The sequence below is a fragment of the Melanaphis sacchari genome, unplaced genomic scaffold, assembly GCF_002803265.2.
Source record: "Melanaphis sacchari strain LSU unplaced genomic scaffold, SCAv2.0 Contig1988_pilon_pilon, whole genome shotgun sequence".
Classification (NCBI taxonomy): domain Eukaryota; kingdom Metazoa; phylum Arthropoda; class Insecta; order Hemiptera; family Aphididae; genus Melanaphis; species Melanaphis sacchari.
This window is the reverse complement of record NW_020270968.1, coordinates 152464-204088: the sequence shown is the minus strand read 5'-3', so window position 1 is coordinate 204088 and position 51625 is coordinate 152464. Positions and strand designations below refer to the sequence as shown.

General features: G+C 33.2%; 1 protein-coding gene across 1 annotated transcript; it reads left to right on the top strand.

The window, feature by feature from the left end:
- Window positions 1–4979: 4979 nt before the first annotated feature.
- LOC112592855 (segmentation polarity homeobox protein engrailed-like) lies at window positions 4980–41172 on the top strand. Its single transcript, XM_025337003.1, has 2 exons — window positions 4980–6904; window positions 40429–41172. Exons 1-2 carry the CDS (start codon window positions 5260–5262, stop codon window positions 40764–40766), a joined length of 1983 nt encoding a protein of 660 aa, XP_025192788.1. The 5' UTR covers window positions 4980–5259; the 3' UTR covers window positions 40767–41172.
- The last annotated feature ends 10453 nt before the right edge of the window (window positions 41173–51625 follow it).

Here is a 51625-nt window from a genome sequence, read left to right as displayed (position 1 = left end):
CACGTATTACGTCTAAACCAATATTTATTTTTAGATTGTTATTATCGGAACGGCTGGAGCTTGTGTTTTTCTGAAATATTCCCGTAACATATTGGGAACCATTATAAATTTACTAAGCAACGTTTTTATGAAACCATAAATGTAGGTCTGCGGGAACGTTTCGTTGTAATGTTTACATTGGAACTTAAAATTAATACAACGCATGTTTTTGTGGAACATTACAGATACTTTCATTGAATGTATACCATTCTTATGTTAATAGTGGAACTTAAAATGTATATTCCTAGAATGTTTGGAACAGTTTCTTGCACGGTGGGTACACACCCTGGTGGTCCTCCTCTAATAAAATGATCTTTATAATTCATTCTTGGAAAAACAAACATAGGTGGTACAGTATTGCCCAAAGCACTTACTGCTAAGCACATTGTAATCAATGTTTCACGTTCGGATGATGTAATTGCTCCTACTTGTTTTTTTCCTTTTTGTGCTACTATTTTACCAGAAGTTTGTGTAGTAGTTATCCTAGTTTCATTTAAGTTATATATCTGATGTGCTTCAAATTTATATTTCACAAGAACTGAATTATATTTATCCATAAATTTTTTAACATTTACTGGGTTGAAGTTCATTGCCCTAGATAAACTTGTATAGCCTCTGGTTTTCTTATGGATAGAGTATTATTGCGTTTTAAGAAACTAGAAAACCAATCATCACCTGCAAATTCATATTTGGTCCAACTAGGTGGTATTTTTAAATTTAATTTAATTGCAAATTCATAAGCAAGTTTTTTCACGTCTTTGGTGCTCAATCCAAAGTACATGTCGGCACAATTTTTCAAGTAATTTGTTAACATTGATTCTTGTAAATTTTTAAATATTCGGATGTGAGGGTGATAACCACATTCAGGTAGAGGACCACTAGAATCACGATGAGCTTTCAATTTTTTTATGTAGCGATTTAAACTTTTATGACAAATTTCAAATTGATTTGCAACTGATCGCTCAGATTTATTTTCTTTTATACAGATTTCTGCAGCTCTCTTTATGGCTTCACTATCATTGCCTCTATTTGTTGTTCTTTGTCTTATTTGTGGCATGGTTATTACCTATAATAAAGAATAATGAATAACTGCTTCTTACAAATATAATTTTAATAAACAATAGTATTGATTAAGGGGAATTAGTTGCTATTACAGTGGGACAACTGTCATATTTTTGCCATATTTTAAAATTGAACCTAGAAGAGAAAATCAACGATGTTACAATTTATCCGTGTTACAATTGTACCCGGTCTCCCCCTACATAAAATGCACCAAAATGTTCATTATAATTAATAGTATCAAAGAAATTATAAATAATAAATGGTTCATTTTTTACAATAAAAATACATTTAATCAAGCCAAATAAAGGTAATAAATCATTATTTTCATCACATATATAATTAGTTATATTAAAAGTTAATTTGATTTAATTGTTATAGAATATATTATTTAAGTATAGGACTCGGAAGTTGTTGAATTTACATGTCTTCTGTGGACTATTAGATTTATTGGTAAGTAAGCTAAGAATTCATTTTACTTCACTACCAAAAAAATTTTAAAAGTTTATAGATCATATTTTTGCATATTTAGGAATATTGTTGTTTTAAGAGCATATTACACTTTTTTACCATTTTATTTTTTGCAACATATTTTAATGAATAATGACAGTATAAATTAAAAATGTATGGTAAAAATGAAATTAAAACATTAGTTTTGTGAGTTTTCATTAGCTATATTGTATAATTATTTAAATTCCGTTTTTATTAATAAAATAATATATCATATTTCCCTAAATTACTAATTTGTTACTACATTTATAAATAATTGTACACAATAGAAATGCTGCTATAAATGCTATCACAATATAATTATATTCTACGATTTTATTACTTTTCCGTGAAAATAATAAAAATAACTAACAAGTGCAAAATGTTTAAAACATATTTGTACTTTTTTAAGCGCATTACGTTCCGGGCCCTACAGTCATGTCGTAGGGAGATTATAAAAAAAAAAACAATATTGGTTGTGTAATACTTGTGTTATAATTCCTTAATCAAAGTTATTTACCTTCAAATTTAATTACTAGAATATTGGATGTTTAAATCTCACATCATTTAACCATTTTTTTGTGAATCATCTATATCTAAGTATATGAAATAATACATTGACAAAATAAATAATGTATTTCGTATTATATACTTGATTACCTATATATATACAATACACTTACAATATTTTTAATAAGAATATTAAAATTCGTTTTTTCTTACTTATAATTGTGAAATCAGCAAATATTATTAGTGGTATAAAATTAAATATGATTAGAAGCGAGGGTAAATATATATATATATCTCAGATTGTAAAATAAGTTATACATATCGAATTTTATGATAAGTAACATTAAACCTTACCCAATAATGCTTATTATTTTATTAATACAAACCACTTAAATTAAAATTAATTTGATTTGAGTAACGAAACAAAAACTAATAAAAATATATCTATTTATAAGATTTTTATGTTTTATCTACTACAAAAATTAAAAATCAAAACTTACCGTTTGCCTGCTGTAGAAATATCACCGATGAATGATGATGACAAAATATAAATTATTATAAATTTATAATTATAATCTGCATACAGTTTATTCTGCAAGAAATCGTTTTTAACTTTGTACTCCACTAATTATTATGATAACTGATGAGTGCGTGTCTAGCGAAAAAGTGATAACTGATCTATTGTTTGATGAGTATGATGACCATAATTGGGATTATCGCGACGTTATAGCCGCCTGCCGATTAGTTTTTCTTTAAATGAAATTTCAAAAACTTAACACTTATTGCTTATAATCGCGTGATTACCGAACTTCTGCTGTACTTTATATAGTATATATTATATGCATTCATAGAACTTTTATCTTCGTACCGTGAAAACGTATGGTATAACCTATAGTATTCACCGTATATTAAATAATAAATATTCTTGAGATATCACTCGTCACTCATGTAAAAGCCAGACAAACATTACCTATAACCCAATCGTTTAATATTTTCAAAGAAGATTCCTGCGGGTATAATGTATAATAATTAATAAGTATAACGACCATTACCTGTTAATATAGTTGATAGTTCATTTTAAACTGACACAATTATAAGAACTGTATTGTATGTACCATTGTTTTGGGACTATGAGCATATGTCCAGTAGGTATATAAGAATTCAATACGAAAAATGAAAATAGAAAATAACTTTTTTTCAAACCAATATTTTATAGTGTACTATAAAATATACGCGCATTATACTAATATTTATAGTAATTTTAACTATACCTATTGATATTAGTAAAAACTATTTAAATTATATTTTATAGTTAATTTAAACATTAAAAATTGCAGTTACTATAAAATATAGTAATCATTACTATAACAAACAACTATACGAGTATAGTCATAATAATTATATCATTTTAGTAACTTTATCTATTAAATAGTTATAATTACCTACTATATATATTTTTTAACTATAATATTTTAGTATATTTTTTTCCGTGATATATTATAGGTACTATACACTTTTAGTTGTAGATATAATCTCGAATACAATTAATTTTTGTCGACTGCAGACATTCAAGAATAGCATTTTTCAGTCGAATACCTACGACCATATAAAAATTGAAAGGGTTTATTCGTATATGCGATTTGTTAGTTTTCAAAAAAAGACCCCCAGATATTTTTCATACTATATACTATACATATTATCTCTTTTAATCGTACACGATTTATGGCATACCTGTCTGTACAATATATTATATTAACCTATATCATATATGCCTAAAGTTATAACAGGTATTAAACCCACGATGCTCGCCCGGCCGCTAGTCATGTAATATATTATTGTGACGGGTATACTTACATTATTTTTAAACAATATATTATAATATACGTATATACTCGTGTATAATATACACGGTTTGGTTTAAGCGATCGCTTCGCGCAGTTTTTTATTATTATTATTATTATTGCGCGCCCGTGCATTAACAACCCGCATGATATATATATATATATATATATATATATTATATTAAATCGTTTTATTAAACCTCCGTGTTTCGGTCGTCGTTCGATTGGGTCTCGCGTTCTGTCCGGAAATCTGGTTAATTTATTTACCGAGGCCCAGGTCCCTCTGCATTACACGCACTGTAAATATAATAATAATAATAATATGTTTATTTAGAGTCTGTCGACGGCGGATCGATTTCTCCAAACGCAGTTAATGTATATCTATATGTATGTGCGCGCGCGTGTGTGTGTGTGCTGAAGGTATATGCGTATATACGTATACGTTTACAGCACACTCGCAGTCATTAATTTACATTTCTCGTTTTGTCTTCTACATACATTCGTGACGTTGCGGATCCCTTATATATAATACTACCCACACACGTATCTAGCTGTGTATACCCGTACACAATACATATATGTATATAATAGGTATATATTTGTGAAAAGAAGACGGCTGTGCAGTGGCGGCGGCGGCGGCGGCGGCGGCGTTGAACGAGAGGTGTTGAGGTGAAGGAGCAGCAGCAGAAGAGCATGAAAAGAATAATAATAATAGTAAAAATAACAACAACAACAACAACAACAACAGTATAGCGAGTGTGTGCGCGCGCGTGAGAGAGATGTACGCGCGGAGAAGTGGTGTCGTCGTCGTCGCGCGCTCGCATAGGCGTCGGTGGCGGGTAGAACGGACAGCTCAATCGGCCGGCCAATAGCGCTGGGCGGCGGGTCCGGTGGGCGTGGCCCTGCGGTCGCGCCCGTTGGCCCGCCGGCCCCGCGTAACCATGGCACGGCCGACGGGCGGAGCCTGCGCGGCGGCCACGGCGGCCCGTGACCAGACGTGCCGGTAGACTCGTTCCGACGACGATTACAACAGATCGAGCCGCGGAGACGAGTCGCACGCCGCCTCCGTAGCCGCCGTTTTTCGGGAATACGCGCGGCCGACCGCGAAACCGCCACCGCGCACACGCGCCACGCAAAACGCTATTTATAACGTTTACGTCATTATTATTATCACTACTATTATTACTATTATTTATATTGTCTCGTACACGCATTGCCGACGACGTCAAACCGTCGTCGATTTGGCCTTGTAACCGTGTACGTACGTAAGGCCGCAATTGTCGACTTTTATCGTTTCGCGACGGATCCGGGCCTGCAGGTCATGGCCCTGGAGACGGAACGTTGCAGTCCGAACAACGCTTCGAGCCCCGGCCCGACGGACAACAACCGTAGGCCCGGGCTGGACGACTGCAGCGATCAGACCAAAGAAGTGGTGTCGTCGTCGTCGCCGCCGCAGCAACAGCAGTCGCAGCCGGACGTCACCGTCTCCGCGTTCCGGCCGGTGCGCGACGACGCGGCTGTGGACGGCGCAGACCACGAAAATCGAAGTCCGCCGAAGGCCGTGGCCGAGGAATCGTCGCTGTTGGCCTGCAGCAAGCCGCTGAGCATATGTTCGCCGCTGCAGAACAAGACGGCCGCGGCGGCAGCCGACCCGCTTCATAGCCGTCACGTCTCGCCGCCACTGTTACAGCAGCCCGCGAGGAAGAAACCGTCGTCGAACGTTCAGAAAATCCAGCAAACGACTGCCGACGTGCCGCGATGGGTCCACCAGCAGCAGCAACACGCCGTCCACAACGACGGCGGCGACCACGGCCCGCTTCAGGCGCCGTCCACGGCGGCGGCCGCGGTCGCGGTCGAGTACACGATGGCCATGGCCGCGGCCGCGGCTGCTGCCGCCGGCGGTGGCGCGGGTCACGTGCCGCCCGTGTTTCCGTTCAACTCGTGGATGTACCGGTTCAACTTCCTGCCGATCGTGCCGGCCGCGGCCGAGTATTTCCGGGAAATGCAACACCACAACCTGCACCATCCGACCAGCGACGGATCGCCCGAAATGAGCGGCGACGACCACTCTCCACAGCGAGCACTCCACTTGCAGTCGCAACACGTCGAATTCGCTAGGCAACAGCAGCTGAACCTACACCATAGTCCTCCTGTAGTGCCGGCGCCGCAAGTGGTGCAGTCGGCGGCCCACCAACCCCTGCAGCCGCCGCCACCACCGCCGCCGCCGCAGCCGTTGTCGCAGCAGTCACCGATGATGGTCACCGGTTACGTATCCAGGCCGGCCAGCACTTCCGGTTCGTCGGACGTATCGTCGTCGTACGGACCACCGACGGCCGCCGGCGCCGGAACCACGAAGAACTGCGGCAGCTACCGTTCGCCGTCACCCCGCTCGCCCAGTCCGTTCCGGTTGGCGTTTTCCGTTGACAACATACTCAGGCCGGAATTCGGCAGCAAATTACATCAGCACCTACAGCAGCAACACCACCATCACCACCAGCCTTTGCCCCAACAACACCACCACCGCAACGGCAGGCCGTCGTCAGCGTCGCCGCCACCGCCGCCGCCTTCCGTCGCCAAAATGCACTTTAACACTCTGCTGCAGAACAAGCCACACTTCCAACAGTCCGTTCCGTCGCTGCATCGGCCCGCTCCTACCCGTCCTAAGGTCGTGAGTGTCGGACCCAAACGGCCCGCGCCCGCTGTCGCGTCGGACAAGGCTAACAAACGAAAACCGGCACAGCAGCCGTTGCCGGCGTGCTCGCCCGTCATTATCAACAACAACAACAACTATGACAGCGACAACAGCAAGTCGGCGAATGGCGGCCACCACAAGCCAGACGACTCGGGCAATGAACAGGAATCGGCGGGATCGGATGCGACCGGAAGCGGCGATCAGCAGTCCAACGACAAGGAGATGTGGCCGGCTTGGGTGTACTGCACGCGATACTCGGACAGACCGTCTTCAGGTAAGTGCCATAACGGTTTTCGCATTATTATACGCATATCGTTAAGTTTGTATTCGATTTTCCGTTCTGCAGTGTAGCAGATCGCACGCAAAAATATTAATTTCCCGCGTATGTGGATGGGTTTCGAAAAGTCGTCCTCGGGTTTACGGCTAGATATTACATATTATACCTGAAAAATTAGGCACGTGATAATGAACTCATCATTGGTTGTTACTTTTTTTATATTTATTCGCCGTCTGTGTTTGCCTATTTCTGGCAGCCAGCTTGCCGCCGTCGTTCAATTATGTAAATTATATTATATGATAGATATTTATATGCACGTGCGAAATCGTTTTCAACGCGATTTAATCGACTGAACTGACCACAGATCAGAATATGATTACATATTATTATACTATTATATACGTTTGCGTTTGCTACAGCGCATAGGCTATTATGTACGAACGTCTCTAAACGCAGTACGATAATCATATATTTACACATGATATTTTTGTTCATACACACACACACGCCGCATTTATATATAGTCATTAGCGTTTAAATATATAAATTAACATACGAGAAATTAAGTCATTCGTCGCATACGTCGCGTAAGCAGTGGGAAAAAAAATAATCCGCGCGATTTTCGATTCCGTTCGTTTTTGTATAATATGCGCGTATAACGTGTAATTTATGCGAATAAATACGAAAAAAATAAAAAATATATCGTCTCTATTCGCCGCCATATCGTATATATATACATATATTATACGCATTGATACGATCGTACGATGTTATATTATTGTCGCACACGTTGAATGCGATTAACGTTTATGTAGGTAGGTATATATAATATATATAATGTGCACTGGTATAATAATATTATATACGCTGCAGCATATTATGTTTAGATGTCTACAAAATAATATGATACGCGTAGGTGTGTTATTGTACCTATATATATATTTATACACGCGCATAATGATATAATTATATATATATTAATATAATATATTTCGCATTCGTGTCTTGAGCCGATTTTCGTAATGATATATTCGTTGCACTTGTCGTCGTCGAATGATTGACGACTACTTTACCATGAATACGACCGATACACACGCAGCGTGTACGTGTGTGTGTGTGTGTGTGTTCGATTGTTTTTGTTCCCGTTGTTCGCCTATTATATTATATACAATTATAAATCGACCATTTAACGTTTTATGCGCATGAAACATGCAGCGTTGCGTAACGGTAGGCGAAAAGTAAAAGTCATAATATTATGCTTACTTATAAAGTTATAATAATACACACACAACTATTATTTAATACGCGTGTCAATATTATTGAATGTATATTATTGAAAATGTCACGACCCCGCTCCGTAGTGGTGTTGACATTCCGCGCGACAATTCGCGATATTATTTCGAAACTGTATCTTGTATGCGTTCTCCGTAGAAATCGAAAAGATGTATATAAATTACACTTACGATCGATTGTAATATTTAATACAGTTAATGTCGATAATCGATGCCGTTATTTTTCGAGGTGACTGTTAAGTACCTACCTATTCTATTTTTCCGGCCACGAATTCATCACAAGAATATATTAGAACGCGCGTAATTGCCTATTGTTACCGTCATACACGCGCAATATTATAATATAATATTAAATTGTTAACCAATGTTAATACGGGTTATTTTCGAGAAGAAAAATCTTATTCCGGTGTGAACCCCAACCTATAACACCGTAAAATCTCTGGTGTTTCGTGACCAAACAGTATAATATGTGACGCGCTTTAAACTCTACGTGTTGGTATGGCTTGTTGATTTTCGCACATTTCTAACACCCGAACGTACAGTACAAATATTTTTACAGTAAACCGAGAAATTTATATCTCTGTAAACATTTTTTTTGATAATTATATTATGGAAAAATTGAAAATACCTGCAAATAGCTTATAACTATTACACATAGGTATATACTTATATTATATATAAATATTTATAAATTGTATTCTTAAACACAATTTTAAAATCTCCCTATAAAGCGTTATAATTAGTCACTAATTCAGGCGATATTACTATATCCATCACAGATTTTAGTCAACGTGATTAAAATTTTGCGGTAAATTGACTGATAGACTCCTATTATAGGTTTACCACGGTGATGAGAAGGTACACGGGAAACGTGCTAATCAAATAATTTACTATATCATACACTATATTTACACCATGTATATCAAAAACTACAAGTCGACACTATACATATTATTCTGCAGCGATATTTGTACATTTAGTTTCATTTCAGCTGGCTTCCACTAATCTTCAGCTGTTTAACTTTAATAAAACTTGTTCGTAATATAGTATTTTTGATTTAACGAATTATCATCAGTGCAGAAACATCGACGTCATCACCATGAATTATCACTCGGTTAGTGGTTATTTGTGTGTGTGTGTGTGTATATATATACTTAAAACATGTGGTTCTTACGATATACCTAATGTTTGTGTGGTTCGGGTACATTTCGAATAACGTGCAGATTACAATGATATTCGCGCGTTTGGCCCTGCACAATATTCATGATGTTTATGTACCTACTTGTATCTATTTAATATAATATATAGGTATATTTATATATAAGTAATACACCACGGATGTGATAATTGAAAAATATTATTTAATTGTGGTTTCGCGTGACTTGTCATCGCATGTGTAGAGAGAATTTACAAACGCGTGTGTCTCGAAATTATTTTTTCGTGACAATTTTTTTTTTTTTTTTTTGAAACTCGTTTGTCTATCTATAATGGAAAAATAAATACGATTATACCTACTAACATGGGTATTCTAATCAGATAACAATTAATCATATTATAGTGATCAATAATGATTACAAAAGTATGCGTATTCCAATTAATCATCAATTATGCCGAGGTTATGATGACCGTTGTCGTTTATAGCGCACAATCTTTTTAGTGTTCCAATACAGAACCACGTATGTAGATTGCATCACGTAACCCCTTAATCAATAATCTTTGGTCATAAATTAAATATTGATGTCAGGAGGTATATAGTATACTCAATTCCCCTATTGCTCAATAGCGCGCAAACACAACATTTTTTTTTTTAATGAAAACGACAGCTGTGTGACCAACCGAAATGTTTTTCGATTTGTTTTTAAAGTTTTGTCAATAACATATTACAACATAACTGTATTTTGTATTGTAATGGAAGAAAGAAGAATAAGTAAAATAAACAGAATATCGTCTTCCCAGCGCTATGGGGTAGTTGTAGAATGTTATATAGTATACAATAGATTAGAGATGAAGCACATAAATGTTGCGAATCCCCAGTGGGCAAATCCTTTAGACATCTACAGAAATTGTTGTTCGCGTTGAGATTGTTGTTTGTTATATAATATGAGTGTAGTAGATTTATTTGACTATGCTTAAAATATCGAATCATATTCAATAATATGTTTATATTTTTTTTCGACATCCGTGCTGCAATATTCTTTAAGCGATACCATTATACAATTAATCGGCAAATGTGTACTGTACTCAAAATGTATTTGGTATAATTAACTTTTAAAGTCATTCGAGGTCGAGATTAAAATCATAACCACTGTATAATGAAGATCATAGCGTTTTCGGGCTTTGTACACAAAACAAAGAATTACAATTTTACAGATAACTCTACCTTTAAATATTCTTGATTGCCCCCCCCCCCACACACACATACCTCTGTGCTGTATGGTATATAAAATAGTTGGCTTCAATTTATAGCACTAAAACTATTAAAAAGCATTTAAAATAAAGCAAAACAAACAATTATCTGAGAAATTCGAAAAAAAGTTGTTTAAATTTAGCCGTAGGTATACCTATATATAGGTTTTAATTTTGTTTTATTCTATGAATTTGTTATAAAGATTACAAATCACAAGATCAGATGATGTAAAAACAAACGTTGAGTTTTCAAATATTTCAGATTCCATTGTTTAAGAATGTATTACGTAAAAAAAAATAATTACTAAAAACAATAATATGCCAAAAATCAACTCAGGAGTAAAAAAAATAAAAAAATCTCAAGAAAAAAACAACTAGGCAGAAATGTGTATTTTATATTGTATAGGTACGTATACGTTTTGTAGATACGTGAATTGGATTTATAGCTGACGTTTCTTCTCATTAGACTGATGGAAAATAAAAAATAAATAAAAAGAAAAGAAAATATGTGTACGTCGTTAGGCCAATATAATAATATAATACGTTTGATTTTCACAATATAATAATGCTTAATAATACGCGCGTATGTATTAACGATCGTTTATATTTTATGTGCCGTCGGATTGTGGTTTTGTATTATACGCAATGTTGTCATATGTGTGGATAAAAACTACGGGGGTGGTTTCCGTCTGTTATATACATGCGACAAATCCCTAAACGTTCACGCTCTCGCACAGATACACACACAATATATATATATACACATATATAAATATTACGCGTGCGCGCATGTGTGTGTGTGTATATACAAAACCACCCTAATCGCGTAATAGTCGCTCGTGTATTTTTTTTTGACATTATCTCCGTCGCAGCTTCTCACCACACCCCCTCGTTTCGGTTGGATAGGGGTGGGCGTCGGCGGCATCGTGTTTAACACATGTACGCACATCGCCAACGGTATAATATGATGTATATAATATATAATGACATGATATAATATCGCGATAAATAAATGATTGTAATAATAACACAAACGACATATAATGGTCCCCGGGCGGCGCGCGGGATCACATCGGCGGCGACAAAAGACGATTTTATTATATACTATATGTATTATTATATTATTTCACGACAATGGCTGTTTTTTTTTTCTTTTTATTTATCTTTTTTCCCGTTCCGCATTCGCTCGTGTATGATGTTATATTGTACATTATACGGGCCTTATGTCGCCGAATCCGCAGCGGGGGGGTGCGTATATATATACATATTTCGACGGCTGACGCGCCGCATACACATAGTGGTTTTTCGTACCGTTGTTGAAAAATAATGATATTTTCTATTTAAACCACTAAGCCCCAACCGCCAAGAATTGACTTTAAAATCTTTGTTGATCCCGGAGTCGTCGTATACGCGTGGATCAATAGGCGTATTACGGCATGCGGAATCAATCAGGTTAGGCTGGTCGCGGTTTAACCTCGCGGTCTTATTGTCCTATAGGTGCATTGTGTAGCTGAAGTTATATAATATGAAGACTACTGCATGCAGTTCACCCGACACTTTTGAAATAACGATACACGTCATTTTAACCGAGAACACATTTTTTTTTTCAATTTTTTTTTCGCCGCAATCCTCTATAAATAGATGGGTGGATTCTAAATGTCTACGATAAAAACAATCGTATATATTAATATGTGTATTAGTGTATTTATTTATAAACATTTTTGGTTAAATTAAACATAGGTATAATGCTTGGGGGGGAGGCGCAATTTATCCACATCCTTAAGGTATTTTATACTTGAAAAAAAAAAATCTTATAAGATTCTTAAAATAATCTTTGTAGTTGAAATTATGTCAATAATTCGGTTTGAATTTACGAACTACCATCAGTTCTATACGTACCTAATACGTATATTATATTTATTTATAAGCAACTCGCAGAGTAAATTCACAATAAAAATTTGGCGTGTCTTTTCACACCGGTTTTCACAGGTCTCATACGATTATTATTCGGAGAACGCCCGTATCATAAATACATGAGCCTATTTTTTATACTTATATTGTATAAAAATATATTAGTTATAAGTTATTGCAAAATTGTTGTGAGATTTGCAAAATGTTCACGTATCACTGAGACGGTGTCACGTTTGTTGTAGACAGAAAAAATGTCAAAATTGTTATTTCTACACAATAATAGTCAATATACGCTGCAATCGGACATTCGTCTACTTGTACTTATATATATATAATATATATATTATGCTAAGTCATCTACAGACCTTTTGATTTTCGATCATAACAAAAATTTCTGTCTTCTCGGGCTTCTATTGAATTTATAAAATTATTATGTTGAATTAAACAAATTATATTTTGTTTTATATTCATTTGTATTTTTAATTTATAATATAGGTATGATAAAAATAATATAAAAAGTAGATATAAAATAATATATAAATTGTACAATACATATTTACAAATTATATATTCCCTCATTGAATCATCACTCTAATTTTTAACATCTTTTTTTTTTTTACTGCTCTCGGTTTAAAATAATATCTTTTTACAACTTAATCAAACTCACATGATGTTGATCTATAATTCTTGATTGTATCCTTTGTAAACTTTAAAACACGTAAAATATACAAATCATTTAAATTCTAAGAGTACTTAAATGAATTATTAAATCATTTTAACATTTTTCATTATTTAATTTAATTTTGTGTTTGACCAACGAAAAAGTAAAAATCATACTTTTTTAATAAGGCCCTTATGAGATGTAGATAATAATATAATAATAATGCAGTTATTAATTGTCGTCACCTCTAAAATGCTTAAGACAATTTTTTTTTAATATTACTTCTACAATAAGTCAAATTACTGTAGTTATAATGAACGGAACTTTTACATTCTAAAGTTATTCTTATCTATCTATGTGCAAAACACAAATACATAGTAATAATAACAATAATAAACAATAATATACTTATATATAAATTTGATATTTGAAAACAAATTTAATTATTTCGCTCTTCACTTGGTTGTAAACTGTTTTTGTACACACACGCATTTTAAAAGTTACTGCAACTATTCAAAACGGGACCAGTTTTTCTTGGGTAGGTAACTATATTTTATATATTTTTTTTTTAGATATCCGCTGGTTTCCCGAACCCGTTATTGAATTTGTCCATGTTGTACTCGAGGTATATTAAATAAGCTCACTCGAACACGTTTCAGAGTTCACGGTTTATAATTCCATTAAAAAATAAAAATTATTCTTATTGTGCCTGCAGCCAGCTTACATAAATCCGTAATTTAAAATTTTATGAAATATAAGAACTAAAACCATAAATATGGTTATTTATAAATAGTATTTAATTAATGTTAAACGAAAATGTTTTGTTAAATAATTCATTTAATTAATACATATTTTATCCAAGAATAACAACATGAATATTTACACATTTTTTCTTAATTCAAATTCTATTTATAAACTATAATAATGAATAGGAAGAGAGATAACGAATACAGTTTTTTTGTAATAACCTTTAAAAGATTGGATGTGATTTTAAAGAAAAAAAAATGTTCATTAAATTAATAAATATATGACAATTGAACAAAATTTAAGTCAAATTTCAACTGAAAATAAAAATTTAAAAATTAAAATATTCAACATTGCAGTATTAACATAAAAATACAGTAATCGTTATAATAATGTATAGAAAATATGCTTTATACTTAAATTTAAACTTAATTATAATTAAAAAAAAAATTATTATGTACATAATTATACTAATCTATTAGTTCCATTCAAAAACAAATATTGTTAAAATAAATAGATGATGTAAGTTTAAAAATTTTACTGATGTCGCGGTATGCTGTCACGCTGCAATGATCACGCGTTATTCGATCGTCATCATTTTATATAAGGTATTCTGCAAAATAATTGTATACAATTAAATCTAAAGCGTTTTAACATTAATTACTATATAATCATTGTGATTTATGTTTATTAATTTTGTCAAAAGGTCAGCCCACATTTACTGTGAAATCAATTAATGTTCAACGGCTTAATCCATATTATACCTTTACTTATAGTTTTACGCGTATACATAATATGACCCGTAAGAAATTCATTGAAATCAATAGAAATTAAATCGTCAACGAGAATTCGTGGTCGGAGACGATCGATTTTTTTTTTTTGTTTGTGATTACAGTACAAAATGTAGAAACAATAAAGGTATTAAACCCACACATTACTTGTCGTCGCACTTCGTATCGTTTTTATAATATAATCTCAAGTAGCTCTTGTCTCTCGAAATTCTTGGCATTTTTGTAGTGTATGTGTTATGTGTAACCGTATACATTGTTCCTGAGATACCATTTCGTGATTTGACGTAAAACCGCAACGATATTTTTTATGATCTATTTATGTTGTGCGTAAAGGAAAATGGTTTTCTGACATTTTCAATGTTTATCCATTCACGTGTCGTATTGCGTCGTCGTCGGAAATTTATTAAACGATCGTACACACAGTAACGAATTAATTATATTAATACAATGTTGTGATTCACCATTATGCAACGACTATATGATTGTTAGATTTCATATTATGTACTGTTAAAAACGTTTTGTCGGTACGTTACAGGTATAACTGCATGCCTACAATAATAATATTATTGTTGTACCAGTCGCGATACAATTCGAGAGAGTAGAGTCGAGTCCAATTAGGTAACCGAAACAGACAATTTAAAATTTGACGCAAGGGCGACACGCGGCGCCGTAATTTCGTTTGCGTAATGGTGTTTAGCGAACTGTATATACTATACCTATACAATGTTATTCACGAAGGAGATGCGGTTAGGAAATATTTTAAAGTTAAACGGTAATGTGAGTAATTATAAATTAACATAGATTTTATTTTTCTTCTTAAAAGTGTTCGTGAAACCGAATATCACGTCTCGCATTTGTTCTACGAACGCACAATATACTCTCGTGCTATGCGGCGGGTACGCCCATATTATGCGATTGAATTTTCTCACCGATTTCCGCGTCGGAGCGAATATTATTATCATTCCGACAACCATTTTGCCGGGCTCACCGTCAGACATCTATACACGTCTATACGTACGACCGAACGGCGTCGGCGTGATACGGAATAATAGAATAAATATATATACATTTATTTGCACTCGCGCGTGCGTGGGTGTGTGTGAGACGAGCACGATGATCGATAAAACGCGAACGGTCTCTCCGCCGGCTGCCGCCGTTTCACCGCCCAATTACCGCGCGCGCACAGTGTCTCGGCCGGCCGATTGTTTTATTTAGCCACGCGCGCACAACCGACGACCACGACCGCGGTTTACTCGACGTTATTTACTTACACGGATACTGTGTATATAGGTAGGTACCTACATCACCCGACTGGGGCCGGGTCAAAATTAATCTATCTCTGTACCGTTTTCCGTTTTGCTCCGGTTGAAAGTATATATATTGTCTTACGAGCACTATGCGAATGCAATGAATATTTTTATGGTTTTCCGCTTCTTGTTGGTAATCCAATCTCGCTATCTTAACGACCGCGAATGTGTGAAAATTAGAATATAAAATTACATTATTTAAACATATAATGCATGTTTTTTGGAAAATGATATAACATTTTCCTTAACGTTATATAGAAATAATAAATTACACATAGGTACGGTGCGACCGCTGATTCGTGAAAATTATACGTGCCTTGTGCATTAGAACGGACGATTTTGGATACGGAGTGATGACATTCGATCGACGAATTTCAAATTTGTACCTATATGTTTATAAAATATTCGCTTGTATTTTTCTGTGTAGTCTAGCAATTACAATTTCACTAAGCGTACACTGTAGAAGACTATACAAATATAATTTTATCAACTCCCTTTAACTATATCATATTATTGTTTGCACATTAACATAATATATTTTTTATATACGTTCTAAGCATTACATTTTTAATGTTGTAATAATATACAATCGTCTATAGCCTGCCGTATTATGTTTATCAACGACAATATTCCCTCGCTGGTCAAATCGACTTTAAAGTTCCCGATATCCCTGCAAGTCTCTGCTCCCTTTTCAATTTTACTTCCGTTTCAAACCATTTATGATTTCATAATGAACCCCTGCACGTGCCTCGCAAATCTCTCATTCCCCTCGCTTCATTTTAACATAAACGGTGTGTGTTAACATTTTATATGGTTTTGTTTTACTGCACTTGTTGTTATATTACACTATAACCATTTTAATCGACTACACATAAATCCAAGCAGCAGTCAATTATTCATAACTCTCATTACATTATTAGGTTCATATATGTTCACACTACACATAATAACTCGATAAATATTTAATAATATCACATCAAAAGTGTGGGAAACCGTTAGGGTTTGTTGGGTGATTTTATTTTGTTTACACACTTGCAAGGGCATTGTCACTGCATTATGGATATTCCATTATTTTTATTGTTTGTTTTCTATTTTGTTATTTATTATATTACTGTTTATATACATATTAATAAATCATAAATTTACACATTGCCATTATGGAAATTATGTTTAACGATTTTAATAATTATTAATTAAATAATTAAATCGGCTAAAACATGTTATCAAGTTCCCCGTTCATTTTTTTTATTTTTTTCAATTATAAATGAAGATATGTAATTTAATAATGATATTATGACCGATTTTATGTTATTTATTAAAGCATATAGGTACTTATTCCATTATATTTTGTGATAAATAGGTATTATCGTAATTATTCATACAATACATATATGTAGTTTGTGAATGCGTATTTTAATTCTTGATTTTCGGTAGTGTTGAACAATTCAATAGGTAATTATGACTGCAAATACATGGGCAACTACAATATTTCTACTTATATATTATTATAATAATGTCTTTCGAGCTCGTATTAGAGAGAATGTGCTTAATAATGATAATAATTAAACCTGCCTTAAACTATGTAAGTATGTACTGCAGGCCGATCGGATTATACAACAGACCATTTACAGCATATGCATAAATATATATATATATATATATATATATATAATATAGGTTACGAATAGGCAAATCTTCGAAGAGATCTTATTTTAATGTTAGTTTTGTAAAATAATAATAATACTCTATGGGTATTGGTGTACGTGTGTACACACACGTATACAGCAGATGCCTACATCACCGTAATATACATCGCGGTAGTACTCGCCGTCGTCTATAATAATATATATATATATATATATATATATATATATATATTGTACACATACGTTTATTATAATAATGTATATAATTGTAGATATAGGTATGTAGAATTATATAATATAGTAGTAGGTATACGAGTGCATATATGTACATCTAGGTATCTATCTGTAATAATAATAATAATAATGGCAGCGAACTCTAAAAAACGATCACGAGAAACAAAAGAAAACAATAATAATAATAATAAAGAAAAAAATCCACGCTTTGTAATATATTATGTAGGTACCGATCGCGCGTTTTACAAAGGGAGAATATTACAGCCCATATTATTGTATATAGGTACACCAACCGATATAAAATTATACGGGCATGGATATAAGTAATATTATGCATGTATTATTATATACCTACCTAAACATTTATTATGAGCTCATGTAATTTTTATTTTATTTCTTCTAATGGCCGTTTTTGCATTTGTATAGAATCACAACCACGGCCATTTAATACATAGGTAACCAGTTGTATGCACTACCCCGCGGAATAGGTATACCTACACGTTTTATACGCACATGTATTAATAGACGTGTGTACCAGACTTATTTAATGTATGCGAAATACGAATATATATATTGTATATAATTATATTGTTTGTGTCGGCATATAGGTTAGATATAAAGAGTATTATTATAATTATATAAACAGCGCTACCGTGTAAGTCGTTGAATATGATACATATATATGTAGGCACCTACCTATTTTGCCGGGCATCGTTCGACATATTGAACAATACAAAAGGGTATAAACGTATTGATAAATTTTAGGTATAGGTATCATATATTAAAAAAATAAAAATTAATATAAAATTTTTATTGAACTTAAAAATTCAATATTTTTTTTACTTACTTACACATAATATGTATAAAATCAAAAATAAATTTACTTATTCAATTAAATTTTAAATAATAATCTTAATTATAGTACATATATACATAATAATGTATTATATTATGTAATGTAAATGAGTAAGTAAATTATATATGAACATTAGACGTTAAGTAAACGATGCGTGACTCAAAAATCAATCAATTGTCGATAGATCAAAATAAATAACAATGCAGTGCACAAACGATGTACGGCCAACTATATTGGTATTATAAGTACTAAAAATTACAGTCAGTCTAATGTAATACCTAAACATAATTAATTATATTAACTATACAAATAATATAGTATAGTCATACTTACGTATAATGCGTTTGTAAGAAAATCTATAACTTTATAAAGTAGGTACATCTTGCAAACAAAAAAAAAATTCCTATCGCACTTTTTCGTCTGTGCGTGTGGAAAATAACTTATGCTGATCTGCAAAAAGAGACCATTTCGTAGTTGATGATTTTTAAATCGAAATACATCGGAACACCCTAACACGTGCAGAGTACGATATTGTAATAGAATCGTGATATCGGCTTTACGCAGGTTGATCATAAAAATATGATATTTTCAATCCAGCTATAGTGGAGCACATTAATAGGCCTACCGAGTTAACTGTGCGGAGTACGATAGCGGAAAAGTACCCAAGTACTACATTATATTATGCGCATTAACAAAATTACTTTTCATAGTATTTCGTGTAGTGCGGCGTTTGTTATTCTTCCGAAAAACGAGTGAGCACGCGATTATTTCATTTTGAATCGATCGCGGTGTATACAACAACAGCGGTATAAACCTAACGACCGGGTCTATCCAAAAGCGAATATTATAACGAACGACGCAACCGCGATATATACTTACAATACATAATATTGTATGTGATGGCCGAGGAATTTTCGTGACGCGAAATGCTCCCTCTAAACATGTATAATATAACCATATATAGATACAATACGGGCGTGTGTATTATAATTTACAACACGTATTATACACAGTTCATCGTTGTTATAAATTATCATATTATGTAGTTATATTATATATGAGACGCGTCCTATATAACATTATGATGCCAATTTATAATACGCCCACCCGACGTGTGCGTGTGTAGACTTACACCCCGTTTGTAATGGTTATTGTTATTATAGCGCGAATATCGTATGTAACAAAAGTCATAACCAAAAGCTTAGAATATCGTCGACTAAATTCTTCAAAAACAAATCATAATATTGGTATAAAAAGGTTTCTTTTTTTTTTTTCAAACTGACAGCTCCCAAATGTATAAAACCCAAATCGTGCAAGGAAACATTAAAAGTGTGTAAAAAAACAATAAATTTCGTTTTACCACTTCCCATTAGAACAGAAAAAATTACACTGAAATAATATTATATTTCTACTAATTCAAACTTTTTCACCTAGCATTTATTGACCTTGTAAAATTACTTAAAAGTAATGTTATCATCTGTCGACTATTTCAAATGGTGTGTTATAAAATTAATTTACAACAATGAATTTAATAATTTACAATAGTAATAGTTTTGAAACTATAGTTTCTAAATTTACCCGAAATCGTATTGCGAAAATATTAATTTGTAAAAATAAAACCGTTGACGAGAACCATAAATATAATATTATATTAACGAGTATACATTATGTACACCGGCCGACATCAGACGTTTACTGCACGATGTACTTTGCATAATAATATATAATACGACGTAATATATCGTTGTGTGTGCAGACGACCGCAAAGGCTGCTTTTGGCGAACAAACTTTATGCGTGCGCCGTAGATAAGCCTTTCTCGCGTCCCCTTTTTTCCGCCCACGTCATGACCCTTTCACGCCGCCGTGCACATTATAACGCCTAACGCTTTTGTATCCCGTCCGTTATTATAATATAATACAGTGATATATGTGGGATATTCATTTATATAACGCTCCTCGTTCATTTTCTCAGTAAATTATTTCGATTATCAAAAAATAAATCCACATTATTTTGTTACTCAAAAGCACCAATAATCTGCTGTTTTTTTCTCCGTAAAAACCTGTTACCTCTTATCCTGTTTTTAGTTTCTTATTCGTCCTAACTTTAGCACTATTGCACCCCAGCGCATATTCATCTACATGTATTAGCTTCGCAGCCAGCATTTAAAAAAGCAATTGGTCCAAGCTACAGTTTTAATACGGCGATTGACATGCCAATTATTAATAATTAGTAATTACTATAATTACCACTCAATTAATTCGCTAATTCTTACATTTATCACCTACAGTTGGTGTCATTTTTCCATATAATTTTCTTAGTCTACTTGCTCTTATCTATAAACGAGTGAGCAATTATTATTTTCACGCCAACACTTCCGTTACTAAGTAGGTATTTAAGTACATAAGTACTTTGTTGCTTACTATATTGATTAAGTATACCTATAGTATGAACAGGGATTTGATTGCGATACAACTTTTTTTTAGTGGATGATGTAATCCGAATCTAAATCACTTCTGCCGATCGATGGGAATGAAATCCGATCGCGGGTCTCAAATGCGTGGAATGTTGAAACTACGAGTATTGAACGAGTTGAACGAGGCACGGTTTTAGATTTTTAAAAGTTTAATGTCAAAATAAAACAATGAATTGTGTATGATGAACACTCAAAACTTTTAAAACATAATTATCTATCAAAATTAGCTTAACATGACGACGTTAATTGGTTCACACTGTATATAATAATAATATTACGATGACGTGCACGTCCGCTTTATTGTTAATAACGTACGCACGCACCCCTGGTCTTTGTCGATTTACATTTTAAAACATTTACATAAGCTGTGGTATATGCAAACGTGGGGTGTACTTAGACTTATAAACTTGTATACGCAACGTGCTGAAATTATAATATTTAGGTAGAAACATGTCCATAATAATTTTATTCAGATAAATGTATAATAATACGTAACATGTACAGTTGTTGTAGACAACATCTGATTTAAGTGAAGGATTTGGGTGACTATAACAAACCCGTGTTTTTTATGACTCCATAAAATGTACATCGCAAAAATAATGTATTATAAAATTTCAATATTTTTTCTTATTTTTAACAAGAAATATACAATTATAAAATTATTATTATTATTATTATTATTTTAATAAACGCATGAACTTAGTAGTGAGGATTACAATATGTAATTGGCCAATAAAACATTAAATTAAAATTATATTGTAATTGCTAGCCAACTTCGTGTCCTATTTTGGTGACCTAGGACCGGGACGTATGGTGTTCCATACGAATACGGTTCGTGAAAAAAAATCTATGTAGGTACAGAGAAATCCCATTTCCAAATTGGATCTATAATGAGGGAATCGCCGAATATATTATCAAAATTATGCCTGCGAGGTCAAATTTTTAAACTAATTTTTACGTTTTTTTTTAAACTTGAGATACAATTATACCGCAAACAAATAATCACTTCTATGTGAGCATGCAGAACTATGAAAACAACAATCGACCGCGGTATAGTAAATAATAGAGAAAACTATATGACCTTCAGATTGTGATTATGCTTAGGTACCTAAATATAAGCACGGTACATGGTTATACGGTACACAAACAATACATTTAATGTAAACGCTTTATTCGCGGTGAGACACAATAATAATTACTACACCTAACTGTATAGTTATTACAATCCACGTGGTTTCTCCTCGTTAGGCAGGACTAACCCATCTCGCGAGTTTTCTCAAAATAATCATGCCGACACTGCAAGAGACCCTCCTGGACGTGTACCCGATAAAATACATGTCCGATTTATGCGGTTTTGCCGACTGCAGGTTAACTTCTATGCCGTATATTTACCGCGAAAAATTACGCGCACCGCGACGGTGGCGAATCATTTAACAATATCATTACGATAGCTATTACGCTTTATTACGGCTAACGTACCCATTCGAAAACGATCGCCGTCAAGGTCGTTGTGTGCCGCGGTCTACGTTATGCACTGATGCGTGTCGTTATCCGATGTGCCTGCCTACCTAACAACATGGCAATAATAATAATATCTTAATTATACGAAATATGCACGTGCGTGCGCCGTTCTCCATTGACACCGTAATATTATAATATTATGGCGTACACAACACGCGTAGGCACAGGTACACCGTCGTGCCACGTAACGCGGCATGAATATAGTTATTTAGACGGATATCAGGGGCATTCGGACGAAATAAAAGCGTTAAAATAATATCGGGTTACGCACACGCACGTGCATAATATGTGCATTATGTGCGCGGGATACGCGATTTTTATTCATTTTTCAGCCCAGTCGGCCGCGTGCGTGCGTACGTCTGTAGCGGTGTGTTTTCGAGCCGAGTTTGAAATGGACACTAATTTTCTATGCCAGTCTCTGTCGTGTAGGTACTCTCCCGGTCGTTAACGGTGACGATATTATTTTTGATACGCCGACGAGCACTGCATAAACATTACAGTGTCCGATACCTATACATTTCTAATGTAACCCGTTTCGACTCTGCGCCCAACCGTCGGGTGTGCTACGCACCACGTAAAACGACGCGTTTGGTTTTACTTGGTTTCGAGCTACTTAATATTCAAAAACAGTACAACGATTACTCGGTATGAATTCAATATGTTAAAAAACACATAGGTACAAATTCGTTGTTGCGGTTAACAAATATTTTTTTATTTTTTTTTAGAATGCGATCATGTCTATGTTATATAGTATATACTCACCGGCCATGTTCACAAAATTAAGTCAAACGTGTGCGGAGTAATTATTATGTCAAGGGCCCGAAACAGATAGCTAAAATATTTTCAAGACTTTACTATCAACATGTATTGTAATTCTATATGCCACTAGGTACACTTCAGCGATGGCTATTACAACACATTTCAGTAGGTACCTGTGGGGTAAAAAATTATAAAACATATTTTTTGGTTTTCGACTTGATTGATTCGCCCACATGTTATTTATCTCACGTTCGTAGTACGTGATTTATGATCTGATTATAAATGGTCGAACCTCGGAAACGAACAACGACGTTCTGCTGCAGAGATTTCTTAACTCTCGTATAGGTAGTATTGTTGCGTGTCGCCTGAATGCTTGATCTATTTGAGACTTCACCTTTAAAATATCAAGATAGTCAACAATCGATTACAATTACAGTTTAAACGTCGAAGTGAGTGGTGTATGACCCGATTATAAAATGTTCTTTCAGCTATCTCTTAAATCAACCAAATTGTCTTATACGAGCTCTACGGTAAGGTCTTATTTCATAACTCACAATGCTCATATAGAAATAAAAGCCGCTGGGCTTTCTAATAACATTTTTCTGTTATAAAAACATTGCGAAATTTATAAAATATAATAAAATACTGAGGCCCAATACTCATATATATATTAAATGTAATTAAATTAATAAATTATTAAGCCAATAACTGTTGATTGTGATCTTAGTTCACAAGATGGTTTATTCTGTTAATATTGTTTAAATGTATTTTACTGATTGGGAAGCAAAATAATGGTATTGAAATAAAATCATACTTTTCAATAGAAATACTAATACGTTTTTCATAATATAATGTTTATGAAAATCTATTTTGTTCAATATTTAGTAATAACCAAAGAATCCACGTTACATTTATAATGTCTCCTCATATCGTATTGCGTCAAAATCGTTCAGTAGATTTCCCTGCAGCGTAGAAACGCGTAAATGTTTTCAAAAGTTAAGTAAGGATTTTTTTTTGATTTTTTAAAAAATATTTACAATCGGTTATGTTAAACCGATCAGTAAGTGTGTTATAAGGTTATATATTTTAGGTACATCACACGAATAACTCGTGGAGGAAAATTGTTCACTAACAACACCTCAAAAATATTTCTCTTAATTTTTGTTAAAATTTTCGTCTGCAGGCCGCAGCTAACCAACTTTGCAATAACCATGCTTGCAATCGTTCCAATCGATATTTGATCATCAAAAACCGTGTAAAAATATAAAAGTCGAAGTGATCGCGCGATTAATCGCGGTTAATCTCATTTTCTGCCGGTCGTCGTCCGCGTTCCGGCCACATACACTCTGCAGCATATCATAGTATACACACGCGGTCAGCGAGATTTATCTTATCATATGCGACGGCGTGTCGCCGCGAGGTCTAAACGTGTTAAAATATGTATTCTACATTACGACACGATGTACTATACGGGTAGACGGTAATATAATATTATTGTGCTACCACATCGACCTATATCGTCGGTGTCTCGATCGCAGCGAAAACGAACCGTGTTCGCCGTGTAGATATTTTCTGGCCGCCATGTTATATATTTTTATAAGCGCGCACGTCGCGCGTATTGCGGTTATACATCGCACGGCGGTCCGCCGCTGTTAAAAATATTACACGTTTTTACGACGCGGCAGATGCGATCATTGTGTGCGGCGCGCCGCGGTCCCCCTCGTAATAATATTCGCCGCGACGACAGAAGACGTGTACAATATAATAATAAATATCGCGTACGCAACGGTACGAAACGATGATGTAGTAGCTTAATGGCGGGGTGGGGCTGCGGCAACAAAGTGACTTCTGTCTATTACATAGCGCGCGCACAATATCGTCGTCCGCGCAATTTTTGTTTTTTTTTTTTTTTTTTTTATAGTTCGGCGCCCTCCATCGCGCTCGTGTTTGGCGATTTATGTTTTTCATCTTTCGCCCGGTCGGTCGAAATCCTCCCCGAAAACGCGGCTAAACAAACGGGGCTCCTCGTATATTATATGCGTGCCCATACCTTCATCCCGTCTTCGCGCGCGGACGACCGTGTCGTCGGTTGGCATAGTATTATTCTAGCCGTCGCGCCATACCGCGCGGCTGGTACCTACTCGTCTGTCTGTCTACCGAGCGCGGTATACTCCGTCGATACGTGCGGCGGCGGCGGTTGTGTGTGCGACCACCGACACGTTTCCCCGTGCCCGGCGCGTTTCGGTTCCCTCGGGGCTATCTGCAGCGTCGACGCGGGCCACGCCCCGTCGGGCCGGAGCGACGTCCGCGTCGGTTCTATTTTTTCTATCCGCGCCGCGTACGACTCGCCGCACGGCGCACACCACCGCGAGGACCATACACGGCAATGATAATAATATTATATTTTTTATTATTGTATACGACGTACCCGTAATTTATAACGCGTATTTGGCGTGTATTCCATTCCGCCGTGTAAACAACCGGCGCACGAGAATTTTATTATATTATTGATGTAGGTACAATATTGTAGTATAGGCGGGCACGTTACGGCGACGATAGTCGTGTAGTGTGTGTTACATTGTATAGAGAGTATAATAAAGTGATGCGTACGGGATTGAGTGTTATTGCTGTTTACTGAAGACCGCGCGCGATGACGGAGGATGAGAAAAGTCGAATGTTGTGAACAAAATCAATAACGGTTAAAAAAAAAAAAATAATTATAACCGAAAGAAAAGAGATGATACTTGTATAAAAAAGTTTTCAAGTATTTTGACTTCTTATTAGAAAAATTGACTATAATTTGTTGTGTGTCGATACTATTATTCACCCTCAATATCTCACTCTCTCTTTCTCTCGCGCGATGTTTAATATTGCTACTCATTACTGCAGATTAGATTTCTGATTAATTGAATTTACGAACTTAATTATTTTTTTTCGGCGCTCTCTTTGTATAGATTAAAATTATCCACTACGATGATCTTAGAACATCAAGGAATATAATGTTTTGTTTAAAAGATATTTAGTTTTTAACTTTTCTGCAAGAGTCATTATTCAAAGGAATTAATTTATGTTTTCATTCGTCGTCACTTGTAAGATATAAGTTATTCTTTAAAACATGTAGTATTTTTTTGCTTTGACTACCGTTATTTTTTGTAGTACCTACCTTTTTTGAATTAGAAGGTATGCATTATTTTTATGTATATATATCTGAATCATTAGCTTCTTTGGAACTTAACAAACTATCGTCCATGTGCTAACTAGTATGCTTATTTTCACCTCTAACTTTACAATTTTCAGGTGAACTTTCAATAAATGATAAAGTAAGTCTAAGTTAGATGGCTATAGACATTAACCAGTCGTTAGTCGCAATATTTTTGTTGAAACAAATTAATAAATATTTGTATTTTAGAATTATTCTGTATACTATAATATGATTTTTCTATACATAAGCATAGGTATTCCAAAAAACAAATATTTATTAATGATTTCATTAAAAAATCACTTATCGTATACCTACTATGTACATATATGTCGACATTATTTACAAGAAAATTGTATTATATTTCTTAAATTAGAATTATGATACTAATTAATGTGTGTCGTAGTGATTCAAAAGTGACTACTGCAGTTAACTACAAAACCGAAACAATATTTTATGATGTAAATTTAATAAATCGTTCAAGTTAAAAATATTATAGCATACAAATAATAAATATTTACTACGGGGTAAATATGATGTTCGAAACGGTGCTAAAAGTCAAGTTCATAAAAAATTATGTTTAAGTAGGGTCAATTAACATTACACTAATTAAATCTTATCTTTGTTGTTTTTTAAACTTTCATTATTTTACATAAGCAACATAGTATTTTTCTTCCTCGAGAATTAACCATTTCACCTTCAGAAACAATTAAATCGATCACGAGTAGATAATGATTGATTTGTGCATTACAATATAGTTGAACGAATAAAAGCAATATTTTTGTTATAAAATAATAATAATTACTACTAGCCATAGAAATATAGTTCACTATCAGTCAGTTCATTAGACTCGCTTTACAGAGTAGTATACAACACTTTAAGTCCACATAGTTTTAGACCTCTCGGTTTTACAGAGTAAACAAAGTCAAGTCCGAATGGTTTTATTTTCCATAATCTTATTCCCGTTACTTATGATAAGTAGATGTAGTTTTATTACCTTAATATAGAGCGAAAAATATACAACGAGGACATGTATTAAACTCAGTTTCATAAAAAAATGAGCATGGTATCTACCTTCGAGGTATAAAAATAGTTAATCATAATTTCTTATAGAAAATAATCCAGATATTTTATACATCGCTGCGATGTTATCTTTGTTGTACATAGCATGACGTTATAATTATACAAAAACACGAGACGAAAACTGCCTATCCCTTAACATTATTTATACGTTGTAGTAAATATAACTATATTGAAGGGATCAAGTATATCCTTGTATAATTGATAAAGGGAAAAGGGCTTTATCCCTTTATAGTAGTTGAAGTATTAAGCTCCTCGGCACCCCAAGGGTACTCATCGTTTGAATAAATACTTTAAATTCGCGCATCAAAGAATATGATACGAGATTTGTATTTTATATTGTTTTTCGACTTCTCTTCTTTTTGAAGACATTTTAGAAGTTGTCTTAACTTCCGAATACAATAAAAAAGTCAAAACAATAAAATTACTCAATTTTATTTTAAAATATTAATTTACACTTAAATATATTTATATACGGCTAGACTATAAACATATGTAATACATTCTTTTGGATAGCTTGCAAACTTTATGACATTTCGAATCACAAATTCTTTTGACAGATTGTATAGGTACAATACATATACGAATTGATGACTGTCATAAAATTATTTTTACGTAACATAATTCAAACAAAATATATCGTGTGGAACAGTGGTTTAATTTCGTAAACCCACCCTCGGACCTCGGTTATAGACTTGCACGTACGTATAATAATATATTGTTCTACAAGGCGATTCGCTGACCGTTTATTTTATGTCGCATCATGGCCGAGTGGTGAGTAATGGAAATTGCAAAACGTTTAATAGGGCGCGTTTAGTGTATAGGTATCTCCCTGTTTGTATGACTTACGCCACGCAAGACTGTATATTTTAATAACATATTATTTTATATATTGTTACTATACGGCTGGAATGTATTGCAGCGGTAACGTAATGCATAGGTCAGTGTATAGGTTACAGGTTTATAACAGGTACCTAACGTGCCTATACTCGTAGCCCTAGCTGTATGGTATAATAATAATATAGACGAGAACGGCGTGCGTCTAACATTGTAATGTATACGACAAGACTTGACGTTGTGTCGTACAGAACACACATTCCACGACCGTTGCATGCGTGTACGTACATTTATCTATATATGCACATTATATAGGTAGTTATAGGTTTTGTTTAATCGCGCGCGTCCGGATCTCTATACAGGGCGATCGTACGAGTCCATATATATAAAGAAATATATTGCAACTATAATATAATGATATACGTGTTACGAAAACGGCCCAAGGGGTATATATGTGTATTATATATATATATATATATATATATATATATATATATATATAAATATATATAGGTAGGTATATGCATAATATTATATAGGTACATCGTACTCGCATAGCACACACAGAGGGGACCGTATACAGTGACGTCTCGGAATTTCGATCACCCTGTATGTGCAGGTTATACGCACAAAGTCGTATCTCAAGTACACGTAGGTATAAGTTTGAATTTTTTATCTGTCTCCGACACACGTCGCAACGCGTACGCACTGCACTTGGTGTACGAGTGTGGGGTCTTATCGGTAGTCATTTTTTCGTTGCATCGCATCAGATTATATTATTATTATTATTTATTTTCCTATTGCGATGACTCGACGCGACCGTGTACGAACCGCCGAACAAACGTTACACATCACGCGGATATCGACATATATCGACGTACACGTTGAACGGCATGTGTCCATATATACACCGCTATCGCGTTTGTGAGTATACGCCGTGTTATTGATTTTATTGCCCGAATACAACATATATAGAGTTTGTACGCAGGTATTAAGCTGATACAGTCGGCGCACTTTACTCCCCTATTTCACGATGACGTACGGTGGTACTTGTATACAAAATACATTTTATTTCTCACGTCCGACGCCGAAGGGGGTTTGGTCGTTGGCACCGATGTTGTGTTTGTATATCGATTGAGTTCGTCTCTAAATAATGTCTGTACAAACTATAGGTGTAATCAATTTAATATTTTTTTCCATTGATATTTTAACAAACTATATTATGCGACTTAACCAATTCAGTTTTTCGAAGAGAAATCAATGAGTACAGAATTAAATATTAGATTATAATACATCGAGCAAAACATGTAGCCATCATGAAATGTGTATTGATACTGAAATTTAGAAAGATTAAAATAATTTTAAATATTAACGTGAATAGCTATGTAACGTTATTTTACGTCGGAGGACTGACAAAGGACAATTTTTATCAATATTGTCACGTCGCTATAACCTACGGATCGTGTTTGTAAGAGGTTAAAAAAAAAAAATTAAAAACGCGTTTACTTCGACGACTACCAAGCACTGCAGGCAGACCGTTTTCCTGTATGCAATGAGTCGCGCCATCGCGCGCATTGGGGTTGTTCGACACCCTTTTTCTATTTGCCTCGACTCATGCCACGCACGCACTTTACGAACACCGGTTGGATGACGCGTTGTATATTCTCAGAGTTTATTAATACTAAATTTATATATTTTTTATGAGACCCAATACGCATACAACAGTGGCCTCGGCAGAACAGCTTCCAATTTATTTTAAAATTTTTATTTGAAAAACAATATTATTAAATAATAAATTATTGGCCCATTAACCTTCTAAAAAATATATACACTTTATGCAACGCGTCTTATATGTAATTTGTTTTTGAATTTAAATAATTAGTTACGGTACTTATTATAGGATCAAAAAAATAATCCTCATATATACGTCGCGCGTTTATCTAAAATTTTAAATATAGGTTTTATTATAGTTTTGTATAGTACTAACTAAATATCCCGGTTTCACTCGCCGAAAAAAAAATATAAATCGTGAAATTATTAAAATGCCTCACCGAACAGATACATTGAATACATGTGGTTTACCGCAGCTAGATCGAAATATTCATTATTATTATATCGTAGGTACCTTACGTAGTATTTTCGGTCTTCATACAATACGTCAAAAATATATTATCGAATCACCTGTGGGTAATTTTACGACTAGAATTTTAATGATAACTAGATTCTATATTGAACGAAGAATTAAAAATCAGTACGTGTTCGTGTATCACGGCGTTCGTTATTTCGTATATGCATGTCTGATGCGTGCACGGCGTCGTGCCGTCGTGTAACTATAGTTATTTCATATTTACCTACATAAAGTATTTTAGTTTAACCATACATTATTTTTATTGAAAAAATAAATAATAGTTATACAGTCAATATTATACACATCGGTGTATCAGTCAGCTGTAATAGGTTATTATTATTGTTTCATATTCAACAAATTTTATATGCGTATTTTAAGGATATTTCGTGCGATAAATCCTGAAAATGTTTATTACAATTGAACATTTTTACATCGATGCATTGTTGTTATTATGTTTGATAGTTCTATCGAGCAATCTTCACGACGTGTGACGTCCGTCCTCCACTGCATTTAGATTATTATATAGGCATGTATCTATGTGTCGAGCATAATAAATGCACATTTGTTTCGCTCACTAAATATTAAACAAAAACAACCCTCTAACACATCTACCATTTTGATCAGCGACCAAGTGTGTGTGTGTATGTGTGCGTGTGCGTGTGCGTTAACAAAGAATTTAATCGATACGATATAAATGAATATGTCGGAACAACGATGAAAAGCGTAATAAATTAATATCCTCGCGTCATGGGGTTTTAATTAAAACTCTATATCGCTTCGGTCGATCGCTGTCTAGGTATAGAGGGGTGGTACCTGCGGTATATACCACGTCATCAACGAACGGTTTTATGCTTGTCGGGTTTTACGGGTTTCGGGGTCGTCCTAAAACTACCCACCCATACAGGAGTAGGGTGATAAATATGATGGTGGGGCGGAGTGTACAATAACACTCCACTATGGATTTTTTTTTTCTGAGGTTCTCAACTTTAAAATAATTATTTCTTTAACAGTAATGTAAACGTCTATCGTGTGTTTGGTTAAAGTTGATAATGTTAAAGTAATTCGTGTACTTCTACTTTTTGTAAAATTTAATAATATTATCCATCTTTCAATGTTCAGAAAAGCAAACGATGAGAATCCATCGACCGTTTATTACCCATTGTATTTCTATTTGTATTTTAATCAGATATATTTATTTACATATAGTTATGGTACCCAAGTATGCGTATTGTCTAATAAAAAATAGACACTTTTACGATTCCAACATCCCGGCAATATTTAGTCATGTTTTAACGCGTATAAAAGATTTTCATAGTTCAGTTGGGCCGAGCCCTCTCCCCACCACTAAATACGACTACGCCGCGAAGGCCGTATAATCGGACATCTTACGAGTCGTCGCGTCGGTCGTGTCCGGTAAGTCGGTATAGATATTATGTTATACGAGTGTACAACGATGGTCTTTTTCCGTCGTCGACACATAGGCCAGACGCGCTTTTATTATTACTTTTTCCGTATCATTACGTAAACGCGTTTATAATAGCTGCCATGGTGTACCAGTACAATATAATATTATGTAGTTATAGGACGGACCCCGCGCGTCCTCTTCTTTTCTTCTGTTTAGTATTTATTTTTTATTTTTCGATTATAATCGGTTTGGACGGAACGGACTAGTATTTTTTTCATTTTCTTTGCTCTTCGTCCCACTCCATCGCACGCCATGACTGCAACGCGCGTTTAATGGTCTAAAAACAACGAGTGAGTACAACGAAATACTAGAACCGCGCGCGTTTGTCCGTACCATCACCGCGGGAACGTATTTACGCCATCACCGGTCGACAATATATTACTACCGCTGTTGTATAAGTAACATATTAATATACAGAGTGATTCACTAAACGTGCTAGCCCCTTCTATTTTTCATTTAATAATAATTAATTTATTCAAATTATTATAAGTTTTGGAATGTTTAAAATAAAATTTAACTTAAATATATTTGAAAGACCAAACATATTCAAATTCCTGAGATTTTCTGTATTACTTAGGAAGTGTTGTATGGCGATACAAATATCTGTTTTTCAAATGAAACTCATTTTTTTTCTGTAAATTATTTAGTGAATATTTATTTATTTTTTAATGTTGATATACTTTATAATTTATATATACCTAGTACATAGTGTATATTATTTTGTCATTGGATTATTAAAAAATAACGTATGCGTTAATGAATAAGAATAAAATGTACCTACGTATGTTTGGCCGCCCTATCAATGCTCTGAAATAAGAAAATTAAATTTTTGTTAAAGATGTCATAGACTCATAAACCGTATTTAGGGTTTGATGATGCTCATTTTATTCCGCCCGGTTAAGTACATTGGGAACACAATTAAAAGAAAAGGAACATGACACTGGCAATTATATTTAGATACAAAAAGTTTGCAACAACTTACAAACACAAACACTTTGATACACACAATATGTCTAATCTAGGTTATATCATCAAATAATTGTTTAATTTAAGAAATTAAAAATAAAAGTTATAACAAGTGCATTTTTGCCACACCACTTACACCAACTGTAATTTTAAAGTATGATGAATAATTAATATAAATAAATAATGAAATACTTTTTTTAAAAAGGTCACTAATACGATAAATAATATTTTACAGAAATGAGTGTCAAAATTATAATAAAAAAATATATGTATCCATCGTCATAGAAAAGACAAACAGGAGTGAAAAGACCAAAAACACATTTTGTTCTTTTCCGCCTCGCATGCCTCTTATGTCTATACACTCGCTTATCCAGAGTAATAATGATTTCTATTTAAAGAGTCCTCTCGTTAATTACCCGTTGCATAAATATTATATTATCATTTTGTATATCGTTGATATTTACTTCCGATGTGTTTAAAAAGCCATCAGCTGAAGCGACGACAGGTGTTGTCTCGATTTCTATCGCGCACTACTCTGTAGGTCGGTAGGTATATATAAGTGTACGGTAAAAATATCGTAAGTACACACGACGTCGTCGCGCTTCGTTTCGATTTCGACGAGGAGAAAATGTTGTTAAGAATGCAAACAGATGACGATAGACACCGACGAAAAATCGCGTAAACAGAGCGTTGGAGTCGCGACGGGGACGATCCGTCCTCGGCGGCACCCCGAAAACCGCCACCGCTGCCGCCGTCGACAAGTCGTCATCGTGTTATTTATGTAAGCGCGGCGTTTTCATTTGTCAAACGTCGTGATTTACCCCCGTTTGCGTAATAGCGAACACGTCAGTCGTCTTCGCGCACTCACACGTTCACGCATTCAGCGCATATAATATTTTATTATACACGCGATTTTTCATCGCCCGGGTGATAGGTAGGTGTAGGTAGTAAAAAGATCGCACTCGTCCGTATCACCAGGTGTGTATATACGCATAACATACGCACGACCACTTCCGGACGATCGCGCACTAATGGCATCTGCCTTTCAGACGTCCGGAAACGTTGGTTGTTCATTATTAATGAAACGTACATATTATTATTACTATTATATTATTATTGTACGATCGAGCGCGAATACACTTCCGAAACCCCGGTTCCGTACGGATTGTGCGATTGCGACCGTCATCCGTCGTGCAAATCCTACGCGCGTTTCAAAGACGTGTACAATAACGGAAACGCATTAGTGCGGTAAGTGTTGTACCGGTATTGTAACTCGATTCTCCGACGTTCGATCTAATCGTTATCATCACACACACACACACACATACAAACATACGCACACACATGTTTCTATGTATAATATAATATAGGTATGTATAATTTTTGAGATGATGCGAAAAAATATTGTATGCGCGCCGTTTGTTATGCACACCGCTCACCTATAACCTACACAAATCGTACGGTAATAGGAAATGAATAGGTACCTCGATAAAAATAGATAATTTTTTTTCTGGTTATATTTTTAATTGCATATATTATGTAACCTTATAAAAACATTTTACAATAATTTATATCCTAATTTCTATATTCAAACATGGATACTCCTGAAAAAATTCACCGAAATACCAAGAACACTAGAGAGTAGTGATAAATTTCTGTGACTGAAATTTATTTTATACTATATTGGTACCTTAGAATAAGTCCCAAGAGTATTTCCTCGATAAAATGTTTTCAATTATACTGTACTTAAAATAAAACGTAACACATTTTTAAATATTAACTACCTCGCTAGTATTTTACATTTATTTTAACTTTTGTATTGTATTCAAAAATAAAAATAAATTAGCTTATTGAGAACAGTAGGTAGGTACTTATATAGGTATAGGTACCTATTTTTTTTTTTTGCTCGGAGTGTCGCTTGTATATACTTGTAGAGAATAGCGGTATTAAATTATGATGATAAATTTGTCTGAAAGTGTTAACGACATAAATCAGTAAAAGTCGTCTGTCGGAAATAAACGTGAAATCAAAAAGTTCAATCGAACTTAATTGTTCAACTAATTAATTTTACCTGTACGTTGATGAATGTTAGGTAACGACGACTACGGCGATGAATGGTGGTGATTATAATAATATGTACGAGTCAGATCTAAAATACAACTTCCTGCTGTCGTATACACATACGTACATATATGCGCACACATTGTGATGAGAATTTGAGATGAAAATAAGAAGAGAAAAAACTAAAAAGACTATATGATGAGGTGCTGTAGGTTACATATGTCTATATAATGGATAGGTATGGAGGTTTTTCACGATGGTTTCCAAATAATAATCGACGGTGCAACAGGCTCGTAGTATGGGTTGCCGAGGGGGTTCGTCCGACGGCTCCGCCCACTCGGCGGCGGAGCACAGGTGAAACACAGGTTATAATATTATCATCGCGTAGGCCTACATATTGTTATAACGATGTAACTGCGTGTAACACTTTATATATATATATATAAAGTATCATCATCCCCGTAGAAACGACTTTGGTGGCGGTTCGTATAATAAATATCATAATACATGACGTTATCGTTGGTTGTCGTCGTAATTACGTTTGGTATATACGTATTGTTATACGTGTCTTACGATTGCCGACCCGAATCGAAAAATTCCCGGCCAACGGTGGTTAGGTCAGGACGTCAGGTATATAATATTATACTCGAAGGTACTATGAGCCGGATTCCGCCATTCCTATATTTAGACAGTGCTGTACAACTCGCGTTACTAATATAATGAGGTTATCCTTATGAGGACATTGTATATTGGTGATGTGGGGAGTGGTGAGTTAGGAGGGCTTCCGGCTTGGCGCCCAAAAATATACTTGCCGAATGAAGAATAAAGACACAAGAAATTGTGTTTGATTACCTAATAATGATTACAGGTATCATATATTTTGATTTCCAAAAGTGCACAGGCACGCACAAAGATAATGACTATACCTATAGTATATAATGTTAAGGATACTGCCTTGAAGTAAATTAACAGTAACAAATAATTTTCATTTTTTTTTTTTTTTGTGTTAATTATCTCCTGTTAGGCCACAAAGTGTTTTCTTTTATTCTTTTTTAATAAGAACCGCAGTAATATAGTTTTTATTGTGTTTGAATTTCGATTAGGCAAACGTAGTTGTGAACACGAATTTAAGGTTTTCTATCTTGTTCTGTTTATTTGTAGCATTATATTATCATGATTATATGTAATATCTGCGGAGTTAAGCTTACAAAACTAATGTCGTTGTCCGAGGTACGCATTTTTAAAAATTGGTTACGACTGTTTGTTGGCTATAGGACTGATTACTGAGTAAGTACATCCCCAATTACGATAAGTCCAAAACGTGACCAATTGTACATTTTATTTATTCATAAGATGCGTGCTTTACACAAGATCAGTCGTGTATAGAATACCTACGCAGTTAAATATTTTTACGGTGTTTGGATATCAATGCAAATTGACGTCGGGCGGTAGTCACTATAATAGTCGATTTATGTATATATTAGATCGGTTTAATAATTATTGTTATTATTCGCTACGGTATAAAGACTATAAAGCGACTTCGATGGTCGCAGGAATCTCTGTCTTCTAAATTCTGCCATTCATAGCATGTTATATAACAACAAATTTAATATAATAATAAAAAACAAATAAATTGCATGACATCGTAATAAAATAATTATACAAAAAATAACCATTGTCCATTGTTATTTACCATTGTAACTATGTATATTTATTTATTTTATAATTTGTTCTTTGTTTGAAATATATCGTGTATGCTCTATTAAGTAAAGGCATCGACGATAAATTTAGAACTAACTAATTTTTTTTTCAAAAGATTATCTTTTCTTATTGTTTTTTGTTTTGTTATTAAGGAACGATCTTAAAATACTTAAGCCTACCTATTACGTTATTGAGATATGAATTATATTATATTTAATAAACATATAATAGTTATAGTAAAATAATTACTATAGTTCAATAATTACAGTAATACATAATATAATAGGTATATGGAGAAAAAGTAGCGAACAAAATTAAAAAGAGAGAAAAGAGCTATAAATATGATGATTTTAAATATTAAAAAGTATAGAAATAAACTAAAATTTAAGTAATATAATAGTTAGACACAACATATAAAACATTATTAATACTCGTATTACTATATCAAAACGTATTATCGTGTCAATTTTATTACTAAAGTAGATGTAATGCTAATGGGCAGCATATAGTCGAGCGCGCAAACTGCATTTAGGTGCTACACGCCTCTCCGCGATCGTTACTATCTCGCCTCGAGTTAGTCAAGTATATTTTACCCAGTCTTTTGGCGCGGTTGTGTTTACTTGGATTAGTCTGCCGAGTATCTCTACTATTCGGTAGGCACAACGCAAAGTTTACAAACGTTTCACTGTGGTAGATATTATATTAACAGCGGCATTCGAGTTGACGTTTCAACCAACTCCATGCAATAGCTGTTGCGTGGAGACACCCTCATTACAGCTCATGAATATAATATACGCCCACCTATATTCGTCATCCTATATTTGTTATTTGGAAACACCAAGTGTATACACGTCTGAAGTTTTGTTGTGGGGCGCAGAAACTTCGTTAACGTTATAGACGGAGAGTCGGACGTAAACTTAAGGTGAATATCCGTGCGCGGCGGGATGCTGGTGAAGGGTCGAATGGATGGGTTCGACCCCAATTCTCGAACCCAAATAAACATAAATATATGTATAGGGTTGTACGATTCCGTGAAATGTAATTTTCAATTTGTATAATAAGACCAAACCGAACGGCATTGTATCGTTCTCCACCTTTAACTGATTTGTTGCCTAGTTCCAATTTTGAGAAAGGAAATTATTTTAATGTATTATACTGACTGTATAAACTTAACATTTGGTTTAAAAACATTGCAGAATATTTAAATGCCTACATATAGGTACATGGTTTGACTGAGGAATGGATATAGTCATGAGTAAAAATATTCAGTTTTAAAGCTTCAATATTTGTACAATATATAGGTACTTATAATAACATATTCTTAGTTATTTAATTATTAAACATATGACATTCGGTATTTTTCGTTATTTAACTTGAGTATATTCTTCAGTCCATGAGAATGTTGATATACCTAACTTTGATGACAAATACGAACGATATAGATCAAAAATATTCTTCAAGTCTCCAAAATCTATTGATTTAACATTAATAGAAATCGGTACAGCAGTTTCGAAGATTAGCCATTACAAATAAAACAAATTTAACACGAGTTATCCAAAAAGGGCAACTCATTTTTCCATCATTTATTAGTAAATAATCATGAGTAAATGTTTTTTTTTTTTTAATAATGTTCTTAATTTTTTTTTAATTTATTTATTTTGATTAAACAATCTAAACATATTTTATATAATACTTACACAAAACATAAATATTCTAAGCGAAATAGGGACAGAGGGAATCCCAAATAATGGAATTGATGTAGATAAAGTATTTTATGTAGGTCAAATATACTATTCCGGGAATTTGGACAAGTTATATACTATAGAATAATATGTCATCCAGATTTACCACGTTCACTAGACTTCCGGGGATCCGGATTATCAAGGTTCAACTGTATGCTTTATCCGTAGCCCATATACGAAGACCTTCTTAACCAGTGTTTGGAATTTGATAAAACGTGTTTACGTTTATATTTCGCAAGCGGCTATGAAACATGTAGAACAAAATTCATTTATTTAAGGAATTTGAGTGATTTCAGGTCACATTACCTAAACACTGTTGGTTATTCACACAAAAATACCAATAAATATTAAAATAAAATAAAAATATATATCGTATCATCATTACCGCCGTTGTTATTATTTCTGTTAGAAGCCGTTATTGTATCAATAATATAATATTACATATAATTAATAAAACGTATTAATTTATTATCACCGACGGCTCGTGAATGTTTGCAAACGAGCTAGATTTTTTTTTTTAATTGCGATCGTGCGGCTATCACAATATCATTTATTACTCGAGTAAGTACATTATGCTATACGCGCGTGTACACACACATACACACACACACACACACACACACACACACCACTCAGACCTAACCCAACGCTTATATATTATACAATATTATTATGATGATAATAATTGACGTGGGAACTCTGTACGTTGTACACATCGCTATAGGCGGTTCAGCCGTATAATATATTGTATAATATTATTATTGTACTTGGGCATACTGAAAGGCAGAGATCGCCGCAGTTTTCCACCGTGTTCATAATAATGTAATATTATACACGCCAGCACGCGTATGAAATATAATATGATATTAATTTAGTATCGCGGTATCGATGGTGTGCATCGCGCGTATCAAGTATATAATATGATAATAATACATTTTTCGTCTCACAATCGTCTGTCCGTCGCCGTCGTGTTTGGTGGCGGGCCAAAAACCTGCGAACAATCGTGGTCGAGGGACAACGTATTATGCGATAATTAATATAACGCGTTTGTGTTTGTGTACGACATGATAATATATACGCATTACTATCGTAAATACCTCGGCGCGCCGAGAATCAAATACCGAACGGGTTTCGTAGTCTGGACGATCATTCTGCGATTGACGACGGTTTATTCGGGTAGATTTTGATTGAATACCGTTATTTGAAAAATTAATTCGGAGTTTGTCGGTGTTCAAGTTGTTTTCAATGATTTGATGTGGCGTAAGGTACAAATGTAGTGTATGTTAATAAAGTATATTGTACAAAATAATCAAAACGATATACGTACAAAAGCAAAGCAATACAATGACGGGATATGAGTATGAGGTCGAAAATAATCTAAAGCTATTCAACTATATCGAAATAAAATCACCGTGCGTGTAAAAATAATTTTTAATTTTCATATTTCAATTTACTGTTGTTTCTCTTCTCGCACACATTTTGAGACAGTATACTTTGAGGAATGTTTGTAGTAGTTTTAGAATTTTGATTATTTTTATCACCTACCTATATATTATAACGCGAATAAAGACACTAATAATAATTTAACAAGTCGACATATATAACCGTTTTTTTAAAAAGGTAGGCACCTGTCACCCACTCACCGGTAGTTGGGTCTACCATCAAAAGTGTTTGCCTGTAATATATGGTTTGTGCTCGTTTCGTCATATAATAATCGGACGTTTTCCGGAATATTTTCAGGACCTCGTTCACGAAGGATGAAGCGGAAGGACAAGTGTCCGGAGGAGAAGCGACCCAGGACCGCGTTTAGCGGTGAACAGCTGTCTCGGCTGAAGAAGGAGTTCAACGAGAACCGATACCTAACGGAGCGCAGACGCCAGGAACTGGCCAACGAGCTGGGCCTAAACGAAGCCCAGATAAAGATATGGTTCCAGAACAAACGAGCCAAGATTAAGAAGTCCAGTGGCTCTAAGAACCCGCTGGCGCTGCAGCTGATGGCGCAGGGGCTGTACAACCACACCACGGTCGCCATGTCCGACGAAGAAATGGACGACCATCTGACGGTCGCGTCCTCGTAATATCAGCTGGTACCATCGTCGTAGCTGTTCTTAATTTACCAGTAGGTTGTATACAGAGTGTTATTCCGCTGGAAATTGTTTTTCCTCTAAAATCTTTGTACGCGGTTTAACCAGAGTTCCTTCCGACGGTACTGCGCACGCTGTATACAGTACAAATTACATGTTCTCCATCACTCTTCTTCATTCCTACCATCACCACCGCCTGCACGGCCGTACCTCCCCACAAGTGTATATACGTTGGTTTTTTCCGTTTCTTCAATTTCTTATAATATCTTTCGTTTCATCTTCCGAAAAATCTCACGTCTCCTCTCCCGCAGCCTACCTCTGCGCATATTTTATGTTATAATATACGTGCTATATTATGTTAGATATACTATTTTTAATATATAGTTGATGTGGTTTTTTTTTTTTTTTATTTTGTTAAGACGTTGTTTTTCATTTCCATGCACATAAAATGTATAGCTGGATAACGTGTTAAAATTATACGAAAATTTTAATTATACGACCCGTCCTCCGGTTCGTACACTTCGTACGTATGTACATATTATATATATATATATATTAAAACCGTAGTACGTGTCGTGTAAATAATGCATAATGTTATAGATTATAAGTATCTTTAAAATAACAGTCTTTCCGTAGGTCTTTGATATAGTTATTATTAGTGCGGACTTACACGAACGATATAGCTATGCGATTCGTATTGTCGATCGGTCGGTCGATGCTCTATCCACTGTTATATGTACACCTGTAAGGCTGTTATATGTTTAGTCTACTCACTACAGTTTATTCTGTACATAGAACAATCGCGTTTCGTTTGCGAGGCAATAAACCTTAGGCGTGCGTATTATATGATAATAATATGTACGAAAAAATGTAAATACCATGCTGCGTTTTCGACCGTCAAAATTCTAAATATACATGTACTTTGAAAACACAGTACAGTGTGTTATGTTGCCGGGCGATAGTCATAGATCCAACAAAGAGTGTTATGCGTAGGTATTTTGATCTGTATCAAAATAATTTTTTCATCAATTTCTTCGAGAATATTAAAAAAATGAAATCATTAATAATATTGGTTGTAAATACGTTATTTATACTTGATTACACGATAATCGTGGAACAGCGATGGTTATAATCGGTGACTTTTGTTTTAAAAAAACAATATTTAATTTATTTTTCTTGCAATCCGATCCCCCTCGATCACCACATCACCGCGAGTTTAATCGCAATAAAATATTTCTGTACAAACAGCGCATATCAGACCAGTATATAAGAACCTATTGCCATTCCTATTTTTTATAATGTTTATGAACGATTAACTTTTATAGCCATAGTGTAGCGTATTTAAAATATCGATTTCACGCCGGTAAGGGGTTGGTTTGAACAAATGAATTCCTATAATCTGTAGAACGAAAAAGCGTTGTCCTTATCGGTCAGTTCAAAATGTGGACACGTTGACATAGCGTAGACGTACATGATATAAGATCAAGATAGGTATTGTTATATAGGATCAATAAGCTCGAGGCAATAGTATTTCATTTTCGTAATCATACGGCGTCTCATCGTGATATCTACGACGTGTAGGGCGACAGTCGAAAATAGACAGTGTGAATTATTATGTTTAGTTTTATATAATATTACAATTTAGATACGTGTTACACGGTCATGGTAGGTATAATAGATATAATGTACGTTTTAAACCCGCGCGTCTAGTTTTATGGCTCTATATAGCATGTAAGACATGTATATTTTAGAAGTAACGTAGACTGAAATATTTAGATTTATTTTTTAAGAATTTTACGATTACAAATTTTTATTTTTAATTGTATTTCTAGTCATTAATAACTATTTATGTATTATTATATTATATATTATATCATTATGCTAAATGTACTTATATATTATTATTATATTGTATATGTATACAGTGTACACATGTATACCATATATATATATATATGTACTCGACTTCTATATGTATTTGTGTTTAGGTGTACCTATACAATGTTCCGTAGAATCAAATTATGTTTACATTTACCTACATAAATTTTTCATAGATATATTCATACTTAATTACATTATATATAATATAGTAATTATATAGGTACACACGTGTAATTATCATTATAAAGTTTAACATTATTATTACGTTGTCATTTTGATCTTTCGTATACATATATATATTATATATCTACTGTAAAAATACGATGACGATAATAATAACATTTAAATACTAATATAATCATATATTTCAATATTTCATCTGCTTCGTATAATCATTTATTCCATTTGCTAAATGCGCTCTAACCACGCATTATACAGCGACATGCTGACATTCCTGTGCAAGTTCAAAAGTGTTGGTATAGGCTGGATATATGCGACCTTATACCATAGGTAATCAATAAGCTGTACCAAAATAACGGAAAACTCTTGCCCGGTATTTATGCTACCGCTTTTATTTATTAGTTATTAAGCACCTACCTACATGAGAACATATAGCGTTAATTTCGGCCAGGCAAAGTATTTTTGGTGTTAGTAGGAATGATCTTTTTGTGGCTATCATACATTATTAAACGATTCCCGAGTAGTCTGATATTGTGGCGAAAGCTGTGGTAGTGTCAGTAGATGTAATTTCGAGCAGTAGAGTCAGTATAGAGGAATTTTGAGTATCATTAACTGGTGAGCAGTAATTGCGGTTAAATCAAATAGTGAGTCAGGTTTAGCTGGTCCAATAATTTCGGAGATGTATGGTGCAACATTTACCTCTAGCATGGAGCTAGACTAGCAATAGTTTAGACACTCAAATTAAGCGACTTATGCTTACCTTAGACCAGGCACAGGGAGTATGTCAGATGATTAGTCGCGATAGAGAACTCGCTGTAGAGATTGTGTTGTATTTTAGTTGCTAGGTACGTCTGTTAAAATTTCAGCTTATTAATATAATCATGTGAAATGACAAAGATGTATTGACAGTGTTACATTTGTTAATTTTTTGCTGCTTCAAAGGTTTTTATTTGTTGTAGAAGCAATTTGCTACATACATATAAATTATGTATTTACTACTTTAGATGTTAGTAAATCAATGTAATGTTGAACTTTTATATTAGTTCTTATTAGTTAATGCTTAAGAAATAAAAAAAATCATAGTAATCTGGACGTGGGACTTGAAGAATTTGCATATTTGTTCGAGAAATAGGTAGAAGATATTGGATTTGATACACTCATGTTTGTTTTTCAATAAAATGATTTTCAAGAAATTTCAATTATTTTTATCGTATATTTTAGGTTAATTTTCTTCATAAAACGTATATTAGAAAGATTTATTCGTTTCTATTATATATTCTATATATTTTTTTAAATTTATTTAATAAGAAAAATAAAACTTTTGAAAAAATGTAAAATTTTCATTTTTGATACGTTATAAAATGAAAAAGTTATTTGGAAAACAAATGTAGGTACCTTATGTACCTTATTCGTTTTAAATTTGTTTTATCAATATAGTGATTTCGTCTGCGATATAACTGAATAAGTGACATCGATAACCAGAAAAGGAAAGATAAAAAATCACAAATTAGGTAGTTGATTAAGAAGTTTCATTTCGGAATTGAAAGATAATATTTTCCGCAAATAATAGAATTTTTTTTGTAAATTATGTGAACTTTAAGTAGATAGTATTAACAGTGATCTAGTGTAACACAATATATAAAACAAAAGAACAGGTAAAATGATTAAACGGAGGGAAATATTTAAGACAAAGGCTTAACAAATACAAATTAAAAGTCTACTTTCAATTTGGACTTATGTAAATCATTTTTATCAGCCAATATTCCACTAAATAAGCTATTGAACCAAGTGTTTCAGATTTTTTTCGAATTTTACACAGAAAAAAAGATACCATACTAAACAACTTTAAGAAAATGTTGTATTAATGATTACTTTATTAAAACTATACAAAAAACAAGAAAATATATTTCTGATGATAAAATTTGGATAGATATTTTTCGACAAACCGACCTACACTAAAAGACAATTTATTAATGATGTTCTGAAAGTAAATCGTGATGTAGAGACACCTAGAGTAGAATGTGCAATTTAATCTTCAAACCCAATTGTGCAACATCATAATTAATGCAGATATTCAAGCTTGCAAAAAAGCAATGCTTTACAACATAAATAACAATTTTTTTAATGATAAAACAAAACTCAACAATTTCTCAATATATTATGAATGCTTAAATATTTTTAAACATGATAATATGAATTTAAAATTATAAACTAATATGAATTAATTTTAATTATTTTTTAAATATAATTTACTAGTAATTATATGCAAGCATTTTATATTAATAGTGTCGACTCACGTTTCATTGATCGACTTTTTTTTTCAAAATGTGTATAATCATGTTCTATGATTACCATAAATCAACGATTCTTAACCCTTTGTTTCACGCGTATCTTTGTAAAAATACTTTTTTTAGCCATGATGGATACTCCAGTCATTGAGCATAGGTATTTATTTAATAAGTTTAACTTTTATGTACTTTAATAACATTTGCACATTTCTTAACAATTTATACAAAGGTTTTTTCATTACAAACTATTCAAATTATCTTTTATAATACTATTCAAATGTAAAATTAAAAAAAAAATAAATAATTAATGTTGCATTTCTGCAATAAATTTCGATACTTCAGTCTCAATACAGAATAGCTTTATGTTTGAACTGTTTTAAATCTGCAGTGTCTCGTGCACGAAATATATAATAGAGTCATGGTCACTTATATTATGAGTGTCACAGACTATACATTATGAACCACTGTTACCTATATAAATGAATTAACAAAAATCATTGTTGCTTTGTTATAATAACATATAAAATTTATATTGAATGATTTGTTAGATTTTAAATAGGTATTATATAATGTGGTTCAAAAGCATTTCCTAACTAATTTAATTTACTATTTTTTCTACCTGTCCCAGATTTTCTAATAAGATTACATGGCAACCATACATTTGTTTCACTGCTTCGACTAACACATTTCAAACAATTGCAGTCAAATAGGTCGTAAACGGTATATGTTGCCATTACATATAAATCATAGTGTTTTATATATATAGATATGGGATATAGAAACTGATTAACGATCCAATAAGTCTCGAACGTGGTAATTACATGGGTATTTTATACACATATCGTTTCCGTAGATATACGCGAACAGAAGACAACATTAAAAGACGACTTTAAAATACAACAGGTAAAGTGCCTACTTCCTATACATTAAATATTTATGTATAAAACTACAATTGTTAATCACTTCTTCCAACATTATATTGAAATATTGAAATTAAAAAGCTATATATCAATGACAATAGGTATAATATGCATATAGATACATCGCATTAATCACCAAATTATTTCATAAGCTAAATAAATACTTACTTATGTATAATGTATATGTACATAGAATGTGACAAAATGTATGTATTTAAGTGGGTATACCTTCTAAAATAGTATCCGCATTATCATGAGTAAGTTACTTAAGTAAACCATAATAAAAAATAAAATAATTCATCGTTATACGTCTCGAGATAAATACAATTTATTTAAATAATTATCATTATATTATCAGATTTTTTTTTCTTTATTATTTAATACACAATCTGAAGACGACTAAGAGGGTTTCTGCCGGGCAATGGATCTTCGCTGCACACAGCCAACAAAAAATCTTCAATGACTCGTTCGACGATATTGCCCATACATTTCTCGGTAGTAGTAATAATAATGATAGGTTTAAGGTCTTCGATAGTTTGCTTAAAAACTGCGTCGATGTCTATGATTTCGACCATGGTAATTTGTTGTATTACTATTTAAATACTATTTAAAGTGTGTTGTGTGTAAGGATAGTGAATATTTGTTCGGATTCAGAACCATTAATGAAATTTAATTAGAATATTTTCCGACAACAAGAGGATTGAAAATCTCCCTGAAGACTGCACGGTATCATTTATTACCAGTCAGTGACAAATACGTTCATTGTATCAATCGGCTTTCGTGCTGTTTGTTTTTCCTTAGACCATTATTGTTAATTATATAATATTAGATATCTTTTAGCGAGCATTTCGATTTCCGTACTATATCGGTATAATTATTTTAGGTAGTTATTTTTTGAAATATTTTATTGTATCTCTTTCGATTTAATTTCATGTACACACACATTTTTCCAATAGAAAAAGTTTTTATTCAATTATTTTATATTTTATGCAATGACAATAAATTACACATATTTATTTATTTATTAGAATAAGCACCCACGAGGGCTCGAGTACAGTAATACTTATATATATATATATATTATCGTTAGCATATTATTTTATAAAGTAATATAATTTAAATAATAAACTGTTATTTGTAATACATATAATATTATACTACGACCAATATTACCGGCCCTGTACAAAATTATTTTTCTTTACATGTTAAAATAAGAGTTATGCGATGACTGACGATATAACAGTCGATAACCATTGCACTTGAAAAATTATAAATCGGTATAATACATTTAAAAATAAAACAGTAATATCTAAATTTGGTAAGTGGGTGGATAAAAATATATGTTATCACGGTAAGTAAACATTTATTAATGTTAAAATTAATAAATATTCGAATATTGCTAATACGCAAAAATAAATAAAAATCGCGGGGTTTCGTTGTCTCAACTTCAAGTATAATATCAAAGACTAAGAGTTACAACTTGAGAATCTTTAGTGTCTACCGAGTTCTTGTGCCGGTTTTCCTTATAAATATAATTTCTTTCGATGAGAGTAAAAGTTATGACTATGGGGACTGATTTACACATAATTTTGGTGATAACTGATTACATTTGATACTCTAATCGACTCGTTTTCTGCCAGTGAACACCTGAATTTGACTTTTCCTCGCTGAGATATGTGGTCTTAATTTAATTATTTTATAAAGTTTGCAGAATGGGGGTGCTATGTTCTTCACACTGACTTTAGTATACTTAATATGTTTCTAATCGCCTAATATTGCCATACTATTTTTGTGTAGGTTTTTGTATTAAATTATAAATTATTATGACCAATTAGGAATCTTATATATTACATTTTTAACTATTTTTATCAGAATTTATGAGAAAAAAAATAAAAAATTTCAATTACCTATAAATAACTTAAAAATAATTGATATATTTTGAAAATTATACTATGTATAGAAAATAATTATAAAATCATTTATGAAAAATTCAAGTTTCTATAGTTATTCGTTCTCGAGTTAGGCACATCAAAAAAAAATGACTAAAAAAATCAATTTTATCATAAATTCGATTTTAATGAAAATTCCCAATCTTCATTGACTCTTTGTTTGTTTTTCTTGATTATTTTAAGAATACTGGTAATTTTTTATCTTTTCTAAGTACAAACTAAATCCAATTTACTATGGAAAATTACCCTCAAAATTGAAAATCAAACCATTTTTTGACTAAATATCATGTATACAGACAAACATTATTTTAAAATCAATTATTCATCGTTTCGCTCAGAATCTAAAACAAGTGGGTTCTTCTATCACTGGACTGTCTCCTCATCGTACATTATTCGTTCTTTTGATATTTGTTTTATTTTTATATTAGCTTTTTATGTCTCTTTATTGATGTTTAGCGTTTTCTTATAATATTACTAATATTTTTGAGCAATATATTTTTTGAGGCTATGCTTTATAAGCAGTATTATTTACTAAACAATAATCGGAAAATAAACTTATGGCATAAGAAATATTTTATTTTAAACGCAAACCTTTCGCGTTCACCCAATACATACAAGTATATTATATATAAATATACACAGATAAGACGGATACTTTACGCGTGTCGACAGATCGAGAAAAAATAAAATAAAGTACAGCGTGGGGTCGCGGATTTATGCGCGTACGTTTGTGCGTATATAATATCACATTGAACTTGATATGATAATATCGTGGACAATAAATTCCCGATCCGACGAACAATGGGAGAGAAGGCGGCGGCAGTGTGCTAAAAACGGCTGGTTACAGTAATAATAATAAAATAATACGATAATTATCTCTGTACTGTGTACGTCTGAGTATTATTATTGGATATTATGCTATATAAGTATAGTATACGATGTGGATACTTTTCTATCGAGTAGTAGGGTATTAAGTATAGGCAGATTAATATAAATTGTGTATATTTATATATTCTTCTATAAGTACTGGCGTTTGGTATCCGTGCACGGTCTGTGATCTAACCTATACGTTAAAGGACATTTTATGGAAATACTAAGCATATACTCGTATATATTGTATATGCACGAGTATACCTACTGTATATTCGACAATAGTCGAATGACCCAAGCGTATTGTGTAATAAGTACACACGACGATGTGCCATATGGTCACGAGCATTACCTTTGATTTATATTTTAAATAAACCCTCAAAACAATCATATGTGCACAATGTGCATTGCCTGCCTGAAATACAGAATAAATTAATAACCAGTTGTATCCTAAATCCCTACTAATATTATTTATGATATTCATTTACTATGAATTTAATGCTTTAAAGTTTTGGCTTTAGTTGCAAAAGTTGGACAAGAAAAGACCCAGTGGACTGTATAATTTTAAATTATGTTTTTATTAAATAATATTAAGCGAAAATTATACATGAACACTTGTCACTAATGGGATGACTGTCACGACATTGACGGTATTGTTACCGACGTAACGTTGAGATAACTATACTGACGACCCGTGCCTGTTTAATACTCAACTCAAGGCGATATCATGAAACTATTAGAAAAAAATTTTAATCTAAAATTTAAAATAGATACCTAATCAAAATTTATTAATCCTAAAATGTTTTTACATAATATATGTTAATAATATGATCGGTTTTAAATGATAAATCATTATGACCAGAGATATTTTTAGTATTCGTTAAAAGTTAAAAGTTCAGGTAAATTTCTTTTGCAATAATATGAATCTAATTTCATACATTGTTTTCCACTTCGCATCAATTACTTTTTTATCTTTCTCTTTCAACACTGTCTTTCTTTTTCTTATTATTACTCATTTCGAGAAAAATCGAAATATATTTAATATTGAAATGAATATAATATTTAAGAAACAAAATTTTTTAAAACGTTTCAAATATAAATGTAATATAAATAGGTACTCCACTAGTCCATCATACTGAATTTTGTTAAACAGATACTCTAATGACAAAATATGGGAAAATGTATATTTGACTAGATAGTCGTGAGATGATTAAGTATTATTGTGTTGCAGAACTTCAGCAAAAATTATAAAAGTAGATGGTGTGTACTATATACTAACGTGGGTATATCGTATATACTATGTACGGTCTGCGGAAAATTCATATCGAATATTGAATAGCCATCGCTATCAGAATTCAAAATATCAAAAATAATATAAAAATGATTATTAATTAAATTGTTGACATGATTTCGTTACAGACGACCGTCTCGGTGGTGATGAAAACCGTACCTGCGTGTCTCAGAACTTCGTTGCGTTTAACATGGGGTGCGCCACGTCCGCCAGCTCGTCGTCGAACATTTCCAGCCTTCCCATTGGGCCTTCAGCCAAAACCGGGATATCTGGGAATAGTTGTTCGTCGCGGGTTTCCAAAAGTTATCTAACTTAAGTATTTCTTGAATGGTGTGTCGCCGAGTAAGTACAAATGTGTCGCGTGAAGTACTAATATTAAATGACACAAAATGTTCAAACATTGTTGACACTAATAACTATTTACAAAAATTAATAGATACTTGATACAATTTTTATGATTAATAAAAATAGATTATCAGTTATCGAAATAAAATATATTTCATTATCGTAATGTTGATCCCATAATGACAATCGAATATCATCTCTAAAATCAGCGGATTCATTTTTCTCCAAAAATGAGATACTGTTGTTTACCTTCATTATTTATTTTCCACGAAAAAAAATAGTATAAATATTGATTTTTTTCCTTTAATTTTATTAGTTATTTCATATATATATATAACTATAATTCATACTCAATAGTTGTCTTAGATATGTTTTATAAAGAACGACCGAATACCTATGTCTGTTATACGCTGGTTAAGTATTGACTAAAATTGACTATCGCGTTACAATCGTCGATCAGCCTATATTTTATATATGAGTATATGACCATTATTATTAGTGTGGATACGTAACGAACAATATACTCATAAATTAATATATTTTAATTATTAGCGATAGGTACCCAACAAGATAATAAAATATAATGATGGCACTATGGCAGTATGAATTATCACGACTTTTATATTGTTGAATTTTCATATTATTTACATCAGAAGATATATTTTAAATTTGTATGTAATAACAAACTGAACGAGTTAGTGTTGAGTTGTGCAGCGTAAACCTAATTCATAGAAATCATTTAAGTGTGTATATATATATATCAGTGTAATTTTCGTGTTAAGTAAATATAAATATTGTATAGATAAGGTATGTGTTTTGCTTTGGAATTACGTGAGTACGTGACATGATATGTCAGACCTCGTTCAACTTTTCAAAACTCAAATTATAATACATAACTATTACCCTATCTCTTTTAGCTTCGAACGAAATAATATTCGTAATATTTACCTAATTATAAATAGTCAAGAGCGGCAAAAGCGGTTTTTCTTCTTCCTCGAAAACCACAGAGTATAAAACACATAAACATTTAAAATATATAAACATAACATAATATATTCATTTATATTTTTAACACTGCACGATATCGCGATAACGAACCGAACATAATTTGAATAACATATTAAAATAA

Coding starts and splice junctions, on each gene's coding strand:
- LOC112592855 (XM_025337003.1), top strand. CDS start 5,260: ATGGCCCTGGAGACGGAACGTTGCAGTCCGAACAACGCTTCGAGCCCC. Junction 6,905..40,428: donor CTCGGACAGACCGTCTTCAG/GTAAGTGCCATA, acceptor GAATATTTTCAG/GACCTCGTTCACGAAGGATG.